The sequence below is a fragment of the Armigeres subalbatus genome, chromosome 2, assembly GCF_024139115.2.
Source record: "Armigeres subalbatus isolate Guangzhou_Male chromosome 2, GZ_Asu_2, whole genome shotgun sequence".
Classification (NCBI taxonomy): domain Eukaryota; kingdom Metazoa; phylum Arthropoda; class Insecta; order Diptera; family Culicidae; genus Armigeres; species Armigeres subalbatus.
In genome coordinates, this window is record NC_085140.1 from 174,434,080 (window position 1) to 174,488,089 (window position 54,010).

At 40.9% G+C, this 54,010-nt stretch overlaps 3 protein-coding genes across 3 annotated transcripts; 2 read left to right on the forward strand and 1 right to left on the reverse strand.

Annotated features, from left to right (window-relative positions):
* Positions 1–4,506: 4,506 nt before the first annotated feature.
* LOC134211229 (chymotrypsin-2-like) lies at positions 4,507–6,047 on the forward strand. The gene is made up of 3 exons (XM_062687925.1): positions 4,507–4,781; positions 4,843–5,239; positions 5,302–6,047. The coding sequence occupies exons 1-3, from the start codon at positions 4,546–4,548 to the stop codon at positions 5,449–5,451; spliced, it is 783 nt and encodes a 260-aa protein (XP_062543909.1). The 5' UTR covers positions 4,507–4,545; the 3' UTR covers positions 5,452–6,047.
* Positions 6,048–23,831: 17,784 nt separating this feature from the next.
* On the reverse strand, positions 23,832–52,150 carry LOC134211230 (E3 ubiquitin-protein ligase listerin). The gene is made up of 13 exons (XM_062687926.1): positions 51,912–52,150; positions 50,973–51,565; positions 49,244–50,606; positions 45,432–46,526; positions 44,906–45,175; positions 44,613–44,839; positions 35,053–35,236; positions 34,805–34,988; positions 34,664–34,746; positions 34,144–34,602; positions 33,975–34,089; positions 24,315–24,718; positions 23,832–24,255 (listed from the first exon to the last, which is right to left on the reverse strand). Exons 1-13 carry the CDS (start codon positions 51,942–51,944, stop codon positions 24,028–24,030), a joined length of 5,238 nt encoding a protein of 1,745 aa, XP_062543910.1. The 5' UTR covers positions 51,945–52,150; the 3' UTR covers positions 23,832–24,027.
* LOC134211231 (uncharacterized) lies at positions 24,733–33,610 on the forward strand. Its single transcript, XM_062687927.1, has 2 exons — positions 24,733–25,120; positions 32,639–33,610. The coding sequence occupies exons 1-2, from the start codon at positions 24,782–24,784 to the stop codon at positions 33,587–33,589; spliced, it is 1,290 nt and encodes a 429-aa protein (XP_062543911.1). The 5' UTR covers positions 24,733–24,781; the 3' UTR covers positions 33,590–33,610.
* Positions 52,151–54,010: the final 1,860 nt, after the last annotated feature.

The window sequence follows — 54,010 nt, forward strand, 5'->3', positions numbered from 1 at the left end:
CACTGTCAGCCCATTCTCCGATAATGCATTTAACAGAAGCTCAAACTTGTACATCACTTCATCGATATTCGCTGCTCCAAATGTAACATCATCTAAATATGCTACAAATCCTTGTCGTCGAAGTGGTGCTATAACTGCATCGATCATACGCTGGAAAACTGCGCTGCCATTGGACAACCCAAACGGCATCTTCCGATACTCGTAGTGGCCCACTGGTGTAGAAAACGCCGTGTATTTGCGGCTTTTTATCGATAATGGAATCTGATGATACCCGCGGAACAAATCAACCGCTACAAACAGCCGCCCTCCTACCAGTCGATTTAGGCAATCTTCAATAACAGGCATTGGCCATTTATCTTTAACCATTTTCGCATTTACGGCTCGATAGTCCACGACCATGCGCCATTCACCATTCTTTTTCTTCACAAGTACTGTTGGACTGTTGTACGGCGACTTCGATGGTTGAATAATCCCCGCAACGAGTAAATCTTCTACCGTATCTTCCACTATTTTTTCACGGGCATATTCCAGCGGGTACTGCTTAGTGTAGATCGGTTTTTCATCCACCAACTCAATTTGTATTTCGCAATTTTTAGCAGTGCCCATCTCCTTATAGTTCTTCGCAAAACATTGCCGATAGCGCTCGATTACACTCAGTATTATCTTGCGCTCATTCTCACCACCATCCACATTTATCTCACTAGCTGTTATCGGCTCGTACGCCCGAATACTATTCATATTCGGTTGAGTACCACCCGTCTCCACCGATGGTTCGGAGACTACAGTGCCCGTACTGGATCGTTCTTCGAGAATTTTTTCGATTCTTACGCTTCCCTTTTCCTTGATAAACCGTATATCGTCCCGATCAAGAATATCCCGACCAATAATCACTGAATTGGCCTGCACTTTGTTTGGCACTACCAGCATAGTCACTTCCAAATTCAGCCCATCCACTTCAACTCGCTCGAAACTACGCTCACGCACTTTCCTTTATTGTGGTCACCACGGAACCGCAATCGTATAAAAGCATCAACACTATGATCGCCTATTTTGACATTTTTGATTTTCTTTGGCGTATCTCCTGCATCACTCTAGGGGTCGGTTTCCTCACTGAAGGCTTGGTGCAGTGCAATTTTTAGCGAAATGACCTCGCTCGTTGCAGCGAAAACATTCGATATTCGCAGATAGGTGTGAGTTCTTCCTCTCACTACACATGGCTGCTACATGACCCACTCCACTACATCGATAGCATTTTACTCTTGATACAGTTTCCCCTCTGGTCACTGGTTTTGACGAAGATCCACGTGGCGTCTCCATCGGTTTTAGTTGGTTGACTTCGGATAACCATTTTAACTGCTTTAGGGCCAATTTCTTCACCTCCGCTTAACTCTTAAGCGGTGCTTACCCATACGATTGAACCGGGCTTAAGCACTAAGCGGAGGTGAAGAAATCGGCCCTTAGTAGTTCGGGTAACGTTTCAGCCTGAGCGATCGTGCCATACCGACCATCGAGGCCTGACACTATCCAGCTTTTTACGCTAGCTATAAACTTCCAAGGGGTGAATCGATATTGACACTTGCTGTGTACAGAATATTGTAATTTTGTCTCAGTAGCCATGAATCTATCTGTAAATATTTAACTGTCATTCGTTTGGAAATGTTTTTAAATCACAAGTGCAAGCTTTTCAGGATTTTTGATTTGGTTTTTATTGTAAAAAGACATCTAATTTATGTTTTATTTTCAGAATTCAAGCAGGAGTAACATGAGCCTAGTCTAGAAGTTGACTAATTTGGAATTGAGCTCAGAACGTTTTTTGTAGCGTACAGCCAGAAAAATCTCGGCGCATGCCACAAAAAGAAGTTGTCGCCGACATTTAATTGTTTCAAATACCAAGCACACATTTCTCAACCAAATGATCATCTATTAAAAACATGTACAACAATTTTTACCTTTTAGGTTTTCAATTTGGCTCAGAGGGTAAGCACTACGCGATGGTGATGAAAATTTCCATAATTATGTTTATTTTTCTAAAAGTAGAGTAAACTGAGATAAATCAAATGAAATAATAATCCCCATTCCCACTCGATTTACGCGAATCGCAATCGCCATTTCTCACATAATTCTATTCGTTGATGAAGCTCAAATGTGTCATTCGGTAGCGTTCTCGATATTTTGGAAATATTATCCCAAACTGGTTCTAGAACAAAGCGAAATGAACGTCGTTCTCGGTTTTAAACAATAGTTTATGAGTCTTTACTAATTTATCACAATGCTTTGACTTATCACCATTAACAACCGGAAAGATCCTGATAAAAATATGGCCTAGATATCCGATCAATCCTATAGCTCAGGAAAAATACCGATGGACATTTTTTTAATTTTCCATAGAATTTGTAAAATCATTAAGGAAATGAACAAAACAGATTTGCAAATTCTCCACTTTCTCATACGAATCAGATTTCCAGTATCAAATTGTTTACATCAAAACACCTGAGAATGTATTTGATCCCTCGAGCAGAATTAACTGCCATAGTCAGTCGATTTCTATTGAGAGCTGAAATAAATTAAAAATTAGTAATTATGTATTTGAATTGAGATTAATATGTTGAAAAAATAATGTTAGCTGTATTGAATCAGCATCACTTGCGAAATTTTGACGTTTCTGTAAACAAACTTTTTTTTTTCAAAATAGCAGAGCACACTTTGACCCAATTATAAAAATTATAGTGGACGACGCTAATGTCAAAGGGGGTGATTCAGATTTTATAGCATTAGCTGCGTAAAAAGCTGGATATACTTTATCGTGGCTTGATCAGGAAGCTTCCCCTTTCTTCCCAACGCAACGTGACTGTAGAAGTACGTCTCTAAACTTTCACCAGCCAGTTTCTTCCGATTCATCATAGATTGATGTATGCTCACCACATCTACCGAAGTTGGGAAATCTAGCACGAGTCTGGTCTTGAATTCCGACCAAGTTTTGACACTAGCACCAGTAAACCAAAGTTTAGCTGCCCCTTGCAGGTTAACTATGCCACATTGCAGCATCCACGAGTCATCTCCTCTGTACAACGCAGCAGCCTTTTCTATTGATTCGATCCATCGTTCTGCCGTTGGCGTCGTGGGCACGTCAGGGTCGAATGGCACTACAATGTCCTTAATATCACGAATATCGAACCGACGCACATTTTCTACAGAAAGATTTCTGATCGCATCGATTAGAAGCTTGAACGCGTCGTTCTCCATTGAATCACTTGTACAACTCAAACGCTGTTTATATCGCGGATCTTGTGCGTTTAATTGTTCGAACAACTCACGATCCGATTTTTCAATAACCTTTTCGGATTCTTCTCCAGAAAATAAATTCTTTAACAGGCCAAAAGACCGACTACTGCCCTCGCCTGAATCTATTTCGTCAATCACGTGCTCAGCTACTTCTTTGGAAATCTCTTCCAACTTCCCGTCGTGATCACTCATCACAACCCGGCAACACCAAAATCATTAAATTGGCCTCTTTGCCTCGCGAACACAGAAATGACGCTGACCTTATCACGCAAGATTGGTATAAATCCTGTCTACAGAATTGTAATAGGGAAATACCGTGATACCAACGAACAATCAAAAGACGAGGTGTTCTCTTCTGTGGTACAAATTCAACTGATTTAATTTCCATAATTTTAATCTCTTTTGGTGCTCAATACAGATTTATCGCGGTATACACATGTACCCGAACAAAATCAATTAGGGTGGTTCTTTCAGAACCCACTATTTCTTACACCATTACACATGTTTGTTAACGAAATTCGTTTTAGTAGAACTCTTATTGCTCTCCTTAGCCGTGCGGTAAGACGCGCGGCTACAAAGAAAGACCATGCTGAAGGTGGCTGAGTTCGATTCCCGATGCCGGTCTTAGGAAATTTTCGGATTGGAAATTGTCTCAACTTCCTTGGGCATAAAAAGTATCATCGTGTTAGCCTAATGATATACGAATGCAAAAATGGTAACCTGGCTTAGAAACCTCGCAGTTAATAACTGTGGCAGTGCTTAATGAACACTAAGTTGCGAGGCGGCTCTGTCACAGTGTGGGGATGTAATGCCAATAAGAAGAAGAAGAAGCAAATAAAATGGAATTAAAAAAAAATTCCAGCTTTTTAGCAAAATAGGAATTTTGTTGATGGTGATAGTAATGCTTCAATCTAATGATTCTTGAATGCTAAAAAGATTACAAAGGAAAGCCTTTGATAACAAAACCTCACCGGTGCATGAAATACTGACCTGCGTTCTTCATATAGGCTTAACCATAAGCCGCTAAATCATATTAGCCCACATTGGTTGTCTTCCTTACAACTCGAAATATGCCTTCCTTGTTCTCAACAGTAGGGAATTATCATAAGATTAACCCATTGAAATTATTCGCATGCCGCCACTTCAAGTAATTTTGTTTGCTTCTTTGGCTCACCCCGTTCATTTTTGTATAAAAGCAAGACGTAGCGCAATGAACTGTATCATATACCGTAGCACCAGAGTTGAGATCCAAATACAGTTAACATGGTTTCAAAAATAGTTTTTATCACACTATGGATGGGCATATGGATAACAGCTATCTGTGGTCAAACGGTTCAATTGGACGAAAATTATGTCAATCGAGTGGTCGGTGGTCACGAAGCGGCTAATGGCTCTGCTCCTCATCAAGTTTCTCTACAGCTGAAAGGATTCGGTCACACTTGTGGAGGATCTATCGTAGCGGATAAGTGGGTTCTTACGGCGGCGCACTGTGTTGAAGGGTAAGTACGAGCTGGACATGTCTTAACAGAAATCTTCAGAATACGTATTACTTGTTCAAAGGCAAACACCCGGTCAGCTGAATGTACTCGTCGGAACCAACAGTTTGAAGGAAGGCGGAGAGCTACACGAAACGGACAAATTTGTCACGCACAAATATTACAATAAGCCGCAATTCCACAACGACGTTGCATTGGTGCGCCTGAAGTCAAAACTACAGTTCTCGACCAAGGTTAAAGCTATCGTGTATTGGGAAAAGGAAGTCGGAGCAAACCGCTCAGTAACTCTGACCGGCTGGGGCAGAACATCAGCTGGAGGACTTGTTCCGACGATGCTTCAGACGATAGACCTCAAAACGCTTAGCAACGAGGAATGCAAGCAGAGATCGCCAAGCGGAAGCGACAACGTTGACATTGGACATATTTGCACACTTACCAAGAGTGGAGAAGGTGCTTGTAATGTGAGTCAATAATTCTTATTTGCTCAATATTTTCTCGATAATAGGACACTGTATTTAATTAGGGTGATTCGGGAGGACCTCTGACTCTAGATGGAAAACTTGTTGGTGTAGTGAACTTCGGAGTTCCATGCGCTTTCGGATATCCTGATGCCTACGCGCGTGTGTCATATTTCCACGAATGGGTTCGAACGACGCTCGCTGAAAATTCATAATATTAACCGAATCATTTCATGTTGATTTGATTAAATTGATTTAAGTTCATGATATAATAGAGAGTTGATTGGACCACAATTGCGCATAATAAATTAACTATGGTATAAAAAATTAATCGGTTATTAACCACAGCTGCGATTGTCATAAGCGATATTTTTGCACCAATCTCAACCTGGTGTACCGTGCTGTGCCCTTATTCCGTTCACCTAAGACAATGCGCTATGTCTAAAAGCTCTAAAAAATAGCCGTTTAGTATTTTGAAGCTGCAATTTCGCTACATAGTGTCATTTGCTATATACAATTGAAAATAAAATATGTTGGAATGCATTCATAGACTTAGGCTCCACTAGTGAAAAAAACATTGACAAATTATGTGGTCCTAATTCCAATCATCTGAAATGGCATTGTTCCTAATTCCGTTCATTCGTGTTCCTAATTCCAATCACCCGAAAAACATTTGATTTCTTGAAGATGCTGATACCAGGCATCATTTTTCTCACAAATCCATCTTTTCATTTATTATAATATTGCAAATAAAAAGCTTAAAATGTAATTTCCTTCCGAATTTGAAATACAATGAATGATTTTCCTTAGTATAGCCAAGTTGACTGTTTTTTTCGTTTGTTTCACTTACCATTCGAGATATATTCAACATGAACATTGATGCTAGCTGCCCAGTTGCATCAGGTACCACAGAGAAGGCCAGATACTATTCCTTATCGAAGTTTTACACCTTATCCTCAACGTAATTTTGACTAGAGCCTGGATACTAGGCCTTTAATTCTGACCTGAACCTTCCAAAACAATGTCTCTGTTTGTTTGGAATTGTTCGTACCACTGTTTCGTTGAAATTGAATATTCTTTAAAGTTCCGGTTCTTTATAGTACCGGATAACCCTACTTCTACGAAGTATTCACGAATTTCGGTAAAACATAACCTTATTTGCAGCTCAGAGAGGGCAGTGTTTTTTTTATAGAAATTCGCCAAGAAATTTCCGGATAAGGCTTTTAAACAAGAACGCCACAATTAAGGATTGTGCTGTTTAAAACTGTCCGTATTCTCCGGTAACCCTTTCTTAACATTGTCCAGCCTTCACTTTATAAATCATCATTAAATCATTAACTGAAAAAACTGTATTTTCCCGGCACGAGTTGAAAAAGGTCCCATAACCTGTCGTTAACGGAATTCCTTTCGGTCTGCCTGCTTGCTGGATAGAATTTCAAATGTTCACCATTCACCACTCATATGGCTTCATGTACGATGTACCTTTTCTTGCTCATAGATTAGATTATCAAACACAAAACTTTCGGAATCCAACCTCCAAACCCAATGAACGGAATAATGCACAAGTAGATTTAGATGTACCCTTATTCCGGTCAAGATATTTTTCACTTTTCAGCATTTTCTATCGGGAAAATACAGGCAACAATTTGGTAATACGCTATAATGTTACCTGTTTTGTCTTGTTATGCTGCTGTGTTTGAAATCCAGGACAAATTTTCACTTAAAAATGCTTAAATATTATGACAGACGTTCTTAGCAAGTGGGTTAATGAAAACAGTCAAAATGGCGCTCGTAGTGACGACCAACAAATTTTGTTTAAATTTTCACTATTAATCGCTAAAAATGACGCTGGTTTTCATTTCATTTCATGCATACATAACCATAGAAAAGTATAAGGATATTTTTCTGCTGTTTGTAGACAAAAATTCTTTATTATTTATCATTTTGTCTTGCGTGAACGGAATTAGGCGCTGATTGGAATAAGGGCACAGCACGGTACTTGTGTAGAAGCTGAAAAACAACAAATCCAGAGGCACTGCTATCCAGCCCTGTCGTCGTAAAATATGAGCTACTTAGTCGCCTATTTTTAAGGGGGCGCTGATACAATGAGATGGTTAATAGGGCGCATATTCGAAAACTACGGATGTCCGTGGGATTGGGGATTGAAAGTTCGATTCGTGGAACTGCAAATCTCTCAACTTCATCGGGAGCACACGGATGCTCGCGGATGTGTTGGAAGGAATCAATGGTGTGAAAGTTTAATCCTCTATAATCATACCATCTACTAGAGATGGCTCGACGAAGAGTGATTCGGGAGAAAAAGGACGCATCGCAGGCGGTCACGCTGTAGCAAGAATCCCGGAAGAACGTGGAACGCTATAGACGGAAACGGAGACAACAGACCCACCTCTTCCAAGAGAAGAAGGCCGCCTGGAAGAAGTCAAGTGCGAGGAGGTGGTGCTGTTTCTAAAAACACACCAGTTTTATCAGAAGCTCACCATATCCCGCAAAGGCTCCATGTTGCGGCGAGTTGTGCAGGATTAAGTATGAGAGCATTTTGGCGTATGAAAGGTAGAAGCAACACTTCCAGGAAAAATTAAATAGCGCTGAGAGCACAAGCAGTGAGGGTCAATGCAGCGGAAGAAACGACTACATCAGTAAAGGGGACGATGGAAACCTACCAGCCCACATCTAAAGCACAATACAGCAGCTGGTAAGGATAATATTGGAACTAAACTCATCAAGATGAAAGATGTCTACTTATTTGCAGAGACTGATAGTCTGAATCTAGAATTAAGAACAGTTTCCCTAGGAGTAGAAGGAAGGGGTTAGAACAATCAAGCAATCATGATCTTAAATGCTGCCTATGAAGTGATATCCCAAATCATCTTTCGGCATCTGACACCAATAGTGAATGAGTTCGTAAGAAGTTATCAAGCCGGCTCTTCGAAAATATTGTTAATGGTTATAACCATTTAAATCACTAACATTAAACGTATTTTCGGTTTGTTATTTTAAAATAACACTGCGCATTGAACACGCGTGCTTAGGGGCAAGAGTGGAGTGGCGGTGTGCAAAAGAACGGTGTGTAGAGGCGAAAAATGAGCCACGAGCTCGCCTAACTTAACGGCGCACCCAGTATCCATAAGATAGCAAAAGCTTAAAGAATACGATGGGCAATGGTTGTTGCAAGAATGCCGGACAGCAACCCTGGAAAGATGGCGAAGACCTTCAATACGACAGGCGGAAAGTGCAGCGAGCTAGATGTTAAAAACGTTCAAAACCAAGCAACCGAGGATGAAGTTAACTATTGTGAATTTTAAGACTTATACCTATGTTTCTTACCGAACCTCTCCGCAAAACCAAAATTTTAGATATTGATATACTGGAAACGAGGTATGAAGCGTACCTCATTGCCTTCTGCCAAGTCGATCGGGCTTACCACCATCGTCCGATTTGTGCAGTGTGAACATTGAATGGTTCTCCCAACAACTGATGTAATCTGTGGTTCTTTTTCCTTTTACACATACAGTATTCATTTTGCAACCCACCATTCCTGCCCATGAACGCATATTGGAAAAATTTCGAAGAATTCGACTAACAAAATTCTTTGTGCAATTTTTGGCGAATTTTAGAAAATTATCTAGATTTTAATACTAATACGTTTCACAAGGGCCCCTTCTTAGCCTTAGCCATGACAAAACATACTTTTGCATATAAACGATAAAGACGGATCCATAAAAAACTGGAAAACGATACATAAATAATATCTGAATGTTCCTTAAAATGCTACCATAAATCCATAAAATAGTTAATGAGATTCCATAAAGAATAATTTTTCGATCCATAACTAAGCTAAAATTTAGCAATTAATTGGGAAATATGTTCCATTAACATGGTCAAGAAAAACAATACAATTCTTGCTATTTTCCCATGAAAATATGACAAATGATCCAAAAATCTTTGGAAAATGACCCATAAAAAACTTTATTTTGATCCATAAAACTTCAAATTTGTGCATTTTTTTTATCGTGAAGATGATCCATAATTTCAATAATATGATCCATAATTTTAGTCATATGATCCATAACGTTGTTCAAATGATCCATCGTTTTGGTGATATGATCCATACATTTTGATAAATGGTCCATAGATTTTATAAAATGTGTGGATCAATTAATATAGTTTCATTGGCCTTCTTTCCAAGCATTATGGATCACATTATCAAAATTATGGATCATATGACCAAAATTATGGATCATACACACTTAACTCATTTCACCGTGTTCGGTAATTTATTTTACAGATTTTTTGTAATTTTTTCCATTGCTCAACTGTCAAAATCACCGAAAATCAGTTAAATTATTTACCGAACAGTTCTGCTGTTGAGATTTCGGTAAAATTTTACCGAATTCGGCGATTTATTTTAAGTGTGTATGGCTGAAATTATGGATCATCATCAGGATATAAATTGTGCAAATTTGAAATTTTATGGATCAATATATAGTTTTTATGGATCATTTTTCAAAGTTTTATGGATCATAAAAATATTCTTTATGGAATCTCTCGAACTATTTTATGGATTTATGGTAGCGTTTTATGGAACATTCAGATGTTATTTATGGATCGTTTTTCCACATTGAACGGTGCAAAGTAAGGGCTGCCTTAGCCATCGCGCTCCGGAGTTATTGAAAAACATCGTTTTTTCTCCATTTTTTCCAAAGGTCGTTGAAAAAAATTCAAAATCGATTTTTTGTTTTCAAAAACTGCTGTAATGCATTCAAATGAACGCAAATAAATGTGAATTGGTGGAAATAACTGAATCTATCTCCCTAATGTTCAATTTTGACCTCTCTTATTTGCTTTTCTTGTTACATTTTATAATACATGAAAAAGGCACCATAACCTCTAGGTGTGGTAGAAGTGCTGTAAGTGCAGTGAGAACTAGTAATTACGGTTCAATTGAAAATTCTGGAATCACTGTTCAACAAACTATTGTCGCCGCTATGACTGATTGCCGATGTCGATAGCATAGAATAGTGCGAGTGGTTGATTGCCGATGGCCAAAGCTCTAACGAATTTTCCTCTGTAATTACCAAAATATCTCACTTCCGCCTTTTATAATGATTCCTATTCACATATAACACTAGATACGCACTGGGTTATAAAATCCGGAAGTTTGTTTATGGATCAATTGTCCAATTGATTATGGTAGCATTAACAGACGGGCTTATAGTAAGTGAAAGTGGCCTCGGACTGGCCATAAAATACTAGGCAGTCTGAAATGGGTCACTGGATCTGCAGTAGAGGTAACACCTTCTAACTCCCGGATTAAATCTATCTGTAAAACAGACAGCTTTCTTCCATGACATCACTGCCAGCCAGTGGGGGTTAGAATGGGCAACCACGCAGGAAGGCACCATAACCATAATTTGCGTGTTTTAAAAACTACATTGATTTCGATCAACACGGTTTTTATCCGAAGCGGTCGGTTACTACGAACTTGGTTCAATTTACGTCCAGCTGCCTGCGTTGTTTGGATTCCGGATGGCAGGTTGAAGCAGCATATATGGATCTGGAAGCCGCTTTCGATACTGTGGACCATGAAATTCTGCTTGCTAAGCTGATGTTACTCGGCGTCTCATCAACGGCTACCGATTGGTTTAGGTCATATTTGCAGAATCGTTCGATGGGTGTGAAAATTGGCACGTCAGAATCAGAAGTTTTCGCAAACAAATTGGGAGTACCTCAAGGCAGCAATCTGGGCCCGCTACTGTTCTCGATCTTTATTAATGATATTTTCATGCTGTTGTCACAAGGCTGCCGCCTCTTCTACGCAGACGATTCAAAAATCTATTACGTTATAAAAAACTTGACAGACTGCAACGAACTGCAAAATATGTTGTATATTTTTGCGGACTGGTGCTCAAGAAATCTCATGGACTTAAGTATTGAAAAATGCAACATCATTTCATATCACCGGAAAAACGCACCAATCATCTTCGACTATGTCCTGTCGGGAAGATCGCTCACTCGCGTTCAGCACTTACATACAGACCTCACTACGATGACATTGTAGCCAGAGCTAATCGTCAATTGGGTTTTATTTTCAAAATTGCTGGTGAATTCCGTGATCCGTTATGCTTTAGATCACTGTACTGTTCCCTTGTGCGATCAATACTGGAATCATCCGCTGTTGTTTGGTGGCCTTTCCAGACCACATGGATCGCTAGGATCGAAGCCGTTCAACGGAAGTTTCTAAGATACGCTCTTCGATCCCTAAGGTGGCGTGATCCGACGAACTTGCCACCGTACGAGGAGCGGTGCCGGTTGATTAGCATCGAACCACTAGAGTTTAGACGGATCGCCGCTCAAGCTACGTTTGCTGGGAAGCTGCTCACGGGTCACTTCGATTGTCCAGCACTACTGTCGCAGTTAAATCTATATGCACCTGAAAGACCTCTTCGTCAACGTCTATTTTTGTTTCTAGAACCACAGACTAGCAACTATGCACTACACGAACCAATTCGATTCATCAGTCGCCGCTTCAACGAATTCTTCGATATTTTTGACTTTAATTCATCAGTTGACGTGTTTCGTCATCGGTTACTAGACTTTTTCCGTACCGCTGACCGTAACCAATTAGTTTAACTAATATTCATTTAGACATTCATTGTCAGTTGAATTATTTTAATTAATAAACAAATAAACAAATAACCTCTAGGTGGATAATTCTGGGTTTTCATAATTCATTATCGGAATCTGGGAAACTGAACAGCTACCGGAGGAGTGGAAGGAACGGGTCATTGCGTCGAAGACAAAGTACATGCAAGTGGGCGGAACCGAGCGTGACGAGGTGGTCGATGAATTCGTCTACCTTGGATCCTTGCTAACGGCTGGTAATAAAGTTAGTCGTTAAATGCGAAGGCGCATCATCTGTGGGCCTAGTACGGGCTCCAGAAGAAACTGCAGTCAAAAAAATTACACCCTCATCAAATGTATCATGTACAAAACGCTCATAAGATCGGTAATCCTCTACGGACATGGAACTTGGACCATGCATGCTTGAGGAGGACTTGCAAGCACTCGGAGTATTTGAGAGACATGTGCTTTGGACCATCTTTGGCGGTATGCAAGAGGACGATGTGTGGAGGCAATGGATGAACCACGAACTCGTCCAGCTCTACAGCAAACGATGGGTATCATCAGCATGGCATGTTTCAAGAATGCCGGATAGCAACCCTGCAAATATGATGTTCGCTTTCGATACTGCTGATACAAGAAGGCGCAGCGAGCGAGGTAGAATACATTCGAGGATGGAGAGATGTGGCTTCAAAACGTGAATTGTTGCGTCAAATTGTTGATTCAGTGTTATCTGTTAAAGTGTTGAAGCTAAATACAAGAATGAATATCCCGCAGAACAATCTTCAAATTCAATTTTAACCTTGGAATTGCTTTGAACATTATCCTATGAACGGTGTTCGGCAGTGAAGTAATCAATTACGAAAGAAATAGTTTTACAAAATATTTTGAGTTTTTAGTGGAATGTCTTTATTTGTCACTAGCAGACCCGACGAACTTCGTTTCGCCTAAAACCGATCGTGTTATTTCGAAATTTCTGTTTCATTTGTATGGGAGCCCCCCTTTCCAGAAGAGGGAGGGGTTTCGAACCACCTTAAGAACCTTCCACGGTCTCAAAAACCTCTGCATACAAATTCACGCCGATCGGTTCAGTAGTTTCCGAGTCTATAAGGTTCAGACAGACAGAAATTCATTTTTATGTATATAGAAGAAGATAAGATGAGTTCTTCTTCTTTTTCATTGGCATTACACGGGACATTGCTGCCTTGCAGCTTGGTGTTCATTAAGCACGTTAACAGTTATTAACTGCGAAAGCCAAGCTACCATTTTTGCACCATTTTTGATGATACACGATGATAATTTTATTCCCAGGGAAGTCGAGACAATTTCCAACCCGAAAATTTCCTAGACCGGACCGGCAATACGAACCCAGCCACCCTCAGCATGAAGAAGAATTTGAAAATAAGCTTTTAATATTTTTGCTGCCCACTGCATTGATAAGGTTTCAAAAACTTTCAAATGAAGTGAATACACAGGATTCTGTTTTTACACGATTGTTTTCGCTCGTATTTTTGATTGTGTGACTTCAGTCACAGAATCCAGTGTAATTTATATTTAATTAATACGTCTATGATTGACAATGGCGAGTCTACCACAGGCGCTGTATAAGATAACATAAGGATCTCTTCTAACGGAGAGTCCTAAAAACGTTTAAGTTATAAAGGTAATGTGTACATTATGAACTGTTAGAAAGTTGAATAATTCATCATCCTTACCCATTAAAGAGCGGGCAATTCAGTCAAACACCATTAAAAAACAGATTGATCCGCCTAGCGGCGATGATTGTCGTGCATCGTAAAATGTAATGAAAAAATCATCAGTTTTTATCCAAATAAGCTAATATTTTCAGAGGGCACGGAAAATATGAGACAGAATCTATTGAGCATGGTGAAGCAAAATAAATTTTAGATACACTTCATACAGATATAGAAGAAGATAGATTTTTGGTATAGCTTAACTTGAACCTGTTACTAGTACAGCTATTACCTGTACATCGACCCTATTGATTTTAAAATATGTTTCTTTATTTCGGTTAAATGCTCCCCCGAACACACGCTACGCGGCTATCGCATTGATTCTATCACTGGATCGTTGCATTCTATAGGTTAAAATAACGCTTCGGTACCATCGCGACAAATAGTCGCAGTCGTCCAGCGATAGTGACAGTGCGTTGTGTTTGGGGAAATTATAAGCACGTCAGGTAATCATTGTAACTAACCAAATGGTTGATTAGAAAAAAAATCGTTTACGCATAATAGTAGCAATAGTGATAATAATTTTAAAGATTTCAAAATGATCTTAAGCGTGCAAACTCAAGTAGGTACTGACCGAAATTTTCGTGCGGTTCGTGTGACCGTTACTCTCGGCAGCCGGTAAATCGAATGAAAAACAGTTCAAGTTATTCGTCGCTGGGGCTTTTTGTTTATCCAGTCAGTTATCGGAATCTATTTGTGCCGTGCGGTTCGCGTTGTTGTATTTCGTGATAGTTTTGAAGAAAAAGCAAAACACAACAGTTTCATCAGCAGAATATTGACTGTTTTTGATGTAATTTAACACGCAAGTGACGGTCGTTTCGGTCGTGTGGTGGGCTTTTTTTTAGTGAATTGGGGCTTTAGTTTATAAGAGTTTATAAGTGCACTTCGTTTTGCTGCGGAGTTAATGAATGCGAATATATGGATTTCGCAGAGTGGAAGTGATATATTCTGTGTATGGAGAAAAAAATGGGGAATTTGTTTTGTAAAATATGTCTGCAGTTATGAGACGTCGCAACTCATTAAAATTAGTACACATGATACTGCACTACTATTGACTATTCTAATTGTCGCGACTCGCGTCGCATCGCGAGTGCTCAATTGCGTGTCTGGTTTGGCCCGATAATATGATCAATTGATCAGTAACGTCGGAAAGTGTTTTTTTTTGCAATTCCTCATCTTAATATTTGATTTACAGTTCGTCTTTGAGTGATAAAACGGCCTACTTTTCCATACTTACGAAATGGGTGCTTTAATGACCATTATGCAACTCAAATGGGTTGTATAATATTCATTATAACACTCATTTGGATGCTATAATGTAAAGCGAACATCAGAACAGTAGTTACATGACTACATTTTTCTGAATGAGCTTAGGTAAGTGTTCAAATAGTGTATTCTCAGCGTCGCGTAATAAATGAAATAGTTTGATGGACATGACATCAAAAATTTCCAAAAGCAAGTACATCTATCACTTCACGGTTTATCGAATTTTTCAATGTGGCACGGCAACATAGAATCTCTGCAGCAACATAATTTATTGGTAAGAATGTTCATGTGGAGTAAATTCTGGAAGGAATTAAACAAGTACAAGTCTCGCGCTTAGTTTCATAGGGGCATAGCTGTATTGATCGATTTCTCTTCATCGATGTTTTCTTTTTATTATTGTACCGAAATGCGCTAGTTTTCCGATAATTTAATGATTTGATGTGATAAAGGATGATTATATCTTGCACCAGAATCAATAATCACGGTTGTAGCTTTTGAAACAATTGAGTTATTAACCAAATATATAATCGATTAATAGAAATCGATCAATACAGTTACGCCCCTATGAAACTAAGCGCGAGAAGTATAATTTTGGTACAGATTTTTCATATTAAAGTCCATTTTTCGTCATTGAAAAAAAGCGTGTGCAGCTCGTTGCAAAACTCGATTTTTTCAGCACTCGTAGTATTTATCCAACTCGGCAAGCCTCGTTAGATAAACGTACGACTCGTGCTGTAAAAATCATCTTTTTGCAACTTGTTGCACAAACTACTATTTTCGTCATTGCAAAAAATAGCGTGTGTAACTTATTGCAAAACTCGATTTTTTGCAACTTGTCGCACAAATTACTATTAGAACATCTATTTGTGAAGAATAATATGAATTATAATGAAGTTAGCAGCTAAAAATATGTAGAAGATAAGAAAAACGTTATCTAATTGTTGAACTGTAGAAAACGGAGGAGTGTTATTGCTCGGAACGCCAACCCCACCCCTCCCCCCAGACCAATTTTCTGGCTACGCCACTGGTGCGAACACAGTATTAAATGTATTATTTGAGAACTAAGATTTAACTTTCTAACTGCAAGTTGATTGTAGCGCCGCATTCTAGATGGATTTTAATTCAGGCTTGATGGCTTCTTCCAGAACACATGAAAACGTTGTACACCCAGTTTTTTTACGCGATTGGAGTTCATTAAGTTCTCAACCGAGAAATTAATTAATTTTCTTTGATTTTTAGTAATTTTTTCGTGGAAATAACTCATTGCTTCATTATTGATGCTGAAGGTCTTAAACGACCAAAACCAAACAGTGTAAAAAAAAAACTGGGTGTATTCTGATAATCCTCCAACTTTCCAAGCAAAATTTTACATCTTTTCAAAGATATAAACACAGCAGATCTCAATTGGCGATTTGGCGTTGCAACAAAAAGAAGAAGCAGAATGTCGCGCATTCAAAAAATTAGCACGGGAAAAGATAGGAGGAAAATTTTCAAACCCTTCTCAAAAATTCTAGAAGTATGTAATTTAATTAAAAACGGTTATCAGCGCGTTCTTGGAATTCTCTTGCACTGCGTAATAGACGAATAATTTAGATTTCAAAATTTTGGTTTTGATTTTTCGTTTTATTCACAGTACTGAATATTTCCAACCTCGTACTGACAACCGTTTTTAAATAAATTACCTCTAGAAATGTGGAGGAGTCTTTCATTTTTTTCCATTTCCCGTGTTTATTTTTCGAATTCTGCTTCTTTTTTTCCTTGCAATGCCAAATCGCCAATCCGAACCGATACGTGAGAAGACCATCCGTTCGGGAGTTATATTGCCTCAATGGAAAGCAAACTCATTTTTATATTTTTAGAACAGAAAAATAGCTTGTACATACAAGCTCTTACTATAAACTTTGCATCGCGTGAGTGACGAGCTGTGAACTGCAACATCGTTTTGCGCGAACTCGCTCTCTTTAAACCATTGTAGCTCACTTCCCGAAACAAACGAATGATGGTGGAGAGCGCAGAAGTAGTGCTCACCGACTTCTTGACTTTTCAGACAAGAGAGGCATCATTTAATAACAGCAATAATTTACACAGTAACCGTAAAAGAGTGGATAGCGTACACGCATCATTCTGGCGGTTTTGTTGGTGCTCTTGGTTCGAATCCAAGAGGCAGCCATGGGAGGGGGAAGGGGGTGGGACATTTAAAACCGATTGGTTTACTATTTTTTGTACACACAGTTGATAGTAACTATCATACTGAGACCCATATAGGCGACTCTGAGTTTTAATGAGCTAAAATAGACCAAAACAAATTTTTGCTTTAGGGGAAAGCTTCTTAGTTGTCGACTAAGCGTGACTAAACAGGACGGCAGGGCTGTATGACTCAAGTATCCCAAAATAAAATATGTTTTCAGGGGATGTTGGAATGCGATTTTAGGTGAACAATAGAATACTTTCAATGCAGAATCAAGACCCATATGGGCGCCGGCAATGCGAAGCCGTACTCGCGGATGCACAACATGTTAGCTTTGGGGGAGTTGATAGTAACTATCAGCGCTCAACTGCGACTCATATGGGCGCAGGCAGTGCGAAGCAGTACCGCCGGCAGTACTCGCGGATGAACAACAACCGATTGGTTAACTATTTTTGTACACACAGTTGATAGTAACTATCATACTGAGACCATATAGGCAAATCTGAGTTTTAATGAGCTAAAATAGACGAACACAAATTTTTGCTTTAGGGGAAAGCTTCTTAGTTGCAGGGACAGAAAAAGTCATTTCAACTACACTCAAACAGCTGATATCCAACACACAATCAAGTTGCTAGTCCTTCCCGAATTCGAATGCGCGAATGAATAGGACGGCATGTGCACGAACAGCAGCAAGCGTCGACTTTCGGTGTCAGCGTTGTTGTGTGCGGTGTCAAAATGAATCTTCAGCTTGGCACATTGATTATCAATTTGAAATCTCAAAATATGAATATCATTTCATACTGCGGTGCATGGATTTAACATTTTGAAGTTAGATTCCTAAAATATATGCATCTGTTTAGTATATACAGTAAAATAATCATCATTTATCGGTGCAAATCAACCGCAATTCAAAATATTCATTTCAGCCCCGGTAGATATTCATTTTTTACGCTCGATTATCAATCGGCTATTGAGGATCGGGTGGTAAGTTTGGTATGGAAGTTTGACAGCATGCTGCGAGATGTTCGTGCCTGCATTGTCGAGCGTCTGATCAAAACAAACACGAATCAATAACGAAGCTGCCTACTGAGCATCGATGCAACTGATAATAAAACGAAGATTTCCGTCCTTGCTTAGTTGTCGACTAAGCGTGACTAAACAGGACGGCAGGGCTGTATGACTCAAGTATCCCAAAATAAAATATGTTTTCAGGGGATGTTGGAATGCGATTTTAGGTGAACAATAGAATACTTTCAATGCAGAATCAAGACCCATATGGGCGCCGGCAATGCGAAGCCGTACTCGCGGATGCACAACATGTTAGCTTTGGGGGAGTTGATAGTAACTATCAGCGCTCAACTGCGACTCATGGGGGCGCTGGCAGTGCGAAGCCGTACTCGCGGATGCACAACATGTTAGCTTTGGGGGAGTTGATAGTAACTATCAGCGCTCAACTGCGACTCATGGGGGCGCTGGCAGTGCGAAGCCGTACTCGCGGATGCACAACATGTTAGCTTTGGGGAGTTGATAGTAACTATCAGCGCTCAACTGCGACTCATGGGGGCGCCGGCAGTGCGAAGCCGTACTCGCGGATGCACAACATGTTAGCTTTGGGGGAGTTGATAGTAACTATCAGCGCTCAACTGCGACTCATGGGGGCGCTGGCAGTGCGAAGCCGTACTCGCGGATGCACAACATGTTAGCTTTGGGGGAGTTGATAGTAACTATCAGCGCTCAACTGTGACTCATGGGGGCGCCGGCAGTGCGAAGCCGTACTCGCGGATGCACAACATGTTAGCTTTGGGGGAGTTGATAGTAACTATCAGCGCTCAACTGCGACTCATGGGGGCGCTGGCAGTGCGAAGCCGTACTCGCGGATGCACAACATGTTAGCTTTGGGGAGTTGATAGTAACTATCAGCGCTCAGCTGTGACTCATGGGGGCGCCGGCAGTGCGAAGACGTACTCGCGAAAGCACAACATGTTAGCTTTGCGGGAGTTGATAGTAACTATCAGCGCTCAACTGCGACTCATGGGGGCGCTGGCAGTGCGAAGCCGTACTCGCGGATGCACAACATGTTAGCTTTGGGGAGTTGATAGTAACTATCAGCGCTCAACTGCGACTCATGGGGGCGCCGGCAGTGCGAAGCCGTACTCGCGGATGCACAACATGTTAGCTTTGGGGAGTTGATAGTAACTATCAGCGCTCAACTGCGACTCATGGGGGCGCTGGCAGTGCGAAGCCGTACTCGCGGATGCACAACATGTTAGCTTTGGGGAGTTGATAGTAACTATCAGCGCTCAACTGCGACTCATGGGGCGCCGGCAGTGCGAAGCCGTACTCGCGGATGCACAACATGTTAGCTTTGGGGAGTTGATAGTAACTATCAGCGCTCAACTGCGACTCATGGGGCCCTGGCAGTGCGAAGCCGTACTCGCGGATGCACAACATGTTAGCTTTGGGGAGTTGATAGTAACTATCAGCGCTCAACTGTGACTCATGGGGGCGCCGGCAGTGCGAAGCCGTACTCGCGGATGCACAACATGTTAGCTTTGGGGAGTTGATAGTAACTATCAGCGCTCAACTGCGACTCATGGGGGCGCTGGCAGTGCGAAGCCGTACTCGCGGATGCACAAGATGATAGGTCTGGGGTAGATGATAGTAACTATAAGCGTTCAACTGTGACTCGTGTGGGAGCCGGCAGTGCGAAGCCGTACTCGCGGATGCACAACATGTTAGCTTTGGGGGAGTTGATAGTAACTATCAGCGCTCAACTGCGACTCATGGGGGCGCTGGCAGTGCGAAGCCGTACTCGCGGATGCACAACATGTTAGCTTTGGGGGAGTTGATAGTAACTATCAGCGCTCAACTGCGACTCATGGGGGCGCCGGCAGTGCGAAGCCGTACTCGCGGATGCACAACATGTTAGCTTTGGGGGAGTTGATAGTAACTATCAGCGCTCAACTGCGACTCATGGGGGCGCTGGCAGTGCGAAGCCGTACTCGCGGATGCACAACATGTTAGCTTTGGGGGAGTTGATAGTAACTATCAGCGCTCAACTGCGACTCATGGGGGCGCCGGCAGTGCGAAGCCGTACTCGTGGATGCACAACATGTAAACCGATTGGTTTACTATTTTTTGTACACACAGTTGATAGTAACTATCATACTGAGACCCATATAGGCGACTCTGAGTTTTAATGAGCTAAAATAGACCAAAACAAATTTTTGCTTCAGGGGAAAGCTTCTTAGTTGTCGACTAAGCGTGACTAAACAGGACGGCAGGGCTGTATGACTCAAGTATCCCAAAATAAAATATGTTTTCAGGGGATGTTGGAATGCGATTTTAGGTGAACAATAGAATACTTTCAATGCAGAATCAAGACCCATATGGGCGCCGGCAATGCGAAGCCGTACTCGCGGATGCACAACATGTTAGCTTTGGGGGAGTTGATAGTAACTATCAGCGCTCAACTGCGACTCATGGGGGCGCTGGCAGTGCGAAGCCGTACTCGTGGATGCACAACATGTAAACCGATTGGTTTACTATTTTTTGTACACACAGTTGATAGTAACTATCATACTGAGACCCATATAGGCGACTCTGAGTTTTAATGAGCTAAAATAGACCAAAACAAATTTTTGCTTTAGGGGAAAGCTTCTTAGTTGTCGACTAAGCGTGACTAAACAGGACGGCAGGGCTGCTGCTATCTCATGCAGCATCTGTGATCTAGATGATTTACAATAATTTACAATTTTACAATAAACAGATACGAGCGTTATTAAAATAATTGTTTTGATGAAATATGTTTTTGCACAATATACACATTTTCGACATAATATCTCTTGACAGAAAGTATATGGGATAACTTTCAAATCTTGCCGTTATCGTCGCCGTTCCGTTAGTTTTGCCTTCTAGGCTTTAGCATCTCTGATATGATTTTTTACGTCATGTTTTAGGCCAGAAAACTTGTTTAGTAATAAGAACTTCCGTGTGTGAGGGTGAGATGTATTAGAAAATAGGTAATCTACTTCCAGCGTTGCATTGATGACAGATATGCAAATATCATTCGGTTCGGTTGCCAGCATTGACTAGTGAATAGCAGGCCATGACTTAATAATAAGACAGCACACCAGCGATCACAAAAACGGATAGCTCGTTCGACATTTGGCGATCCTGCCAGGTTGTTCCTGGTTGGCTATTATTGTTTTGTAAGTATCCTTTGGGCGTGATTGGGACATTTTTTTTCGGTTTCGTTGTGATGTCGAGCGTGAGGGAAGAGCGCAAAAAAAATTATTTGTTTTCTCATCGGTTTCGACTAGTATTGTCGAAGACGCTCTGGACTGGAAGAGCGTCGGATCGAATGATTTGGTTATCGGTTTCGACTTGTGATGTCGAAGAAGCCCTGGAAGAGCATCTGATTGAATAATTTTTCTATCGGTTCCGATTTGTGATGTCTATGGCGCTCTGAAGGGCGTCGGATTGAATGATTTGTTCATCGGTTTCGACTGGGATGTCGAAGACGCTCTGGAAAAGCGTCGGATTGTATGATTCGCTCATCCCTCATCGGTTTTGGTTTGTGATGTCGAAGGCGCTCTGGGAAAGTGGTGGATTGAAAGATGTGTTGTGTGTCTCAACTGTTTTGACTTTAAGGCCCGATGCTCACGTAGCGTCTTTTCAACGCTGCGTGCACACGGCGTTAAAAGGACGCATGTGTGCATCGGAAAAAAAGCGGTAACGCAGCGTCGCCGCACCGATGCACACCTGCGTTTTTTCAACGCCACGTGCACGCAGCGTTGAAAAAACGCTACGTGGGCATCGGCCCTAAAAGTCAAGTGCCAGCATAAATGATTTGTTTTCTCATCGGTTTTGATATGCGATGTCAAGCTGCTGTGATACAGCGCCGTATTGAATGACTTAATCGAGCTAAGATGTCGAAAGAACTCTGGAGTAGCTCCGAAGCAAATGATTCGTATTCTCATCGGTTTTCACTTGTAATGTCGAAGGTACCAGATTGAATGATTTGATGTTCTTATCGGTTTCAAGTTAACATGATTTGTTTTCGGAATACATGATTTGTTTTCTCGTCGATTTTCTGCTTGTGTTGTCGAAGATGCTCTTGATGTGTATTGTATTGTTGCAGATTTCGATGGTAAAGGTAGTGTAGAAGAGAGGCGGATTGTTCGTGTAAAAGAAAATTTTATGCGGTGGACCAGCAGAACGCTACGATTCAAATTTGAGTTAGGGTGTATTTGAAAATGGGAATTGAGTACGGATATTGGATTGTTAAATTAGACTTGGCTGTAATTTAAAAAAATGAGATGTAAATAGTTGTTTATGAAAATCCCAAGTCAATGGTTTTTTTTTTCTCTTTTTTGGTGAGAGAAGAAGGGGAATGTGAGGGTGAGATGTATTAGAAAATAGGTAATCTACTTCCAGCGTGCATTGATGACAGATATGCAAATATCATTCGGTTCGGTTGCCAACATTGACTAGTGAATAGCAGGCCATGACTTTATCTCTTTTCCTCGTCGGGCAACGAACAGAGTTGCACGCTCGATAAGACAGCACACCAGCGATCACACAAACGGATAGCTCGTTCGGCGGAATTGGGCCACACACCTCTCACTACCATTGTTCACCAGTTCATGAAAAGTTACTTAATCGAGGTGATAGAAGAATTTGTGTACTTGGGCTCACTGGTGACTGCCGAAAATTATACCAGCAGAGAAATTCGGAGACGCATGATAGTGGCTGAAAATCGTACGTACTTTGGACTCCGAAAGACGCTCCGATCGAATAGAGTTCGCCGCCGTACCAAACTGACAATCTACAAAACGCTCATTAGACCGGTAGTCCTCTACGGACACGAGACCTGGACGATGCTCGTGGAGGACCAACGCGCACTTGGAGTTTTCGAAAGGAAAGTGCTGCGTGGTACGTGGAAGAGGCGAATGAACCACGAGTTGCATCAGCTGTTGGGAGAACCATCCGTAGACTGCGTGGTTGGCGACGTGTAGCCATGGGCCTTAGTCTGAATAAATAAATAATAATTGAAAATATATATTGCGTTTTAGTGTTCTATTTTTTAACTTTATTTATGCAGAATGAAAATTAATTAATTTTGTTTGTTCTGAGTGTAGGGTATGCGTTCGTCAAAACACTGTGAAATCGATTCCCTACGAACTTTGAAAATCGATTCCCTGCAAATTACTTTAATATGAATACATTGTTTTTCAATAAATGCCTAGATAGCTAAATGTAAGCGTGGCTACGACTGAGCGTCACAGGGAACGCATCAGAAAAGTATTGCCGAAAAGAAGAGAACTCACATCATTATCACTGATGAAAAAGGCCACTGCCTCCCAGCACTACCATTCAAAACTCCAAGACACGATGTCCGTTGGATCACATGTACATGCGTGAAATCAGTGCGTCAATGCCAGATATGTGTCGCGGCACCAAACAAAAATAGTCAACATGTGATACCACCACGACAGGATATATCTTTGGTTGCCATCTCAGTGCTAATGACGTAAGCCCACCCATCGCATCAAGATCACATATCCGAGGCGAGGGAATCTCGCAATTTCAGGTCAAATTGAATCTTTAATGGTGACGATTGTTGTCAAACGATCAGCATCGGCCTTAAATGCACAATAATAATACATCCACATTTATCTTTTATCTTTTTAATGCACACAAAAAAAATGGGCGAAGAAGGGATGAAAATTAAAAACATCAGTTTTACATTTTGTTTCAAGATTAATTTATTTCAGCGAACTGTTTATTCTGTCGAACCTACGCCGTGGCTATTGCTGGTATGATCTTGAACATTCAATTTCCAACTCTGCGTGAAATGTAGCAATTTGTGTAGAAGTAACATTTCCTGTGAGGCTATTCTGAGAAGTGTCGCTTTCGAAATAAAAAAAAACTCTAATCTAAAATATATTTCTACAAATCGGACATGTGGATTTGTTGCTAGTACTGAACCATCGATATAAACAGGGGCCGTGGAATTTCTTTTTGCAGGTCTTACACGAAAGTTTCGGTAGCTGACAAGTATCCTGATGAATGACGCTATAGCAAACATAGCATTCTTCGACTCCTTCAAACTTCCGATCCAAGTTACGCTTCCAGAGCGACAGACCATCCCAGATGGAACCATTCTAAAACAAAAATTATCCATTTAGTAGTGGCTCTATTGGCTAATCAAAACCAAACTTACCTGATGCGTTAGGAATATTGAAAGCTGCATGACTACCTGTCGCGACTGCAACCGACCACCAATCTGCTTGCCACCTTCAACGGTAATGGCACCCAGCGGGAAATTGTTTGGTAGCGTGATGTGCAATTCCACTTTCGCTTCGTCAATGGAGTAAACGGCCATCACCTGTCGGGCAGCGGCGTGAACCTTGATCTGCATGTTGTCCTGTTTGTCTTTCTTGTCAATCAACGCTTGGAACTCGTCCTGACAGAGCAGGCTCGATACGCAACTGCTGGTAACCTTACCGACGATGGCTGCATGTCGGTGGTTCAATCCATTCCACCAACGGCGGACAACCGCCGGCAGGAAGCGTAAGGATTGGGTGTATAAATGGCATGCGTACCGTTCCGGTTTCAAAGCGGCATCTGAGGGAGAAACGAAATCATAGTTAGCCTTGACAGGAAGTTGACATTTAAATTGGCAACAATATGGATGAGTGCAGTCAAAATTCTAGTGAACTGCAACTGTTCTACGATAAGTCGACCGAGGTGGTCGTCTATCCAGAACTGTTTCCAGATGAACTTCCGTCGCTGGAAGCAGAAATCAAGCGTGGATACAAGGAACTCAAAGAAAGACAACAGGAGGCATCGAAGGAGAAACGTAAAACGAAGTCGGCTTCACGGAAAAACGATACTAAGGTGACGAAGATATTGTATCCAGCACCAGCGAAGTTTCTGGGATGTAGACACAACGAAACCACAATTATCGACAGAGATATTCTGAACCCCAACGAGCACCTTCGACTTTTGGCAACTCCACGAGTGAAGGTAAGTAACGGTTATATTACGGCGTGTACATATCTGCAACCCTTTTAAATATTCGACCGACTATTTCCAAATCATCCTCGAAGCAAACAACCGACTCTTCACATGACACCTTCTAGCGTAATTTTGAACAATACATAGACACAAAAGTAGGGAAAGCACCTGTTTAGCGTACTGGTGTCGTGGGATCAAACCTCACCGAAGGAAGGGGTTACTCTCCAATACAGTTTCTAACAAAATCTTTCACATGTTGCGTAATTGCACAAATCGAGTTTCAGACATAGTAATCACAAAAGTTTATCATCTTGTCATAGTCCCTGGCGCGATTCAAACGAACTGGAGTGTTCGCCCGAATTCCTCACACAGTATGGCACACCATCCAACGTTACTTTGATCAGTATGGTAATAAGAAAATTATTTTGAGCTTTTTAGTGGAATGTTTTCACCTGTCATAAGACGAGCTTGAACAATCCCATTGAATTCCACCACTTAATTGTATCCTGACAGATACGTATTTCAAGTCAAGTACAAGACACTGAAGACGGCCTTACTGTTGAGGTCGAAATACGTATCTGTCAGGATACAATTAAGTGGTGGAATTCAATGGGATTGTTCAAGCTCGTCTTATGACAGGTGCAGTATGGTAAGCTGTTATCGTCCATAATTTTGTATAGCTCTACGCGGATTATGCTGTCGTGTAGATCGAAGGAAAAATCTGGTCCATTGCCGAGTGGCCGTCAACGAATTTGGCTAGAGTCTTTCCACGAACTCATTCACTAAGGACTGTTCAGTTTATTGAGAGGACACTTTTACATAACGATATTATGCAAATAGATTGGTCAATTTCGATGGAGTTTGCTTTATCGTATATTATAATACACTGCCAATTAACTGTACTTTTTGAAAAGAGATAAAACAGTTTAAATCCAACAAAATGGCGCCAATTGTCAAAGCTTCTCAAATTTCGCGTAAACATAAGCTTCCCAACAGAATTTTTTATAAGCAAAATTGACAGTTTGTAAGAAAATTGTAAATCGGCATGTCAACAAAATCACCAAGAAGATCGGAAAGAAACACACTGTCAATGATTTGTCGATATCTAGAAACAGTAGAGCCTGTGGCAGCCCGAAATCGAGATATACACGGTTGAAGCTGTTGAAAATCCAACAAATTTAGAATATTATGAATATCCCAAATTTTTGAGTTAGAATTGTTTCGTTGATGATTAGATTTCATTTCTAGAAAGCCAGACAATATATTCAATGAAAAGAAAACAGATTTCGAAAAAGATTGATGGTTTAAAAGCATCGACAATACAAAGCGTCCTCTTTATAAACTGAACAGTCCTTATCATCGGTAACAGATGACGGTAGATAATCTGGAATATCACATTGTAGGTGGGATTTCGGATGGCAATTGCTCGAAAGTTTATAGTTTATACACTTCAACTTGTCGGTCGCTCTTCTTGTATATAAGTCATAAGGTCACTGTTCCGGTAGCAGTTCTGTTTCCTAGATTATGGCTATCAGTATATGCAGACAAGTGACCAGCTATTCCACAGCGCGACAGCCCGCGATACGTCCCTCAAAATCTGTTTGCCCCCTTCGTCGAACAAATCGGCTTCATCCTACGCACCCGACGTTGCGTCGTTAATAGCTGCTTTAACTGTATTCCAGCAGCCCATCGAGCTCCCCTCTTCCGGTAACGCTGCCTCGAGATGCTGCGCGTATGCAGTGGCGACATGATGTTGCTTCAGTCGCTTTAGGTCGTACCGTAAAGACCGTCGGTACCTAACATTGTTGATACACCCAATATTTTTTTTTTACTCGGTTGGTATTCTTTAATTTCCCGGTTAACCTGATTTTTCACACCTTTTTAAATACCACCTGAATTTTCTTTTCTTTCTACAATTCTGTCTGTGGTGCTGAGAATGGTCATTCATGGAGGTAGCAGAATCAATTGGTCGTAGACCAATGCATTATCCGCGGTCCTTCAGCTTATCGGTGAGTATGCGTGTACTCCCGATGAAGTTGAGAGATTTGCGGTTCCACGAACGAACCGAGCTTCCAGTCGCCCCATTTCGTCGAACACTGCTTTCGCCGATTGTTCTGGTACGTAGTTTCTCGTTGATTATTTTGTTCCTTAGTTTATTAAAGGCTGACTTGCAGGGTCTGACACCAACACTGAATTTCCGGAGGATCATTATTCACAGTTTCGCTTAAAACCGAGGGGCACTCGGACAATGAAGAATCATTCTGATATAGGGAACAGATGTTGCGAGCCGCACCCCCTTGGTGAACAGCCACATTATCTGAGTAGTTGTGAAACAGCAATTACGTGCTGCACAATGCAGTTAAACAGTTGGGATTAGTCAGTCATACCCACTGACTGTGCAAATTTCAGTGACTCAATATACACAAAGATGAATAACGACCACGTCCTTACAGTCAGTTAGAAAAAGGAGGGAACTTTTTTAGTAGGTGACTTTTGCTATTTGGAGACAGTGTTGACCTCTGCATCTCCACAAAAATCACAGAAACGGAGCATTTTTAACCCTTTATGAGGCAATGGCACTGGCAACTATATTGCCACCAACAAATTATACATTTGTCTGATAAAGCTTTTGGCTTTACTAATTATTTTTCCATGTACTTTCTATATTTGCATATTAGTAACACTCCAGATGATACTCAGCCAGAAAACAAATTGAATTGTCAATTTGGGAAATATTTTTACGAACAGAGCGTAGTTATCTAAATAATTGGAGAAGATAATCGAAATTTTTTAAATGGACAACCGATAAGGGGCCTTTCACAAATTACGTAACGCTGTAGGGGGAGGGAGGGGGTCAAGCCGAGTGTTACGATCCATACAAAAAAAATAAACCTGTCATACAAAACGTGTTACGAGGGGAGGGTAGGGATCTAAAATCACCAAATTTAGCGTTATGTAATTTTAGAAAGAACCCTAAGACGTCTAACATTCTCAATGAATCGTGCTGGATTGAAACCTCCTGGTACTACTTATGCCTCAACCTGACATGGAGATCTACCACAGTGTGAAAACCCCTTGTTAAACGTCGATATCCGATTTAGCTTTATGGTTCTGGTATTGCCTTAATCATCACAAGCGCACATGTTGGTAATGAATTTTGAGAGTAAAGGCTAGTTATCAAGACTTCGTCTGGTAGGTTCATTCTAATATGTTTTAAGTTCGTGTAAGTGTAAGTAATCTGTTTGAATCTAAGGCAGGCAGATTGTGCCTGGTGAATTTAGCAAAGAATCTACATATACTACAGTATTGATCCCGATTTTTTTACATCCCAATTTGGGTGTATTTTTCAAGTTTTCGACAGTCGACACGACTTTGTCATCAATGAAAAAACGAGTATATTCTTTTACGATTTCAAAGGAACAAAATTTTTCAATCGAAATTACAGTGTCTCAATTATTTGTTGATTCTATAATTTATCGATTTTATTTTAAAATTATAAATCTATTCTACAAGCATAAATATCTATAGTTCTGTGCTTATGTGAGTAAATGACTATTATTATGAAAAAAAAATATTCCACTAAAATTGTTTCATTCTTCTGCACAATCCTTCACATTGGTCAATCTCAAAGATTGATAATGATATTTTTTCTCATCTAATGAAAAAGCATTGAGGGAAGGAACCACAAAATTAAATCAGAAAGAGTTAAACATTAATTTTTGGTTATGGATTTTAAACTTATTTTGACCAGGGATTGAATCCTAAAGAGAAAGAACAAGTCTCTCACTTATCATCTCTGTATACATACATATACGATTTGTAGCATACCGCGAGAGATTTTTTTTCGAAAGCTGTCATGATAGAGAACTGATTCGGGAGGCTATACCCCATGATAAATTTCTTTTAGTAAGCTCCAAATACGGGGAGCACTGGCTCTAATGATTCATTTTAACTTGTTTTACACAGCTGTACGGTAACCAATACGAAAGGAGCGAAAACAAAGCGAGAATCGCAATTTTTCTGTGGGGCTGCCTATCCGATTCTGTTTTTTGCACTTGTATACAAGTTTGATAAATTTGTTATCATGGCTTGTTATGATTCGGAACAGTTTTTGCCTCTTTTTATCGTTGTTCGTTATCTATTGAGAGCCATTTCTTCAAACCCTGATTTTGACCAATTTATTTCACATGAAGGCTCTAATATATTTATTATTATCAGCCGCTTTCAATCTTGCGACAAACTTAGGGTTATTGACAAAAAAATAGGTGGTGCGGTTCATACAACTTTTCCCTGCGGGTGCGTCAATTAATTTGCAAGTAAAAAAATTGGTGCGCGTTTGATTGTGTTTCCTTTAACAAGCATAACGATCGCGTGATCATCGAAATGTTTGTTCTGCTTTATGTGGATAAGTAAATTAAATGACAAGTGAAAAATTTAGTGCGCGTCCGATCGTGTTTCTTTCATATTACAAAACGATCGCTCGATCATCGAATATTTTGTTCTGCGTTGTGCCGGTGAGTAAATTTATATGCAAATGCAAAAATAGTACGTGTTCGATAAGTCAAAGAACGAGTGCGCGTCCGATTGTGTTTTTGTTTAACCTCGATCATACTACACGTTGCACTCGGCATACCTTTTACCAAAACGAACCCTGCTACAATCTTTACCGGATATTTCCAACATCCCAATGATTCCTCGTGGAAGTGCAGATGATTCGACGGCTTCCTTCAAAGCGAGTATAACGTCAACATTTTCCTACCTATTCCTTAATTGACCTGTATTCGGACACGGCCGCCGCTGTTATTGATTAAAATTAGGCCTCCTATTTTTACACATTGAAGTTGGTGTTAGTCCCAAACATCATCTCTCGGGTACTTTTTCAAATCGGCGTATGTAACATTTTGATCAAGCTGAGAAAATGGGCTTGGAAGTTTTCAGATTCCTATTTAGAAACTAAACATTTTTATTGCAATTGAATTCACCTCAACGATACATTATGAAAATGTTTATCGTCACTGACTCTGAAATCTGCACTGCGTGTGAACATTTTAGTTATTTTGATAAAAAATTATGTTGCAACGTTCTGCAACAGATAAATCACATACGTCGTTTTGATAAGTCAGTATGACCGAGGTCATGCTACTTTCGTCGAAATGTTATGCTGCTCCGTACTCTGCATTGATGATACGTCGAAATGTTGCGTCAAGTTGAAACGTTTCACGCGCATGCGACAAAAAAATTGCAACACTTACAACACGACGTAACAACATTTGCTGCAGAAAAACAACGTAAAATGTTTTTCTTAACCAAAATCAAATAGAATATATAAGTGATGAACTTTGTCAAACTTAAAAATCACTCTAATAAAGTAAAAAAAAAAAGATAGCAAGACAAAATTTTCAAAACGACTTATCTGCTTTTGTAAACAAAGATTCAAACGACGATTTGACGAATCTGATAGCTCTCCCACGCAAACCAACCCCACACTCTAAAAAATCATCACGTCATATTCACGTGAAAAATCACGTAACTCGTCTGTCTTGAACAAACGACGATTGTAACGTGACGTTAGTAATGCTCACCTGAAATTCACGTAACTTTTACTAAAAATCTTGGCGAATATGACTGTATACCCACGCAAACAATTTAAGTGAGATTGTGTTAGTGTGATTGCAGCTTCGGCATTTGCGTAAGACCTGCATTGTAAACAAGAATGCCAGATACATAACCTAAACATAATGATATTTAACTGATAAATTCCATTCAACATCCGCCGATACCTTTTTTTTCATCAAAAGTTTTTCTGTGGTAACTCCAAAGCGCAATGACCAAATGGCGGCATTTCAATGTTTCAATGCATCAATAACGCGAAAAAGATTCCCTTTTATGGGCAGTCCCTGTTCATTTTTGTATTCATTCCAAAATCACTATATTGCAATACATTTTAAAACATGTAGTGGTTACCTGCTGTCTTGTAGCTTTCACTAAAATTTCACGCAACCAGTACGCACAAATCACGTCAGGTTCACCTGATCAAACACGTAACTACTTTCAAGCTTCACGTCATTAGTACTGGAAGATCCAGTCAGAGTCACCGGATAAATCACGTAACTCAAGGAAACTAAAATTTGTTCAGGTTACTTGTCATTCAGGTCACTCTTACGTAAAAAGTATGGTGGTTGAGAACCACATTCGTTTTCAGGTAAATATGACGTGAAGATTTTTCAGAGTGCATGAATAGCTAGGTGAAGGTTTCCGCTACCTGTTGATGGTGTTGGTTTGCGTGGGAGAGCTATCAGATTCGCCTAATCGTCGTTTGAATCTTTGTTAACAAAAGCAGATAAGTCGTTTTGAAAATTTTGTCTTGATAGGATATACAAGCAACAAGCATAATTTTGAAATCAGAGATGAAAAAGTACAAGCAGACACACGTTTTAAGCTATTTAATTGTTCGAAAAAACTTGTTTATGTACGTTTTCTGCTAAGCGGTGTATGTGCAATATTTTCAACAATGATGTTACACCGTTTTGCAAAAAAATGATTTACATTTTTAATAACACATTTTCTTGTAGCTTTGAAGATATACACATTTTTAGATGAATTTGATGCGAATTTACGATTTGCGACATACGCCGTTTTGAAAAAGTACCCGAGATCTTTTGGTTCTCTGTGTTATTACAACAGACCTGGCAATAGAGTAGCAACCGTGGGCGGTCAATCATGCTCATGCTCATAATCAATTATGGTTTCTCCCAGGTCCCGACATGGGAGAAAATCGGCAATAGCATTTTTTCGTTTGATATGGGTTTGAATAAGATTCTTTACTACAAAATGCAACGCACTTTGTTTGAACAAACATACGTTTGAGTTGAATACCATGTAAACATTGAGTATTGTTGTATTGATAGATTTACGGCTTAGTTTCTTCTGCCTTATAAACAGGTTCAACCACGCACTAATTGACTTTCACTTTCGCACATTTTCTGACGAAAACAGAACTTAACACCCGGGTCCGATACGAAACAGATTCAATCACGTACTCTGAACGCTTGTAGCAGAATTCATCTCAAATACGGGTTACGAAAGCCGATAAGTTTTGGTTTTACAAATACAAGATTGTCCCTCTGATCTGGGATGTTCGACTCCTTATTGATATTTACCAATCCAATACTCCTTCGTTATTGCGGTTGTTGAATACTAGCTGCACTTGTTCAACGTGAATTTCATCATCCATGAAAAATTGCATTATGTACCTATGACTGGATTGGACTAACATGACGACGATAAAACATCCCGGCATCATTCACCATATAGTCTATAACTCGAATCCCAACATATGAACGAGCTATTCGTTACGACGTATTTCAGTTCTTAGCGTTTGACCCTCTTTGCTCTCGTTGCCATTAATAAAATTGTAAAATCGTGTACCACGAGTACAATAATATGCTACATAAAAGTACATATTTATACAGAACAGATTAATTCATCACCATAAATAACCAGAAAACATCTCTGCTAACATTTCAGCCAAAACCGCAATATGCACGAATCGTACAGCTAACCGTGCCACCGGCTACCAACCATATCAAAACGCTTGCTCAACCAAAAGCCTATCACGTGAAAGATACAATCAATCTCCACTCTAAACAGCTCAAGCCACACCAACTAGAAAGAATGAACGAACGCCTCAATGCACGCGATTTCCTTACCATAGCCGAATCACGCCAATTCGCTCGCCAACAAAAGCGAGACGAACTTCGTTGGTTAAGACACCGGAAGCGCCAAGAGCGGAAGCTCAAGAAGAAAATAGTGCGATTGGAGCTGGCCTATCTTCGAGATGTCATGAGGAAAGTCTATCGCCAAACTAGAAATTACTTCTTAGATGACGAAACGCCAACACTAGAAGGCGAGCTGGCTATAGCATCAGAAGTCATATTAACTAGGATTTGTGAGCTTATTGGCGTTGCTGTCCCACAAAGAGATGGTGCGAATATTCTCGACAAATATTACTACCAACTGAGCGACAAGGCAGCGATGTGGACGTGGAAAATCATGCAATCTGCTGGAGTAACATTTGAACGCCCGGAAGATGTAGAAAAAAGGCTTTCGGCAGCATCCAGCATTTTCGAGGATCCAACCCGTTTAAAGCAGGAAGACGTTGGCGAAACCGAAGAGGAAGACGAACAATTTATTGGCCTTACTAATTCAACACAGGACATAATAAAGGAAATGTTGGAGTCATGTATTGCTACAGCTATTTTGGCTCATCATCATTTGGAACAACAGAGTGCGATTGAAGGAGTTCCCCAAAGTGTGTCACATACAGCAATACGAGGAACCATTAGTGAAGAAACTACGAAAACTGAACGAGACAAGGGATCTAAAGTTAACTTCTTGCCACGTATGTCATCGATAGCCGTTGATCCGTCTCAGTTGAATGAACAAAATGACGAGGTTGAATTGGAACAGAATGAGTAATAAAAGTTAAATCACCTAACTAAAAAAATGCAGACAAGGTGGAAGGGCTGGCTTGGCAAATGGATTGTGAGTGATTCGACTATGTGTCCAATTTAGGAATCTCGGGCTCATTCAGTAGCCGCTAAGTTGCGAAAAGGCCGACGTAGGTCTTTCGTAGCTTAGTTGGCTAAAGCACCAGTCTAGCGTACTGAGGGTCGTGAATTCGAGTCCCGTCGAAGGGACAGTGGTTATCTCCAATACATTTTTCAAATCAAAATCTTCCACATAATGTACATATTCACATCTGAGTTTTCAGAACATTGTCCAAATCCTGGAACATAGGCAATTAACTTTGATTGAACTGCAGACAACTGTTAGGACTCTGAAGATCATCACAAATACTCACTTTTGATTTGACTCCATTCCAGCCTAGCAAACATAGTTTGTCCGTATACAGCACCCGAATCCGGATTTTTCAGAATTTCGTTAGGCATCAACTTGAATAATACTGGAAGAAGTACCTGAAATATTAGAAAATTAGCATTTTTTTTTACAATGCATCTTCCAATAGCTACCTGTTCGTAATGATTTCTGGTAATCCACGATGCATAAATCGATCGCAGTTCGGATGGTGATTTGGCACAGATTCCCAAAATGCAATCCCACACCAAAAGGAACGCTGCGGTACGATCTCCTCCCAGTTGCTCAAACGCCGGACCATCCTCAATTTCGTTGATCTTATAGTTAAAGTTTGCTACAAACTCCGTCATCGCTGGTTGGAACTCATCCACTTTTACCTTAAACCGCTGCAACAGGTGCCAACTGTCGTCCACGTCCTCGGAATTCTTTTGCTGTTGTTCGGCTGTTTCGTTCCGTCGTAGTAACTGCTCCAGATCCCGCTGGATTAGCCCGTCTGACAGTTTGCGTAGAATAGCCGCCGAAGACACGCGCACCCGAGCGTTCCAATGGCTGATATTGCTCAAGGCAAACGCTATCAGATCATCCAGAGTGATTTTCGAGTCAACCTTGTTTGCCTAATCGTGTGGATAAAATAAATGAGTTCAATTTGATAGGATATGTAGGGTCAATACTTACGTTGAGAACGTGACTGAAGTCTATGGAATCAACATGAGGACCAATTGCATCCAAAAGGTATTCATCTGATTTTCTTGTTCGGTCTATGATCAACAAACAATGTTAATTTAGAATAGATTCCCAAAAAAATTACTTTCATACCTATATCTTTGACGATGTTGATAAATGCTTTCAGCAGTACAAGGTTGACATCTTTGGCAAATACGTTGTCCCATTCCTCAATAACGTTCATCAGTAGTTGAGTAGAACTTCTGATTTTCTCTTCCTCGAAAAACTTTGTCACCGCACTGAACAACCTGAAGATAGCAGCGATGAAAATGGAAATCTAAAAATTATAAATCAAGTTCAAATAATTTATTTGGGAGTAAAATCCATCCAGGGTTTCCTACATTATTCGCTCTAAAATTCTGATGGTTCTTCGATACGGTCAAAATCCATGAACTGAGGGCGATTCTCACAAAATCCCACTTGCCGATGTCAAGCTCGCTGGCAAAATTATTCATTACAGCACTCAGCACGTTCGCAAGCTCGGTATCTAAATAGAGCTTTCCGGCGTCCACTTGCGAAAGATCACTGTAATGGATCGATAATCAATTAGAATATAAAATAATGGTATGTGGCATTTCGGATTATTTTAATATTAAATTTTACAACAATAAGGGCAGCGTGCTTGCCACAACGCGTGAGTTCATAAATATATGAAAGCTTGAGGTCCTATGAGAGACCACTTAGGGTTCACGTATCATATTCATATTTTGATAGACCAATTTTTTAACCAAAATGAAAATTGTAAGAGGTTGAGCTACTCAAGTTTCCAACGTTTGATGAATAAAGGGCTGCCTATTGTACAATATAGAAACAAGATAAACATGGCAAGATCAGGTTGATTTAGTTGATTTAAAAAGACTAAAATAAATACTTCCCCTAAACAATTAGAAAATTCCCATAAGAAAATAGAAAATTGCCAATAAAGAAATCAGGGTATGAGCAAAAAATAAATATAAAATTTCCTCAAATAAAACAAAAATACAATAAAAAATTACAAATTGACCACAAACCAAAAATAAATAAGCGCTTTTAAAAGCAAAAATTGCAATTATAAAAGAAGAATTTTCCATAAAAAATCAAAATGTTCCACGAAAAAAATATAAAATTTCCATAAATAAATCAATATTAGCAAGAAAGCAATAAAAAATAAAAAAATTCCACAAAATAAATTTTTTTTTCATAAAAAATTAAAAAAGTTCCACAAAATGATCAATAAAGAGCAATAAAAAATTAGAAAATTTCCATAAAGAAATATAAAAAGTAAACAAACTGTGCTTTTTCCCCTTCTTTAAAAGCATTTTAAGCTCATGTAAAATTTCGTCAGCTTTATTGCTTTCTTGTATTTTTTTTATGGAAATTTTTATTGCTTTTTTAATTGCTCTTTATTGATTATTTTGTGGAAAATTTTTTATTTTTTATGGAAAAAAAAAACATTTATTTTGTGGAAAATTTTGTAATTGTTTATTGCTAATATGTATTTATCTATGGAAATTTTGTATTTTTTTCGTGGAACATTTTCATTTCTTTATGGAAAATTCTTCTTTTATAATTGCTATTTTTGCTTTTAAAAGTGCCTATTTATTTTTGTTTTGTGGAAAGTTCTTAATAGTTTATGGAAATTTTGTTTTATTTGTGGAAATTTTATAATTATTTATTGCTCATACCCTGATTTTTTATTGGCAATTTCCTAATTGTTTATGGAAAATTTCTAATTTTAAATGGAAATTTTATTTAGCTGCCATTTAAAAACAACGTACGATTCAGTATGGATTTCAATTTTAATGGTTTCATTGTATCCATAATTCAATGGTACTATTACATTATTTACTTACTTTGACTGTTACACCCTTTTCAAATGTTGATCTAGTAGTGCTAGTTAAAAGCGAACAAAGTGGAGTATGTTTGTTTTATATACGCGAACGTGAGAGTAAATCGTCGATTTCCTCTCTTGGGAAAAACTATAGCAAAAGGCAGTTTTTTTTTGAAAACTAAAGCGAAATACAACCAAATGAAGCATCCACCGGATATAATTATGTCTTCGCTATTGGATGATGTAGTTTTGAAACAAAAATACTTCCCCCATCCAGCTGGAGACTGCTTTTTCTTCTCGGTGGGTGGTTTTATTACTAGGGGGTGGTACGAGCACGTGGCTATCTTTCTCGTCAATGACTGGATGACGGTTATTTGAGCCTTAAGCGTGGCTACGACTCATCATCATCAGAGAACACCTCACATCATTGTCAATGATGAAAAAGTTTTCTTCCTGTCTGCACCATCATCACATGCACATGCGTCAAATCAGTGCGTCAATGTCACATTATATGTGACGCGGCACTAAACAAAAACAGTCAACATGTGATACCACCACGACAGGATATGTCTTTGGTTGCCATATCAGTGCTAATGACGTAAGCGCGACAAGATAACATCCGAGGGGAGGGGTTCTCATCCTCTTCTTGGTAGTCAAATTGTGTAGTTTATTGAGCCGAGTTGGAATCTTGCAGCTTGATTTTATAACTGCTCAGTAGGTATAGCGCGTGACCACCGTGCTTCGCCTTAGACAGCTGGCGAACAGTAATCGGGTGAATATTCACTGCCGCGAAGTCTTATGTCACCTCTTCCACCGAAAACACAGGCAGCCTAGAGAGGACGATTTTCATCGGAATGATTCCTGATTCCGTGCGTATAGAACTGGAGTCACGAAGCTTTCAGTGTGCTCACGATGTCAGAAAAGTGAGGTTCAATTTTTACACTATGTACATAATCCGAGTGTGGTTTTTACTCACCCGCAGGCGATAATAATTTTTTGTCACCGGACGTCGCGGAAATCATCCGGGTGAATACGACAACACTGGAGCCCTATACGAAAATCGACTGACACCTTTCTTTTTTAATTTGTTTATGTATAAGGCTCAGTTGTCTTAAACTTTACGAAGCCGCAAAACAATATCGTACCAATGAATTGTACAAAACATTATCCATTTGCCAATGTAAAATTCGATCTCACCGGGTTTCACATTTTTTTGTGGTTTAAAATTCAGTTTATTTGTCAGTTGATTAACAGTTAAAAGAGTTTACAAATTTAAAAATTAACGTCCAAGTGAAAGTTCAATGAATTTACATCTACGACATCGTTACTTAAATTAACAAAATTGATGTAATTAATAAACATTCGTAGGATCGCTACTCGTTTTCGTTTGTTGATACCTGCCAGTACAGGTCTCGCTAAGTCTTCGAATGAGAATCTTCTCCATCCATTCATTAGCCCGGTTAGTCTCTGCTGTAGGACCGTCCACGCCGGGCCGATACGAGCACAAGAGCAAAATCTGTGTTGGAGCGTTTCTTGTTGTTGGTTCCCGCAATGGGATTATCATTTGCTACTCGCTGCATTGTGTATAGTAGCTTCCGATGTTCGATCTTTCCATTTACAAACAAGTACATTTGTGAGCGATGGGCTGAAGACAGCTGTTTGACGGCGATGTTTTGCCATGCGCGTGGCCAGTCGATCGTCGGACTGTTTTGTTCCACCTTAGGCCGTTCCGTTTATTGGTGGATTTGCACGGCGGAGGAGTTTTGTTAAATTTGTTGGGGGATTTGGGTTTAGCATGTAATGATTATTCTGATGTCGGGATGATCTATTGGAATAAGGCAAAGACAAAGGTGCTGTTTGAACAAGATGGCGCCACAACATTTAAAGTAAAATGAATTTCGTTGTATGGACAAATCATCCGTTCTCATCAACTACGCATCGCATCAATATGAAAGCTAGGTCAAAAAGCAACAAATGATTTTTAGATTTTTTTATCCCACGACTTGTTTTACAGTTCTAAACAATAAAAGAGATTTCATTGTACCTCCAGACTAAATTCAAGCTATATACTTTCAATTTCTTCAAGACTGTTCTTCACCTCGTGTGTGTGGAAGGAACATCGGAAACTTACGATATCGAACAGCAGATGTCACTAGTGTATATGCAAAATTACATTGATACAAACACGCAGCAACACCACCTGTCTCCTGATAATAGAAATACTGCAATTATACCATCAGGTGTAGTGGCTGTTGTTAAAATATTTTGAAAGGGCCTCAAGCGGATTTTTTGCTAGAATGCAACTGACGACCTCCTATTGCATCTGGCCAACTGCATGATCGGCACGCGAGCGACTATTCCTCTCCACATGAACGTCCCCATCGTCGCTGTTATCTTCGCCGTGTGTATTCCTAGTGGAGGCAGCACCGACGAGAGGTACCACAATTTGGAAGTGCCGAAGGTGTTCAGCATTATTATTCTCTGGTGTAGCGTTAGCGTACGATGAGACAGCAACCACATTTGTTGAGAAAATTTACCAACCAGCACGTTCCAGTTCAGCGTCGTCATCAATCGAATCAAATTTGCGAAAGTGATACCCAGAATTTTGACTACGTTTGCCGTTTGCAGCCACTGGGTATCGATTGTGTTACCTTCGCAGTATCCGATATTTATTGCAATTGTTTTGCGCAAATTTAATGTTGCGTCGGCTGCAACAGAGAATCGGTTGAATATTTCACTGATCATTTCTATCCGTGCCTCCGTAGTTCCACGTTGAAACCGAGCGACCGCATGGTGTCGAACAAAAACGAATGCCGCACCCGATCGAAGGCGTTCTCTAGATCGAAGCTGATTAGCTTACCGGCGCGTCGGTGGTGACGGAGACTGGCAATCCGATCTTTCAGAGCAAGAGTGGCCTGAAAGATGTTGTGTTCTGAATTCGAACATTTCTGTCCGTTGCTCAGAATGTGGTGGATCTGCATAACGCGTTCCATCCGGTTTTTTAGTATGCGAGAGAACAGTTTGTAATCGCTGTTGAGCAGCGATATGGGCCGGTACGTTCGGGCCGTGTTATCACCTTTTTTTTTTCTTTACTAGTACGATGATGCCCTCCACGAAGGCATGGGAAACATTACCAGTGAGTGCTTCATTGAGAAGCAAGTTCAGCTCACGGTGAATGACGTCGAACATGCGGAGATAGAATTCTCTCGGGATTCCGTCGGCACAGGGAGACCGTTTGGGTGCGCTCGCTCTGATTGCAGACAGGATTTCTGCTGTTGTTATCTCCTCCATGCACGCTTCGTTCGACGGGTCATCTGGTGGGATAACACTTTCGCATGCAAAATCGTTCCAGTTGTTGTTATTGCCGTCGTTTTCTGCTGCTTGTTCCGAGTAAAGGTTCGAAAAGAAATTAAACAGATTCTCCTCGATTGCCTGAGGCTCGACGGCAATTTCTTCTTCTGACTGCAGCTGCGTAATTAACGTTTTCTTTCTTCGTCTTTCCCCCAGCAGGAACATCGACATTGGCTCCCCTGCTACGTGCGTCTACGTAAACATGTACGAGAAGTTGCGTTGTAGGGCCAACATTTCCCCTTTCAGACGGTTGATGGTGGTTATCATTTGTGGTTGCTGATAGTAGCCGTCGAACGCTAGTCGTAGTTGCGCATAAAGGTGCTGATGCGCGTCGTGGAATTCGCCGTAGAAGGTTCGAGATTTCCACTTGAAAAAAAAATGATCTTGGACTTAGCGTACGACAGCCACCAATCTATCCATGACCCGTAATTTCTACGTTGTCTAGTCCAGTATTGCCACTTATATTGGAACTCGGTAACGTTTTCTTCGGTAAGGAGATGCGGTCTGATGGCCCCGAAACCACGCCCGGGCTCGTGCCCAAGAGGGGGGAGACAGAGTCTTACCGTTATCGCTTTATGATCTGTAAAGCAGCAGACGTGGGTAAAAGCAGATTGCAATTTGTCACGTAGTCCCCGCATAACGTAAATACGATCAAGTCGAGATCGCGCATTTCGATTGATGTATGTGAAGCCTGCATCACGTGGGCATAGCTTCTCCCACGCATCGTGTAGCTGCAGCTGTTGGACGGCAGCTTTTAGGGATGGGCTTGTATTCGGGCTGGACGATTCGCATGCACGCAGTACGCAGTTGAAATCACCAGCGAGGATGACGTTTGTGGTGTGGTAACGGAAGTAGTACGTCAGCGTGCCGTTGAAAAAATCTTCTCTGGCCGCACGCTGTGCAGTGCCAGAGGGAGCGTAAACGTTGCAGATGGTCGTGTCGTGCACTCGCAGTGCGATCAATCGGCTATCCAGACTCTTCTCCACGTGAGTGACCTGGATGTGCTCCTTCACCGCAACAGCTGTGCCTCTCCCCGTATGGTCTACATTCGCGAAAACGACAAAGCCAGGCAAGGAAAGCAGTTCGTTTTCAACTTCTTGCAGACACACGATATCGAGGCTTTGGCTGCTGATAAAGGTTCGGAGCGCGTTGAGCTTCGTGGGGTTCGTGATTGTGCCGATGTTGATGGATCCGAGGTTGTACGACGTAAGAGCCATTTATGGAAGAGAATCCACACCCTGCTCGTCGTCACCGTCATCGCATCGTTGTTTTTGCCGGGTGGACGTCCTCGGCTTCACCCGCTTCTTGTGGAAGTTGACGACTCATCTGTTTCGTTGCCGGCGGTTCGGCTTTGCGATCGAGTTGCAGGTTTTTTAAACAAGTCGACCAAGACTACGTCGGCGCCGTATGTTTGTGTTTGCAGTGACGACGATGATGAGCTGCGCGCGCTTTGCATGTGCAGTAGCGGGCTTGGGGACATCATTCGTGCGTTGCTCAGCGGTTGGCTGGCTGGCATTATTGCTGAGCCAGACAGTTCGGCCTGACTCGCTAGCTTAGGCAGCTCGGGAAAAGTCTCCAGCGATGCTGGTGGTGGAGCGACAGTACGCTGTTCAACCGGTTTGACGATCGAAGGTTTCGCGCCGCTCGTCTTCTTCGGTTGTGATGGTGGCCCAGCTTGTTTCGTCACGTTGGCGTAGCTCTTCTGGACCAGCAGTTTCTTGTTCTGCACACAAGATATACCAGTGTGGTGGGCTTGCTCTTTGCAGTGTTTGCATGAGGAAATCTGCTCCTTGTAGACGATGTATGCCTGCTAGCCATCGATCGTTACTCACGAATCGATATTTCGCTGAATCAGTATACGCGCCGACCATATGCCGAGCGGAATATCACCAAACTCAAACCCATCACACCACGTCAACTCTCGCAGCGAAATCACTTCACTGAACGCACTGAGAAACTCGACGATCTTCTTTTCGGAAACGTTTTCGGGCAAATCGTGTACCTTCACTTCAACACTTCCATCTTCCATCGTTATTCGCAACTTGTGCTTCTTCCCCGCAATGTCCACTTCATGTTTTTCGTCGTGTTCGTCCACGATATTTTGTGCGAGCGTCAGGTCTTTAACCTTGACGAACGCACATTGTTCACCGCGGTGGCACTGGAATCTCACAACATCTTCTTTCTTCGGTCCTAAAACTGTTTGGCAGAAGCTATGCACCTTCTCAAAAGACGGCTTCACAGGGAAGCGCGAGTAATCTATGCGAAAAGTATTTTCACGCCTCATCGCGGATCACTAAAGCGCGACGCGGCACGGACGGGTGAAAAATAAACCACTAGATTTAATCGCTTGACTTTCGGAGAGCGCAATCGAAAATACGTCTGCTCGTCTCAGAAGCTGAGCGGTTATTTATTCATACATTTCCTATCCGAATTTTGACCTTGGGCTACGAAATGGTGAGTTGACATCCGGGGAACATGCGCCTAACATAGCTCTGGTCCCCACATGTTCCAATACCCATGCTTCCACGGGTCTTCCAATGACAATTGACCGCCAGCTAAGGATTGCGTACTTAGCTGGTAGTGTAGCCTGGGAACTGTTGTCCTTCTGATATCAGCTAGAGACAGAAGGTGCGTCCTATGGGGTCTGCCTAGGATGTGGTAGGGTTCAACAGTGGGCTCTGTTGAAGTTCTATAAAAAGCTGCATGTGTCCGCAAGCATGCCATCGGATCTGGCGACGTCAACAGGTTGTGGACGAAGCTGTGACTACAACAGCGCAGGAAGTGTTAGGCACTGCACAGCGACGCCAAACGAAATGGTTGATTTGATGAGGAGTGCCAGCGAGTGACGGACGAGAAAAATGTTGCTTGGAGTTGAAATGCTAATGGCTACTACCCGTTCCAACAGAGAGCGGTACAGTGTAGCAAGGGCAGAAGAGAAACGAATCCACCGCAGAAAAAAAAGCAACACGAAGAGAGTGTGATAGCTGAAGCGAAGGAGAACATGGATAGAAACGATATGCGGAGGTTTTACGCAACTGTCAAATGGCGCGCGACATAAGACTGCGCCAGTGCCCGCCATGTGCAATGACCGAGAGGGGAATTCGCTGACAGACAAGACTATGGTAGCAGCAAGGTGGAAAGAGCACTTCGAAGATTTGTTTGAACGGTGAAAACGGTGAAAAGCTGTGGAACCACCAACGCTGGACGAGGTTAAGGAGGCTCTAAATGAGCTGAAAAACAGTAAAGCTGCTGGGAAAGGACGAGATCCCGGTCGAGCTTCTCAAACACGGAAGTCAGCACCTGCATCAATCAATCCACCACATTATCCAGAAAATATAGGAGGATGAAGAAACTGCCTGCCGGCTGATTGGATGGCCTCATATGCCTCATATGGGAAGGAAGTGGTGTTGGTGCTGAGGTAGTGCTTGAAGGGTATGTGTTTGAAGTTGTTGAAGAATTTGTTTACCTTGGAATGCTTGTGACATGTGACAAATAACGTTTCCCGTGAAGTGAAAAGACGTATTGATGCTGCGAATAGGGCCTTTTACGGATTACGTAACCAGCTTAGGTCCCGCAACATGGAGACGGAAACGAAAAATTGCTCCATACAAAACTCTGATTCTACCAGTGGCCCTTTATGGACATGAAGCATAGACATTAAAAGAGGCGGACCGGAGAGCTTTCGGGGTTATCGAGCGAAAAGTGCTGCGTACAATACTCGGAGGGAAACTAGAAAATGGAATAGTTTCCATATTTTCGAGACGGTGGTAACAAGTAAACATATCCAGTAGGTACTCCACCGGAAACCATTCCCGCACTGTTCGTTTCACTTTTCCACACCCTGACATCACGGATGTCAAGTCGGAATCGGGTATTTCCGTAAGTAGAGGGTGTTTCCTCCAGCTTCGGCCACTTTTCCCATTGATTCGTGTGGTTGAACGGCAGCACCTCTGTATTATTAGCCAAAGCAAACTTTATCGCTTCCTCCGTTTTGAAGCGTATCCCGAATACGCATATGCGTGTTTTAAGGGGGAATGAAGGTTGGCACCACACCACTACATAAATCCGTATTTTTTGAATGGGTGATATTGCCCGGTGTTGCACTAACACAATCACAATTTCAGGAAAGAGACAGACGACACACCGCCGGTGGTGAATCATTCAAAAAGTTTTTGTCTTTGCCCAATTTTCCTTGAGCCTGTGATTTACTTTTCGCCTAAATCCGGCTAAATTTAAATTGAAATGGATTTAAATGAAGAAAAAATGTGCTTTTCGCCTTATTCCTGAAAAATGTGATTTTTTAAGTTTTTTAAAGCGTGCTTCGAATGGATGAATGATCTACTCATTAGAATTCTTCCAACCAAATGCATGCATTCTTTCTCGTTATAAGGAGAAATTGTGTGCTTAAAAAGGTGGAGGAATCATCTTATCATTTGTTTTATTCCGATCGTATGCGTAGAAAATAAATCATATACGCTTCGACTTTTTCCGGCCGCATACGTTCTTTTGAAGAATGGGTCATCTAGTCTTCTGCCTTCTTCCGCAAAAAGGCGTACTTTTGAAGAAGAGGTCATTTACTCTTCTGCCTTTTTCCGGGCAAATGCGTATTTTTAAAGAAACGATCATCTACTCTTTTGCCTTATTCCGGGCAAATGCATACATTTAAAGGAGTCATCTACTCTTTTGCCTTTCATAATACTTTGGAAAAGTATTACATTCTCCTTATCATTGCTAACTTACCAGTTGTAAAGTAAACATTTGGAAGCGTTGTGTTTGCTTATGATCTCATGCAGAACGATCAATGTGTTACCGATAATTCTCCTGTCGCCGACGTCGTTGTAATTAGAGGCAAAATGATTCTCGATCAAACTGCGAGTGGCGGCCAACTTGACTAAAACGTCGAAATAGTTCTCGAACAGATTTGGCGTGATGGGGAGACATTTGGGTGACATTTTTTTTGATAAGACCTGTCGAGTAAGAGAACATAGATATCAATGTCTAGGGGGGAATTGTCTAATTATGCAGCGTCTTACCTGTAGAATGTTGATGTAGGTAATCAAGTCATCACTATTCGCGACCGTTGAAGCATCTTCGTACAAGAGAACAGCTCCACTCCCGGCCTCAGAATATTGATTTGTTTCCAGAAGAGAAGCTACAGATTTAGCCCAGAGTAATCCCGAGTCGTTAGCTAGACGGAACAAGCGTTGTTTGAGAGTCTCCAATATGCCAGTCGGTAAATTTTTCAACGTGAGCGCCAAGCGTTCCTGGAGACCGATGATAAGTGTTTCAACGGTACTGTCAAGCTGCGGGCATAAAAACAATTTCGTTACAAAATGTAAACCAAAAATACCAAGGTCTTTCGCGACTCTACTTGCTATTAGAGAAAAAATCGAATTCTTATAAATTATACAATTTGAGACAAGTGTTTTTGTTCTGTTTAGTTACACGAAAGACTGGTATCAAACATGTCTCAAAATTGCATCTAGAATCTTCCACACCTTTTACTTTTCTTGATCGAAATATAGAGCATTTAATGTTGTATTTAGTTAGAAAACTTACATCATTGGTACTGTATAAAAGGGTATCGCCCATTGCGGCCGAGTATATCACAGATAGAACATTTTCATACATCAATTCCGACCAGCAGTGGATCAAATTTTCCTCGTCGTCCATCTGGGCATCATCGTCATCATATTCACTATCTGGCTGTCCGTCATGATCCATTTTACTGTCACTGCATCGTGATGGTCTTCGTTTAGGATTACAAGACAACTTGTAAACCACATTGAGACAAAACAATTCTCGTATCAACAGAAACCGCAGATTATTAGTAAATGCCTCCGACGATAAATCCGATTGAAATTCGCCACTTTTTGCCATCAATCCTCCATTTAGCAGTTCAACATAAATCGCCAACTTCTCCAAAACGTCTTTGGATGTAGCTTTTTTACCAGACTCCTTCTTGTCGATGCTTCCAAATATAACATCAATCTGTTTGCAACGTTCTGGTTCATCCCTTTTCATTGACTCTGTCGAACACGTCATTAGTTTGGTGCAAACTTCAGCCAACTTTTCAAATCGCTCCAAATTAAAGCTTTCCGTATCAAAAAATATTATCAATTCCTTGTCCACAATTCCCGCACACTGCTCGATCAGCTCCCGATCAAGCGTCAAATCTTCGCTAGACAATGCATCCTGCCAGGCCGTCGTGACCTCCCACAATGTATCTTCGGATAAATAATCGCTCACGCTATTTTCGGCACTAAAATCGAACAACATCGTAAACATTCGCCGCTGCAGTTCTCCCTGTCGACTGTCTCCGCAGACGACGGGCATAATTTGCGCCAAAAAGCTGGCACACGTATCCTTCAGTTCGATTTCCCCGTCGTTCTTCAGCGGGGTGGCAATTGTTTCGACGATTTTGGCACACGTATCCGGATCAATGAGCACGTCCCCGCTGTCCGATATGAGGAAACACTTGTGCAGCAGAATCATGTTCTCCTTGGTATCGCCTTGCGTGACCGCCCGAGCACATTGAATTAGGTTCTGGCTCACCTCGTTTTGGGTGAGGAATTTCGTTATGTTTCGGTCCTGACAGAGGGGGTGACTCAACGCTCGCAGTATCAACCAGCGCTGAACGGTTTTATTGGCAATCTGGAGAATAGGAAAAGCGGAAGTTAAAAGCATGTAAACAATTCGTAATGATGGCAATATTAGCATTTGTGTACTAAAGCATATTTATCAACACCTACACCACATTTGTTGTAGGGTATCGAACCAGTTGAAAAGGGTGACCATTAGCAACGGTCATAATACATATTTTGGATTGCATTGACAAACTAATCGCTGATAAAAAAACAGCTTAAAACGTCTTTCTTGGAATTCGGTTTCACCAGTATTTTAGATATTTTATCACAGAGAACAGACATGGATGCTCGAACAAAATTTCGTTAAAAACGTGTGTAAAGATTTAAATCACACCTCAGCGCCGTCAACGCAGGCTGCCCGACATAAAAACTCAATTTCACTAAGTGATGGCGTTGGCATACTCTTCATAAACAATGTAGTGCTGCCACCTTGGAGTGAGCCTAGGAGCAATTCGGAATGAACACTAGCGCTCAAAAGTAAAACACGGCAAATTTTAACATTATTTAACAGCACACTAGCACCGCGCAACGGGGGCATAACGACATACTTTAAAATGACCAGTAGAAACTTTTACACAAGCACGCGACTGAAGATGAACGTCTGTTCTCTGTGATTTTATGTTGCCTTCCTTCTTATTTGTTCTTTGTTGGCATTACATCCCTCAGAGAGAGCCGCCTCGCAGCTTAGTGTTCGTTAAGCACTTCCACAGTTATTAACTGCGAGGTTACCATTTCTGCATTCGTATTCCATGAGGCTAAAGGGTAAAACACAATGGATACGTTTGCGTGCGTTTCCCACGGGAAAACTGTCAAAACGCATGCAAACGTATCCATTGTGTTTGGCCCGTAACACGATGATACTTTTATGCCCAGGGAAGTCGAGACAATTTCCAATCCGAAAATTGTCTAGACCGGCACCGGGAATCGAACCCAGCCACCCTCAGCATGGTCTTGCTTTGTAGCCGCGTATCTTACCGCACGGTTTTTGCCTTCCTATTTATTGTAAAAAAAACGCATTCTTTATTCTAAAAATATCTACATTGGGGTCGCTTTTTACGCGTTTTTTTTTACGCGGGTCGCTTTTTACGCGGATTTTGGGATTTACACGGTCTTCTGAATTTACGCGGATTTTCAAAAAAAAAATTACGTTTTTTTTTCAAGTCGTTAAAACCATGAAAAATTGATTTTTGATCTATTTTTGGAAAAGTCGTTTTTACACGGATTTAAATAAAAATAGTCTTTTTTCAAGGGAAAACACTTAGACTATTTATTGGAGGTACGATGCTGGGTGAATAAACCAAAGGCCGTCAGTCTCGAAGCTCGTTTGGCCACAGCCACAGGTCGAATGAGATGTGAGAAGTGAGAAAGAAGAAGTGAAAAGTGAGAAGTGAGAAATGAGAAGTGAAAAGTGAGAAGTGAGAAGCGAAAAGTGAATGGTTCGAAAATGTGAGAAGTGAGGAGCAAGAAGAGAGAAGTGAAAAGTGAATGGTGGCAAGTGAGAAGTGACAAGTGAGAAGCGAGAAGAGAGAAATGAGAAGTGGGAAGTAAGGAGTAAGAAGTGATAAGTGAGAAGTAAGAAATAAGAAGAGAGAAGAAGTAGTAATAAGTGAGAAATGAGAAGTAAGATTGAGAAGCAAGAAGTGAGTAGTGAGAAATGAAGTGTGAGAAGCAAAAAGGAGAAGTGAGAAGAAAGAAATGAGAATAAGTGAAAATTGTGAAGTGAGAAGCGAGAAGGGAATGGTGAGAAGTGAGATGTACGAATTAAGAAGTGATTAAGTAATATATAATATGTGAGACGCGAGAAGTGGGGAGCAAAAAGAGAGAAGTGTGAAGTGAGAAGTGAGAAGCAAAACGAGAGAAATGAGAAATGAAAAGCGAAAAGTCAGGTTAAAAGCGAGAAATATGAAGTAGAAAATAAGAAATTAGATGCGAGAACTAAGTTGTAAGATGTGAGAAGTGAGAAGTACGAAATTAAAAATGAGAAGCAATAAATAAGAAATGAGAAGTGTGAAGTGAGTAGTGTGAAGTGAGTAGTGAGAAGTGAGTAGTGTAAAGTGAATAGTGTTAAGTGAGAAGTGAATAATAAGATGTGAATAGTGAGATGTGAGAATATACCTGATACCTAGAAGAACGATTGTACCTCGAGGCAAACTGATACATGCAATATGAGTGTCTATTAATCGAGATTGATGAAATCCAAGATCAAAATTCAAATTTGTAGCTGTTTGAAACAGTTTGTTTGCTTGTTTGAAACAGGTCGAAAGACCTTTGGTTACGCGTGTAGATCTAAAGGCCTTACTCCAGGAATTTCTTGGATGACCAAGAAGTTATGCTGTGAACACATTCTATTCTCTGTACCACAAGGAGCATGCACCATATTTGAAACAGGTCGATAGATCGCGTAAAAATCGCGAAAAAACAATTTTCGATTAAAAGTCGTTTTTCACGCGGTTTTCGGGATTTACGCGGAACGTATCCCCCGCGTAAAAACCGACTCCAGTGTATTTCAAAACAAATACAAAATTCGTTCTCTAGAAAATACGATACAATAAATTACCAAATAATAAAATAAAAAAGATGAATAGTACACCTAATAATTGGATTAACTTTTTTACAACACGTTCAAAAATAATCGACAGTAATGATAAAAATGACTGCATCGACTGTCTTCTCAAGATCAGTCAGTTCGAAAAACCTTCAATGAGTTCGTTCAGTGCTACTCACCTTTATCCACTTGTTCAGCGTTGGCACCCTCTCCTCCTCTGGCAAATATTTGTATAAAATCAATACAATCTCGACAATGTACTCGGACTGAAGCCGCTCGTCATTCAACCAGACACCGGCAAACGTTTCAAACAGCCCATCAAGTTTGACGGCTTCCCCACCGCCTGCCACAAATTCAAACAGCTTCGGACACTGAAAGTGCCGCACAAGGTTCTCCAGCTGCAAAACCAGTGCCTGACTTCGCGTGACGGTGATGCGATCAATGTACAGACGGCAAATTTTATATACCAATGTCTGCAGCTGATCCTCGAAGCGGTGCGCATGTTCCTCAGTTTGGCGATTGGTTTCCGTTTGGGAGGAGGACGTTTGGCGTTCGGCTGAATCACTGGTGAATTTGACCCGCTTATGAGAGGTTCGTTTGAGATTTTGAACCAATTCGATGTGCGACTGCGACACTTGTTCAATGTCACCGGCACCGTCGGTTATGCTTTGTTCGACTACTTCAAACAAACGATTCCAGAATTGGACTAAAAGTCGCTCGTAGATTTTCACAGCAGCACTGTACTGGCACCAATAGTCCAGAAGGGAAGCAATATTACTGAAAATAAATCGCCCGCTGGAAGATTCCGTTGTGATGCACCATTCAATTACTTTCATAAGGTGGTCTTCCAGCATTTTTTCACAAAATCGGTCAACTTCTTCGGATTGCAAATGCTCGTCTTTCACTGTTTGAATCACTACATACTGAAACACCTCATAGTATGCTTGCGAGATTGCTGTAATGTCGGTCCTGCTGGAATGCGTTGCCTTAAGACCTTCGTTCATTCCATCGAATAATAACGTTTGAAACTTTTCCATTTTATCTCCGAGAACTTCGCGGGTAAACTTTGAGACCAAAGGCAACATATGGGGGAAAACGCAGGCAGCATTTCCACCACCTCCGGTTCGCAAAACCTTGCTCAATTTAGGAAACACCGCTTTATCGAAGTTAAGGTACGAGTGCCAATTAGGGATTTTGGCTTGCACGAGGACAATCGAGCTCCATATGTGCATCACTACCGTGGGTTCCGATTCATCCATGAATTGGAATACACTGGTTGTTATTTGCTGCTGATGTTTCTCAACCAAAAATGCTCCATATTGAAGCAGTGCAGAAATCACTTCAAACCAAGCGGATCGCACAGCGGGCGCTTTGTGTTTGTGGTACGACCAAAATTTTGCATTGTCCAAAAGAAGTCCATTTTTTTCGACGGATTTGTGCAGCTGATCCTCCGGCATTTTACTGAGGTATAGCGCGTATCCCCGGAGACTCGCTATCAAAACTCGCTGGTACTTGTTTTCACATTCTTCCGGTGTATGAGATCTGTTTGAAAAAAAAATAAGAACATGTTTTCTATTATATAAAAGACTTTAACTATACAAAAGTGGTTTAAATATTGGTCTTAACGGAGGTTACTAAAAGTACCACTGATAATGAGAAAAGGATTAGTTTACAGCATTAAGTTTTCTATTTTCATACTAAAAAATGCTATGATTTTTTATTTGAAGGATTGTAAAGAAGAAACAGCAATAATCTATCAGAAATTAGAGAAAATTCGTTGATAAAAATGCATAAGAAATGTATTATGTAAAACAATTCAACAATCATCGAGTGATGTACATATTTTGGGTTATAATATAAATCACTGTAAAATAAAAGTGTTTTACATATTTCACAGCGAATACTCACTTTGGATTACTCAGCGTGATCGCCGTGTGGACCGTCAGATTCTTCGTGTAGTAATCAAGAATTTCATTTTCACAAAACACAAACACTTCGCGCAACTTGCTGGGCGGAAACGCACTGCTGAACGATTGGCCTGCCACACTAGCAACCGGTGCGTAAGTATCGTACTGGGCGGAAATCCAGGCGGGTGCCAGCTGTTTCAAAAACGGTGCTATATGCTTGCCCGCCTTGCCAATCACGGCCGCTTGTGCTTGCTGAGCCGTTTCTCGCACGCGGTGTTCTACATCCATGGATAAGTTGCTGTACAGGCGAGGCCAAAACGGGATCACCGATTTGACCACTTCCAAGTCCGATTTGTTAATGAGTTCGGTGAATTCCTGTAAAGCCTTTGTTTTCGTGACAGGGTCCTTCTTGAGCATCTTCTTCAGCACAATCTGGAATGTGTCGTCCAAATTGGGATCAATGTCCTCACCGTGGGTTTCAATCTGCACAAAGCTTGGTACCACTGGCATTTTGCTGCTATCGAGAGCAGTAAAACCAAACAAAGTTGACACGTTGCTTCCAAGCATCTCCGCACTGCGACCACTACTGGAGGGCTGAAAAAAAAATACACAGGTACACATCATGCAAGGACTCGATATAATGATCCAACAATCTAATCTAGTGTGAGGACAGATAAAATTGATTTTTGGTTCCCACCGGTAATATTGTGAAATCGATAGCGCCATTGCGGAAAGTTGCTAACAAACAAAAACAACTTACGTCAACAATTTTCGGAGTAAACGAAAGAGGGTAAAACTTTGCCGCAATTTTACAATCAATTATTTTTATTACAAGCATTATCGCTCTTTTTATATGAGAAATTTATTAAACATGTTGTAAACCATCAAACCTGGGGTAAAATTCAATAATTTCTCAAAATACATTCTGTGGTTGACTTACCTTCGTATTATTCTTAGTCCGTTTTCCACCCATGCTTTTTTATAGTAAAAAAAAGTCCGATACAAGAAAACTGCAGGCCAACAAAAAATATCCAAAGCGATTTGTGTTCAAAAGTTTAAATAACGCAAATCAAAATGTAAAATATTTTTACTGAGCACGCACAACGCAACGACAGCGGGAGCACCTTTTTCACGATCTGATAGCTTTCACCTTCCACCACCTGCCGTCAAAATGAAACTGATGGATGAAAAATACAAAGAAAAAATCGGAGAAAACGGATTCTGTTCCCGGGAAAAGGGTATTTTGAAATCTGCAGTACTAGATTACCCATGCGTGCACGGAAAGAAATTAATAAGCTTGAATTGATGTGAATTAATTTTTGATTTCTTTCTACGAGCAAAATATCAACAAAACGTTTTGAGTTCGTAAACAAATTCAAGAGTTTGGATGAATGAAGCTATGAAGATGAGAACCGATGCTTCAGCACCAGATATACTTCCGACAAGGCTGATAATAGTCATCGTCGCAGCACAAAAAGACCACAGTAGCGACGAATTGTAGTGTCTTATCATTGCTATACTCGACGCATCGTCGTTGACGCCGAGTGACGCGCATGACGTTAGCACATTGAAGCACATTGAAGAACGAAGACTTCATACACTGACAAAAATCCAATTCATATCCAATCATTTCCCACATAACGGCTATGTCAATTTACATAACATATATGTGGAAACAAAAGATATTTTAGTTACCAGATAAAGATTGTCGCTGTCGTCGCTGTCCGGAACATCTTTTGCTGGCGAGGATAGGGAGCTAAATGTCAAAGAAGGAAAATCCATACGATTTGACAGCTTGGTACCCAACATGTTCCGGACAGCAGAACAAAGGGAACCGAAGCGACAATCTTTATCTAGTAACTAAAATATCTTTTGTGGAAACACACATAACCGTTATTAACTAATAACCTTTATGTGGATTCTCCTATCCAGTTTTCCGCGAGCGGTAATGGCCGCCAGCTTGGCTGCGGGTTAGTCTCTGATTTGACGTCTCTGGAGGTCAACTGCACCCACCGTTCAAGAATTTTGAACAATGTGGTACATAAGAAGGCTTGAATTCACTTAATCAGCACCTTCTTACATTCCACATTGGTTAGAATGCACGGAGCGGTGGGTGCAGTTGACCTCCACAAATGTCAAATCAGAGTTGTAGAAAAACTTTCGCACTAAAAGTCAACCATAACACATATTTTGAAATTCGGCTTATGGAAAAAGTTAATGACAAATTACTAATTGACTAATAGACTCGATTGGTCGATGGTTAAACGGTTTTATTTGGAATATTCTTTATACACTGAAAGATGCGGTATGGTAATATCTATTGAATCGAGGGTAAATATTTAAAAAACATTTTACCACTTGATTTGTGCAGACTACATCTTATACTCAAATCAATCGTGACTGCGGTTGATTTCACTATGGAGTCTTTTTGATATTTCTTGCGAAGCTGGAGAGATATTCGATCCGCCATTGGTTGTACCGCAACCGCTGCACTTGGCACGGGGCCCTTGGATCAGAGAAACGACTGGTATGACGGCGAATGTGAGGAAAAAGGAGGAAAAAGCGCCAGCAGGAAGATCGAGAGCGTGAAGAGACGGAGCAACTGTACCGCGCTAATAACACACGAAAGTTCTATGAGAAGTTGAACCGTTCACGTAAGGGCCACGTGGCACAGTCTGATATGTGTAAGGACATAAACGGGAACTTTGTTACGAACGAGCGTGAGGTGATCCAAAGGTGGCGGCAGCTCTACGAAGAACACCGGAATGGCGATGTGGCAGACGAAGATAGCGGTATGGTGATGGACCTGGGAGAACGCGCGCAGGACATAATTTTACCGGTTCCGGATCGCCAGGAAATCCAAGAGGAGATTGGCCGTCTGAAGCAAGGATGTTATTGATCATTTAGTAATTTGCGTTCGATCAATTAGTAATTTGTCATTAACTTTTTCCATAAGCCGAATTTCAAAATATGTGTTATGGTCGACTTTTAGTGCGAAAGATTTTCTACAACTCTGCCGAATGGTTCGTCGTTAGAATT

Bases quoted from the DNA above. Each gene is read 5' to 3' on its own strand.
- LOC134211231 (XM_062687927.1), top strand. From the start codon at position 24,782: ATGGATGAGTGCAGTCAAAATTCTAGTGAACTGCAACTGTTCTACGAT. The intron at 25,121-32,638 runs GTAAGTAACGGT...CTAACATTTCAG, and splicing joins TGGCAACTCCACGAGTGAAG to CCAAAACCGCAATATGCACG.
- LOC134211229 (XM_062687925.1), top strand. From the start codon at position 4,546: ATGGTTTCAAAAATAGTTTTTATCACACTATGGATGGGCATATGGATA. The intron at 4,782-4,842 runs GTAAGTACGAGC...ACTTGTTCAAAG, and splicing joins GCGGCGCACTGTGTTGAAGG to GCAAACACCCGGTCAGCTGA. The intron at 5,240-5,301 runs GTGAGTCAATAA...GTATTTAATTAG, and splicing joins GTGGAGAAGGTGCTTGTAAT to GGTGATTCGGGAGGACCTCT.
- LOC134211230 (XM_062687926.1), bottom strand. From the start codon at position 51,944: ATGGGTGGAAAACGGACTAAGAATAATACGAAG. The intron at 50,607-50,972 runs GTGAGTATTCGC...TTTTTCAAACAG, and splicing joins ATCACGCTGAGTAATCCAAA to ATCTCATACACCGGAAGAAT. The intron at 44,840-44,905 runs GTAAGACGCTGC...CTTACTCGACAG, and splicing joins CCTACATCAACATTCTACAG to GTCTTATCAAAAAAAATGTC.